Here is a 70,987-nt window from a genome sequence, read left to right as displayed (position 1 = left end):
GTTACAGTTCAATTTATATAAATTCAACATGTGTTAAGGCCCTAATCTATGGATTTGACATGACTGGGGATACAGATATGCATCTGTTGATCACAGATACTTTAAACAAAATGTAGAGGCGTGGATCAGAAAACCAGTCATTATCTGGTGTGATCACCATTTGCCTCCTGCAGTGCAACACATCTCCTTCACATAGAGTTGATCAGACTGTTGATTGTTGGCCAGTGGAATGGTTATCCACTCCTCCTCAATGGCTGTGTGAAGCTGTACACGTCAATCCAGAGCATCCCAAACATGCTCAATGGCTGTGTGAAGCTGTACACGTCAATCCAGAGCATCCCAAACATGCTCAATGGCTGTGTGAAGCTGTACACGTCAATCCAGAGCATCCCAAACATGCTCAATGGCTGTGTGAAGCTGTACACGTCAATCCAGAGCATCCCAAACATGCTCAATAGCTGTGTGAAGCTGTACACGTCAATCCAGAGCATCCCAAACATGCTCAATGGGTGACATGTCTCAATGAGTATGCAGGCCACGGAAGAACTGGGACGTTTTCAGCTTCCAGCAATTGTGTACAGATCGTTGTGACATGGGGCTGTACATTATCATGCTGAAACATGAGGTGATGGCGGCAGATGAATGGCACGACAATGGGCCTCAGGATATGGCACGGTGTCTTTGTGCATTCAAATTGCCGTCGATAAAATGCAATTGTGTTTGTTGTCTGTAGCTTATGCCTGCCCATACTATAACTCCACCACCACCATGGGGCACATCGCCATACACGCTGTCTGCCATCTGCCCGGGTACAGTTTAAACCCGGGATTTATCCGTGAAGAGGACACTTCTCCAGCATGCCAGTGGTCATCGAAAGTGAGCATTTGCCCACTAAAGTCGGTTACAATGCCGAACTGCAGCCAGGTCAAGATCCTGGTGAGGACGACGAGCACGCAGATGAGCTTACAAATCAAATCAAATCAAATCAAATCAAATTTTATTTGTCACATACACATGGTTAGCAGATGTTAATGCGAGTGTAGCGAAATGCTTGTGCTTCTAGTTCCGACAATGCAGTAATAACGAGCAAGTAATCTAACTAACAATTCCAAAAAAACTACTGTCTTATACACAGTGTAAGGGGATAAAGAATATGTACATAAGGATATATGAATGAGTGATGGTACAGAGCAGCATAGGCAAGATACAGTAGATGATATCGAGTACAGTATATACATATGAGATAAGTATGTAAACCAGGTGGCATAGTTAAAGTGGCTAGTGATACATGTATTACATAAGGATGCAGTCGATGATATAGAGTACAGTATCAACGTATGCATATGAGATGAACAATGTAGGGTAAGTAACATTATATAAGGTAGCATTGTTTAAAGTGGCTAGTGATATATTTACATCATTTCCCATCAATTCCCATGATTAAAGTGGCTGGAGTAGAGTCAGTGTCATTGACAGTGTGTTGGCAGTAGCCACTCAATGTTAGTGGTGGCTGTTTAATAGTCTGATGGCCTTGAGATAGAAGCTGTTTTTCAGTCTCTCGGTCCCAGCTTTGATGCACCTGTACTGACCTCGCCTTCTGGATGACAGCGGGGTGAACAGGCAGTGGCTCGGGTGGTTGATGTCCTTGATGATCTTTATGGCCTTCCTGTAGCATCGGGTGGTGTAGGTGTCCTGGAGGGCAGGTAGTTTGCCCCCGGTGATGCGTTGTGCAGACCTCACTACCCTCTGGAGAGCCTTACGGTTGAGGGCGGTGCAGTTGCCATACCAGGCGGTGATACAGCCCGCCAGGATGCTCTCGATTGTGCATCTGTAGAAGTTTGTGAGTGCTTTTGGTGACAAGCCGAATTTCTTCAGCCTCCTGAGGTTGAAGAGGCGCTGCTGCGCCTTCCTCACGATGCTGTCTGTGTGAGTGGACCAATTCAGTTTGTCTGTGATGTGTATGCCGAGGAACTTAAAACTTGCTACCCTCTCCACTACTGTTCCATCGATGTGGATGTGGGGGTGTTCCCTCTGCTGTTTCCTGAAGTCCACAATCATCTCCTTAGTTTTGTTGACGTTGAGTGTGAGGTTATTTTCCTGACACCACACTCCGAGGGCCCTCACCTCCTCCCTGTAGGCCGTCTCGTCGTTGTTGGTAATCAAGCCTACCACTGTTGTGTCATCCACAAACTTGATGATTGAGTTGGAGGCGTGCATGGCCACGCAGTCGTGGGTGAACAGGGAGTACAGGAGAGGGCTCAGAACGCACCCTTGTGGGGCCCCAGTGTTGAGGATCAGCGGGGAGGAGATGTTGTTGCCTACCCTCACCACCTGGGGGCGGCCCGTCAGGAAGTCCAGTACCCAGTTGCACAGGGCGGGGTCGAGACCCAGGGTCTCGAGCTTGATGACGAGCTTGGAGGGTACTATGGTGTTGAATGCCGAGCTGTAGTCGATGAACAGCATTCTCACATAGGTATTCCTCTTGTCCAGATGGGTTAGGGCAGTGTGCAGTGTGGTTGAGATTGCATCGTCTGTGGACCTATTTGGGCGGTAAGCAAATTGGAGTGGGTCAAGGGTGTCAGGTAGGGTGGAGGTGATATGGTCCTTGACTAGTCTCTCAAAGCACTTCATGATGACGGATGTGAGTGCTACGGGGCGGTAGTCGTTTAGCTCAGTTACCTTAGCTTTCTTGGGAACAGGAACAATGGTGGCCCTCTTGAAGCATGTGGGAACAGCAGACTGGTATAGGGATTGATTGAATATGTCCGTAAACACACCGGCCAGCTGGTCTGCGCATGCTCTGAGGGCGCGGCTGGGGATGCCGTCTGGGCCTGCAGCCTTGCGAGGGTTAACACGTTTAAATGTCTTACTCACTTCGGCTGCAGTGAAGGAGAGACCGCATGTTTCCGTTGCAGGCCGTGTCAGTGGCACTGTATTGTCCTCAAAGCGGGCAAAAAGTTATTTAGTCTGCCTGGGAGCAAGACATCCTGGTCCGTGACTGGGCTGGGTTTCTTCCTGTAGTCCGTGATTGACTGTAGACCCTGCCACATGCCTCTTGTGTCTGAGCCGTTGAATTGAGATTCTACTTTGTCTCTGTACTGGCGCTTAGCTTGTTTGATAGCCTTGCGGAGGGAATAGCTGCACTGTTTGTATTCAGTCATGTTACCAGACACCTTGCCCTGATTAAAAGCAGTGGTTCGTGCCTTCAGTTTCACACGAATGCTGCCATCAATCCACGGTTTCTGGTTAGGGAATGTTTTAATCGTTGCTATGGGAACGACATCTTCAACGCACGTTCTAATGAACTCGCACACCGAATCAGCGTATTCGTCAATGTTGTTGTCTGACGCAATACGAAACATCTCCCAGTCCACGTGATGGAAGCAGTCTTGGAGTGTGGAGTCAGCTTGGTCGGACCAGCGTTGGACAGACCTCAGCGTGGGAGCTTCTTGTTTTAGTTTCTGTCTGTAGGCAGGGATCAACAAAATGGAGTCGTGGTCAGCTTTTCCGAAAGGGGGCGGGGCAGGGCCTTATATGCGTCGCGGAAGTTAGAGTAACAATGATCCAGGGTCTTTCCACCCCTGGTTGCGCAATCGATATGCTGATAAAATTTAGGGAGTCTTGTTTTCAGATTAGCCTTGTTAAAATCCCCAGCTACAATGAATGCAGCCTCCGGATAAATCGTTTCCAGTTTGCAGAGAGTTAAATAAAGTTCGTTCAGAGCCATCGATGTGTCTGCTTGGGGGATATATACGGCTGTGATTATAATCGAAGAGAATTCTCTTGGTAGATAATGCGGTCTACATTTGATTGTGAGGAATTCTAAATCAGGTGAACAGAAGGATTTGAGTTCCTGTATGTTTCTTTCATCACACCATGTCACGTTGGCCATAAGGCATACGCCCCCGCCCGTCTTCTTACCAGAAAGATGTTTGTTTCTGTCGGCGCGATGCGTGGAGAAACCCGCTGGCTGCACCGCTTCGGATTGCGTCTCTCCAGTTAGCCATGTTTCCGTGAAGCAGAGAACGTTACAGTCTCTGATGTCCCTCTGGAATGCTACCCTTGCTCGGATTTCATCAACCTTGTTGTCAAGAGACTGGACATTGGCAAGAAGAATGCTAGGGAGTGGTGCACGATGTGCCCGTCTCCGGAGTCTGACCAGAAGACCGCTTCGTTTCCCTCTTTTTCTGAGTCGTTTTTTTTTTTTGTCGCTGCATGTGATCCACTCGGTTACACTGGTTGTAAGGCAGAACACAGGATCCGCATCGCGAAAAACATATTCTTGGTCGTACTGATGGTGAGTTGACGCTGATCTTATATTCAGTAGTTCTTCTCGGCTGTATGTAATGAAACCTAAGATGACCTGGGGTACTAGTGTAAGAAATAACACGTAAAAAAACAAAAAACTGCATAGTTTCCTAGGAACGCGAAGCGAGGCGGCCATCTCTGTCGGCGCCGGAAGTACAGAAGGCAGGTTTCTGACAGTTTGTGCAGAAATTCTTCGGTGCACCCACAGTTTCATCAGCTGTCCAGGTGGCGGGTTTCAGACGATCCTGCAAGTGAAGAACCCAGATGTGGTCCTGGGCTGGCGTGGTTACACGTGGTCTGCATTTGTGAGGCCGGTTGGACGTATTGCCAAATTCCCTAAAATGACGTTGGAGGCGGCTCATGGTAGAGAAATTAACGTTACATTTTCTGCCAACAGCTCTGGTGGACATTCCTGCAGTCCGCATGCCAATTGCACACTCCCTCAAAACTTGTGACATCAGTGGCATTGTGTTGTGTGACAAAACTGCACATTTTAGAGTGGCCTTTTATTGTCCCCAGCACAAGGTGCACCTGTGTAGTGATCATGCTGTTTAATCAGCTTCTTGATATGCCACACCTGTCAGGTGGATAGATTATCTTGGCAAAGGAGAAATCATCACTAACAGGGATGTAAACAAATTTGTGCACAAAATCTGAGAGAAGTAAGCTTTTTTGTGAGTACAGAACATTTTTGGGATCTTTTATTTCAGCTCATGAAACATAGGACCATCACTTTACATGTTGCAGTATATTTTTATTCAGTATATATACACACAAACCTCTCTCCCCTCACTCACTTCCTTAAAGGAACCCTCCATTCAGATGTGATGCTCAGAAGAATGAATGAATAGCTCCACTCAGCCCTCTTTGAGGATGAATGAATGAACAGCTCCACTCAGCTCTCTTTGAGGATGAATGAATGAACAGCTCCACTTAGCTCTCTTTGAGGATGAATGAATGAATGAATGAACAGCTCCATTCAGCTCTCTTTGAGGATGAATGAATGAACAGCTCCACTCAGCTCTCTTTGAGGATAAATGAATGAATAGCTCCACTCAGCCCTCTTTGAGGATGAATGAACAGCTTCACTCAGCTCTCTTTGAGGATGAATGAATGAATGAATGAACGAATGAACAGCTCCATTCAGCCCTCTCCAGATTAGACTAGGTTTGGTTTACAGGAGTATTTATGGTCCTGCGCCCAGATATCTAAGTGATTACTTTCCCCATGTTAGGGATGCACACAATCACAGCACATCAACACATCAGGTGTTGCTGATGTGTGCTTATACAGGTTCAGGAGTAATGCTGGGAAAAGGTACTTTCTTGATATTGGCATGCAAGCGGTAGGTCACATTCTGAAATACTGTATTCTATTGTCATATTTACAGTCACTCAATGTCAACTAAACAAAGGAGATGATCGTGGACTTCAGGAAACAGCAGAGCGTGCACCCTCCTATCCACATCGACGGGACCGCAGTGGAGAAGGTGGAAAGCTTCAAGTTCCTCGGCGTACACATCACTGGCAAACTGAAATGGACCACCCACACAGACAGTGTGTTGAAGAAGGCGCAACAGAGCCTCTTCAACCTCAGGAGGCAAAAGAAATTTGGCGTGTCACCTAAAACCCTCACAAACTTTTACAGATGCACAATTGAAAGCATCAAAGTTCCTGGGAAGCTTTTAAATGTAGATTCCTTGAGGTGGTGAATGTGATGGCTCCCATTAGACAGGTCAGGGTAAAGCAGAGATCTAGCCCTTGTTTTAATCATGAGATTCTAGAATCTATCCAAGCAAGGAATAAGGCCTTTAAAATATTTAAGAACTCTCAAGAGCAGCATGATTTTGTCCTATATAAACGTCGCAGAAATGAAGCCTAGAGCAGGATGAATGAAGCACAGAGCAGGATGGATGAAGCTAGGAGGGGTTACTTTGCTGAGAAAATAATAAAAAAAAAAAAAATAATGGCCCTAAAAATCTTTGGAAATCATTTAAGGAACTAGGCTGTAGTAGTACTACCAAAAACAAACTAAACAGTATTGGACTGAACATCAAAGGGGAGATGGTATATGAAAAAGCAGAGGTTTCCAATTAATTCAACTCATATTTTACTTCTGTTGCCAGCGAGCTGGTTAGCGTAGCGGTTAGCGAGCTGGTTAGCGAGCTGGTTAGCGAGCTGGTTAGCGAGCTGGTTAGCGTAGCGAGCTGGTTAGCGAGCTGGTTAGCGAGCTGGTTAGCGAGCTGGTTAGCGAGCTGGTTAGCGAGCTGCCCACCAGTTCTGGTTTGTATGGAAACAACCAAGTCAAGAAGTATTATGTAGAGTTAGGGGGTTCAGCCAAACTCTTTTTCTTTTGCAAAGGTAGCAACTGCCAAAATAGTCAGTATGCTGGCAGAGCTTAAATGCTCCAAAGCCACAGGCCTGGATAATATTCCTGCAAGGTTTCTAATAGATTCTGCTGCGGAGCAAATTGGCCCTTGTATTACGCATATCGTTAATCTCTCTCTTGAACAAGGCACCTTTCCCAGGGACATGAAACAAGCTAAAGTTATACCTCTGTATAAGAAGGGGATAAAGTCTGACCCTGGGAATTATAGGCCTGTATCTATCCTCTGTGTAACATCAAAGATTCTGGAGAGAATTGTACATGAGCAAATGTATGAATATGTTAACAAACAGGGTCTAATGTAGGATTTTCAGTCGGGTTTTAGAAAAACCTACTCCACTGATTCATGTCTACTTTACTTGACTGACTTCATCAGAAAAGAGATTGATGAGGGAAATCTGTGTGGTATGGTACTGCTTAGCCTATAGAAGGCCTTTGATACAGTTAACCACTGTCTCCTAATCTCCAAACTGGAGGCACTGGCGTTAAGCAGTATCCCTCTAGGCTGGGTAAAGTCCTATTCATCAGGAAGGGAGCAAGTAGTAGAGGGTTAATGGTTCAATGTCTCAGGCAAAACCAATTCGTTTTACGCATTTATGTTGAAGAATAGCCATATGCGGCCACATTGAGTAAGTGGTCACATGGTGGCTCCGAGAGAGATTCTCGCGTAAAATACAGAGGTAGCCATTACTCCAATCGGTCCTACCGAAAAACTAATTGTCCCGACGGATATATTATCGAATAGATATTAGAAAAACACCTTGAGGATGGATTCTAAACAACGTTTGTCATGTTTCTGTCGATATTATGGAGCTAATTTTCGGCGTTGTGGTGACCGCAATTTCCGGGTGATTTCTCAACCAAACGTGAAGAACAAACGGAGCTGTTTTGCCTACAAAAATAATATTTTGGAAAAAATGAACTTTGGCTATCTACCTGGGAGTCTCGTGAGTGAAAACATCCGAAGTTCATCAAAGGTAAACGATTTAATTTGATTGCTTTTCTGATTTCCGTGACAAGGTTGCCTGCTGCTAGCAAGGCATAATGCTATGCTAGGCTATTATAAACTTACGCAAATGCTTGTCTAGCGTTGGCTGTAAAGCATATTTTGAAAATCTGAGATGACAGGGTGATTAACAAAAGGCTAAGCTGTGTCTCAATATATTTCATTTGTGATTTTCATGAATAGGAATATTTTCTAGGGATATTTATGTCTGCTGCGTTATGCTAATTCGTTTCAGGCGATGATTACGCTACCGCATGCGGGTTTGGGAGTCACTAGAGGTTTTAACGATATGAAAGATGCTTGTACTTTTTCTTTATGCCGATGACTCTACACTTCTGACGTACAAAAGTAAAACTATGTTGGACAGCATACTTAGCACAGAGTTTACTAACATTAGCAAATGTCTTGGAGATAATGAGCTATATCTCTGCACTTAGGCAAAACTGAAATAATTATTTTTGGATCCAGACCTAAATTGTGTAGGTCGTCTGAAATCAGAGTGGAGTTAAGGGCGTGAGGTGCTGACTACTAAAACCTCTGTTAGCTACTTGGGATGTATCCTTGATGGAAGCTTGGGAGGTGTGAGCATAGCCAATAAGGTGCTAGGGAAGGTTAATGCCAGGACTAGGTTTTTGGTTAGAAAGTCCAAGCTGCTTGATAAGGACTCCATGAAAGTGCTAGCTACTGCTCTCATTCAATGCCATTTTGACTATGCTGGTACTTCCTGGTTTGGGAGCTTATCCAAACGTATGAAGGGGAAGCTCCAGAAAGCCCAGAATAAGCTGATCAGGGTAGTATTGAAGGTGAGTCCACATACTCACATAGGCAGGAGCTGCTTTCAGGAACTAAACTGGCTGCCTGTTGAGGCTAGTGTGTCCCAGATTAGACTAGGTTTGGTTTACAGGAGAATTTATGGTCCTATGCCCAGATATCTAAGTGATTACTTTTCTCGTGTTAGGGATGCACACAATCACAGCACCAGATCAGGTGTTGCTGATGTGTGCTTCTACAGGTTCAGGAGAAATGCTGGGAAAAGGTACTTTCTTGTGTACTGGAGCCCCAGAATGGAATGAGTTGCCTCTGCCTATTAAAACAACGTCCTCTCTGGGCAGCTTTAAAAAATAAAGTAAAAATATGTTTGATGTCTTCTGTGCCCATATGAATAACCCTTATGATGTAACTGGAATGATGAGATAGATCTTCTTCTTCTCTGTTTTTGATGATATAGATCTTCTTCTTCTCTGTTTTTGATGATATAGATGTTCTTCTTCTCTGTTTTAGTTGTATTATATCACTGCCATACTGTGTTGGATCTCATCCAGCCATCTTGTCTCAAGAGGACCACAATGGAAATAAGTCACAGACTTTATCGTGTGTTATCCTCCATGATTTTATTCATCTGCATGTATGGCTTTTAAGTTTTATGTGCGTTAGTTTTTTTTTTAAATGGTCGATTTCATAAACTTAACTAAACTAAATCACGTTGGGCTGTATCAACTGCAAAAACCGCACCTGCAAGGCTCTCCAGGGGGTGGTGCGGTCTGCCCAACTACCCGCCCTCCAGGACACCTACAGCACCCGATGTCACAGGAAGGCCAGAAAGATCACCAAAGATCACTGTGTTCTATACTATTCTACGGTATCTTGGTCACTTTATAATGTTTACATATCCTGCATTACACATCTCATATATACTGTATTCTATACTATTCTAGTGTATCTTAGTCACTTAATGTTTACATACACTACTGTTCAAAAGTTTGGGATCACTTGGAAATGTCCTTGTTTTTGAAAGAAAAGCCATTTTTTTGTTGATGTAAAATAACATAAAATTGATCATAAATACAGTATAGACATTGTTAATATTGTAAATTACGATTGTAGTCGGAAACTTCTGATTTTGAATGGAATATCTACATAGGCGTACAGAGGCCCATTATCAGCAACCATCACTCCTGTGTTCCAATGGCACGTTGTGTTAGCTATCCAAGTTGATCATTTTAAAAGGCTATTTGATCATTAGAAAACCCTTTTGCAACAGCTGAAAACTGTTGTCCTGATTAAAGAAGCAATAAAACTGGCCTTCTTTAGACTCGTTGAGTATCTGGAACATCAGCATTTGTGGGTTTGATTACAGGCTCAAAATGGTCAGAAACAAAGACCTTTCTTCTGGAACTCGTCATTCTATTCTTGTTCTGAGAAATGAAGGCTATTCCATGTGAGAAATTGCCAAGAAACTGAAGACCAGTCTACTGGTCGTCTGTTACTACTGGTGATGAGACCATGTTTTATTGGTCAGTACAACATGTTTTATTGGTCAGTACATGTTTTATTGGCCAGTACAACATGTTTTATTGGTCAGTACAACATGTTTTATTGGTCAGTACAACATGTTTTATTGGTCAGTACAACATGTTTTATTGGTCAGGACAACGTGTATCCATAAATCTCTTGGTCAGACCTGCTTACCAGTCGTTGCATTAATCAAACAGGAAACGGATTATGACATTTTTCTCCTGTATCAAAGTTTGGTTTCTGATTGGCTGATAGACTGGGAGAGTGATGTCACCACATCGCAGGTATCTGGCAGTATCCAATGGCATTGATTAAACAATACAAAGACCATTTAGGGGTTATATTTCCACCATGTTCATCGAAAGACAGAGAGACAGAGACAGAATAAAAGAACAATGTACAAAAGGACGAAGAGAAAAATATTGTTTTTGCAGCCCAACTTTACTAAGCAAGATTACAACTGTAATAACGAAAGGGGTGGAGTCAACTGACAGACCACACCCATTCTGTCCCATCTGCAGCGAGGAGCTCCAATCAGAATTGCACTGGTTTTAACCTGTTTCATCTGGTTTAAACCGGTTTGACACGGTTTGACCCATGCGGAGAGACAGAGAGAGGCCTGAGAGAGAGAGATAGTTTGGTTCAGAGGGGATGGAGGTGAGATTGGTTGGGTAGCGGTTCTAAGTTCTTGGTAACATTTCAAAAGCCGGTTCTGAGTTCTAGGTGACTAGAAGGGGAGGGAGTGGAGGGTGGAACAACGCCTATAAAATAAAACAAACAAATTATGAATAACAAAACCAAACAGATCATGTGCTATTAAACCGGAAATGAGGTGCGAGGGGTTAATATAAAGATGGGATTATGGGTAGAAGAGACGACAGGGGTAAGAAGTGAGGGGGGTTAATATAAAGATGGGGACATGGAGAAAGGGACTATGGATAGAAACTGGAGCAGGGGGGGGTTAATATAAAGATGGGGACATGGAGAAAGGGACTATGGGTAGAAGTGAGGTGGTGGGTTAATATAAAGATGGGGACATGGAGAAAGGGATTATGGGTAGAAACTGGAGCAGGGGGAAGTTTAGCATTTTCCACAAATGGTCAACGTCAGGATTGGAGAGGGGAATCTGATCCTAGAGCTGACTCTGTAAATACTGGCCCGGTGCAGGTTTTCAATGGGTCAGGCTAATGCTAGCGATACTAGCCCAATTAACGCTAGGGAAGTTAGCATCTTCACAGCATGTTTTCAATAAGACAAGCTAACGCTAGTAAATGGTGTAGCTAGGTCTGAAAAGGTCAAAAGTCTAAAGGAAGGATTCAATTCATGACAGAGTCATTTCTCCTCCTCCGCCTCTCCCTCCTTCTCTGGTTCTTCCTCATCTTCTTTGTCCTCTTCCTCGTCTTCTTCTTTGTCCTCTTCGTTGTCGGTATTGGCGTTGGGAACCCAGAGTCCTGAGTCAATACACCTCTTCATGTGGCCCTTTGCCTCCTGCGGAACCCCACAACACACAGGTTAGAGTTAGAGAGAGAGAGAGAGAGAGAGAGAGAGAGAGAGAGAGAGAGAGTTCATTGGAGAGACAGGAGACACTCACCATGGGGTCCATCTTGCTGATAGCTTCCTGCAGCATTGAGATGTCTTTATCATCAAAACACTTCTTCATTTCCTGTGAAACAGGATGTGACATCACAAGATACAGGTTAAAAAAGGAGGCTGGGGTTGGCGACCACTTCCTCTGAATATGTGGCCATAGGTTACTGACTGTTATGATTAAGACGTTGAGATGTGTGTCTCTCTGCATGCCTGTCGGCCTCTCTGCGTGCCTGTCTGCGTGTCTGTCTGGCTCTCTGCGTGTCTGTCTGCCTCTCTGCGTGTCTGTCTGCCTCTCTGCGTGTCTGTCTGCTCTCTGTATGCGTGTCTGTGTGAGCTGTCTCTCTGCGTGTCTGTGTGTCTCTGTGTGTGTGCATGTGTCTCTGTGTGTGTGTGTCTCTGTATGTGTACCTCTGTGTGTGTGTGTGTGTCTGACTGTGTGTGTGTTCTGTGTGTCTGTGTCTCTCTGTGTGCGTGTGTCTCTCTGTACGTGTGTCTCTGTGTACGTGTGTCTCTGTGTGTGTGTCTGTGTGTGTGTCTCTCTGTGTGTGTGTCTCTGTGTGTGTGTCTCTGGCAAAGTGTGTGTCTCTCTGTGTGTGTGTCTCTGTGTGTGTGTGTGTTACCTCTGGCAGAGTGTCGTGTGTCCAGTGTGGCCCCAGTCTGTTCTGTCTCTCTGTGTGTGTGTGTGTCTCTGTGTGTGTGTGTGCTGTGTCTCTGTGTATGTGTGTCTGTGTGTGTGTGTTACCTCTGGCAGAGTATCGTAGACTGGGTCCAGTCCACCTGGCCCCAGTCTGTTCTGTCTCTCTGTATGTGTGTCTCTGTGTGTGTGTGTGTGTGTGTGTGTGTGTGTGTGTGTGTGTGTTACCTCTGGCAGAGTGTCGTAGACTTCCACAGGGTCCAGTCCACCTGGCCCCAGTCTGTTCTGTCTGTGTGTGTTACTTCTGTCTGTTCTGTCTCTCTGTATGTGTGTCTCTGTGTGTCTCTGTGTGTGTGTACCTCTGGCAGAGTGTCTCCACAGGGTCTCTGTTCTGTCTGTGTGTGTTACCTGTCTGTCTGTGTGTGTGTGTCTCTCTGTGTGTGTTACCTCTGGCAGTGTGTGACCTCCACAGGGTCCAGTCCACCTGGCCCCAGTCTGTTCTGTCTCTGTGTGTGTCTCTGTGTGTCTGTGTGTGTACCTCTGGCAGAGTGTCGTAGACCTCCACAGGGTCCAGTCCACCTGGCCCCAGTCTGTTCTGTCTCTGTGTGTGTGTGTGTGTGTGTTACCTCTGGCAGAGTGTCGTAGACCTCCACAGGGTCCAGTCCACCTGGCCCCAGTCTGTTCTGTCTCTCTGTGTGTGTTACCTCTGGCAGTGTCTGTCCACCTGGCCCCAGTCTGTTCTGTCTCTCTGTGTGTCTGTGTGTGTGTCTCTGTGTGTGTGTGCGTCTCTCTCTGTGTGTTTCTGTGTATGTGTGTCTGTGTGTGTGTGTGTACGTGTGTCTCTGTGTGTGTGTTACCTCTGGCAGAGTGTCGTAGACCTCCACAGGGTCCAGTCCACCTGGCCCCAGTCTGTTCTGTCTCTCTGTGTGTGTGTCTCTGTGTGTGTGTTACCTCTGGCAGGGTCCAGTCCACCTCCACCTGGCCCCAGTCTGTTCTGTCTCTCTGTGTGTCTGTGTGTGTGTCTCTGTGTGTGTGTGTGCGTCTCTCTCAAGTGTGTCTCTGTGTATGTGTGTCTGTGTGTGTGTGTTTACCTCTGGCAAAGTATCGTAGACCTCCACAGGGTCCAGTCCACCTGGCCCCAGTCTGTTCTGTCTCTCTGTATGTGTGTCTCTGTGTGTGTGTGTGTGTGTGTTACCTGGCAGAGTGTCCTCTCCAGGCAGTCTGTTCTGTCTCTCTGTGTGTGTTACTTCTGGCAGTGTCGTAGACCTCCACAGGGTCCAGTCCACCTGGCCCCAGTCTGTTCTGTCTCTCTGTATGTGTGTGTGTCTGTGTGTGTTACCTCTGGCAGAGTGTCGTAGACCTCCACAGGGTCCAGTCTGTTCTGTCTCTCTGTGTGTGTTACTGGCAGAGTGTCGTCTTCAGGGTCCCACCTGGCCCCAGTCTGTTCTGTCTCTCTGTGTGTGTTACCTCTGGCAGTGTATCGTAGACCTCCACAGGGTCCAGTCCACCTGGCCCCAGTCTGTTCTGTCTCTCTGTGTGTCTGTGTGTGTGTCTCTGTGTGTGTTACCTCTGGCAGAGTGTGGGTCCAGTCCACCTGGCCCCAGTCTGTTCTGTCTCTCTGTATGTGTGTCTCTGTGTGTCTGTGTGTGTTACCTCTGGCAGAGTGTCGTAGACCTCCACAGGGTCCAGTCCACCTGGCCCCAGTCTGTTCTGTCTCTCTGTGTGTGTGTGTGTGTGTGTTACCTCTGGCAGAGTGTCGTGACCTCCACAGGGTCCAGTCCACCTGGCCCCAGTCTGTTCTGTCTCTCTGTGTGTGTTACCTCTGGCAGAGTGTCGTGTGTCCAGTCCACCTGGCCCCAGTCTGTTCTGTCTCTCTGTGTGTCTGTGTGTGTGTGCGCGTCTCTCTCTGTGTGTCTCTGTGTATGTGTGTGTGTGTGTGTGTGTGTATGTGTGTGTGTGTGTGTGTGTACACGTGTCTCTGTGTGTGTGTTACCTCTGGCAGAGTATCGTAGACCTCCACAGGGTCCAGTCCACCTGGCCCCAGTCTGTTCTGTCTCTCCTCCTCCTCATACTCCTCCATAGCCTTTAACAATTAGTTAATCATTTTCATTTTGAACCTCACCAATGCCTCTTATTTAACTCTATGTACAGTTGAAGTTTACATACACCTTAATCAAATACATAAATCACATTTCCTGACATTTAATCCTAGTAAAAATGTCCTGTCTTAGATCAGTTAGGATCACCATATTTTAAGAATGTTAAAACGTCAGAATAATAGTAGAGAGAATTATTTCTTTCTTTCATCACTAACCCATTCCTAGTGGGTCAGAAGTTTACATACACCTTAATCAAATACATAAATCACATGTATTAATATAACTCTCTACTATGCATTTCTTTCATCACTAACCCTAACCACTAATCCTAGTGGGTCAGAATTTACATACACCTTAATCAAATACATAGAATAATAACTCTCTACTATGTATTTCTTTCATCACTAACCCATTTCTTTTAATCACTAATTAATATAACCTCTACTATGTATTAATATAACTTTACATGTATTTCTTTCATCACTAACCCTAACCACTAATCCTAGTGGGTCAGAAGTTTACATACACAATTTAAAGACAAATACTATAATACATTTAAACTCAAGTTTTTCACAATTCCTGACATTTAATCCCAGTACAAATTCCCGGTCTGAGGTCAGTTAGGATCACCACTTTTATTTAAGAATGTGAAATGTCAGAATAATAGTAGAGAGAATGATTTATTTCAGTTTTTATTTCTTTCATCACATTCCCAGTGGGTCATAAGTTTACATACACTCAATTAGTATTTGGTAGCATTGCTTTTAGATTGTTTAACTTGGGTCAAACGTTTCGGGTAGCCTTCCACAAGCTTCCCACAATAAGTTGGGTGAATTTTGGCCCATTCCTCCTGACAGAGCTGGTGTAACTGAGTCAGGTTTGTAGGCCTCCTTGCTCGCACACGCTTTTTCAGTTCTGCCCACACATTTTCTATAGGAATGAGGTCAGAGCTTTGTGATGGCTACTCCAATACCTTGACTTTATTGTCCTTAAGCCATTTTGTCACAACTTTGGAAGTATGCTTGGGGTCATTGTCCATTTGGAAGACCCATTTGCGACCAAGCTTTAACTTCCTGACTGATGTCTTGAGATGTTGCTTCAATATATCCACATAATTTCCCATCCTCATGATGCCATCTATTTTGTGAAGTGCACCAGTCCCTCCTGCAGCAAAGCACCCCCACAACATGATGCTGCCACCCCCGTGCTTCACGGTTGGGATGGTGTTCTTCAGCTTGCAAGCCTCCCCCTTTTTCCTCCAAACATTACGTTGGTCATTATGGCCTAACTATTTTTTTTTTCATCAGACCAGAGGACATTTCTTCAAAAAGTACGATCTTTGTCCCCATGTGCAGTTGCAAACCATAGTCTGGCTTTTTTAATGGCGGTTTTGGAGCAGTGGCTTCTTCCTTGCTGAGCAGCCTTTCAGGTTATGTCGATATTGGACTCGTTTTACTGTGGATATAGATACTTTTGTACCGGTTTCCTCCAGGATCTTCAAGGTCCGTTGCTGTTGTTCTGGGATTGAGTTGCACTTTTTTTTTTTCCATCTCTAGGAGACAGAACGCGTCTCCTTCCTGAGCGGTATGACGGCTGAGTGGTCCCATGGTGTTTATACTTGTGTACTATTGTTTGTACAGATGAACATGGTACCTTCAGGCGTTTGGAAATTGCTCCCAAGGATGAACCAATTCTTTTTCTGAGGTCTTGGCTGATTTCCACATGATATCAAGCAAAGAGGGACTGAGTTTGAAGGTAGGCATCCACAGGTACACCTCCAATTGACTCAAATGATGTCAGAAGCTTCTAAAGTCATGACATCATTTTCTGGAATTTTCCAAGCTGTTTAAAAGGCACAGTCAACTTAGTGTATGTAAACTTCTGACCCACTGGAATTGTGAATCAGTGAATTATTAGTGAAATAATCTGTCTGAAAACAATTGTTGGAAAAATGACTTGTGTCGTGCACAAAGTAGAGGTCCTAACAGACTTGACAAAACTATAGTTTGTTCACAAGAAATTTGTGGAGTGGTTGAAAAATGAGTTTTAATGACTCCAACCTAAGTGTATGTAAACTTCCCACTTCAACTGTATGGGGCGGCAGGGTAGCCTAGTGGTTAGAGCGTTGGACTAGGAACCGGAACTAGGAATCGGAAGGTTTCAAGTTCAAATCCCCGAGCTGACAAGGTACAAATCTGTCGTTCTGACCCTGAACAGGCAGTTAACCCACTGTTCCTAGACCAGTTAACCCACTGTTCCTAGGCCAGTTAACCCACTGTTCCTAGGTCAACTAGACCAGTTAACCCACTGTTCCTAGGCCAGTTTTGAAGACCAGAAAGAGTGCCAGAACTTAACCCACTGTTCCTAGGATTCAATAGTTGCCTTCCAGTAAAACACCTTCCTAAAACCCCTGTTCCTAGCAACAGAGGAAAAAAAACTGGAGTTAAAAGATTAACCCAGTTCCTGACTCCCACTGCCTGAACTCTCTTTTAAAGGTCCTGGTCAGTAAACCTCCTACCAGTCTATCTTCCTGTCAACTAACAGAACTCTGCTGGTTGTCCTGGTAACTGACTTGCCTGGTTAAATAAAGGTCAACTAGACAAGTATTCAGTTCATCCACAGTTTTGATACAGGCCCAGAAAAGTGTGAACGTCAGAATGTTTTGGGATTCAATATCGCTTTGAACTTCTCCCACTTCCATTAAAACACCTTTAAACACCTGAAGCAACAGAGGAAAAACAAAATGGAGGCAAAATTACCTTTTGTATCCTGATCTTAGCCCTGCCTCGAACTCTCTCTTTAAAGGACTCCAGCTCATCAGTAAAGGCCTCCTGATAGGGCTGGTCTGCAGTCTGACAGAGAGAGGGAGACAGAGGTGTGACATACCGATATATACAGTGTACACAGTAGAGTCTGACAGACAGAGAGAGACAGAGGTGTCAGGGTACACAGTAGAGTCTGACAGACAGAGAGAGACAGAGGTGTCAGGGTACACAGTAGAGTCTGACAGACAGAGAGAGACAGAGGTGTCAGGGTACACAGTAGAGTCTGACAGACAGAGAGAGACAGAGGTGTCAGGGTACACAGTAGAGTCTGACAGAGAGGTGTCAGGGTACACAGTAGAGTCTGACAGACAGAGTGTCAGGGTGTACACAGTAGAGTCTGACAGACAGAGGGTACAGTAGAGTCTGACAGACAGAGGTGTCATTGTACACAGTAGAGTGACAGACAGAGAGAAACAGAGGTGTCAGTGTACACAGTAGAGTCTGACAGACAGAGGTGTCAGGGTACACAGTAGAGTGACAGACATAGAGAGACAGAGGTGTCAGTGTACACAGTAGATACACGCGTGAAGTTAAAACATCAACTCATAAAGCCGGGATTCAATCAAAGGAGTCGTTATCGACTACAAAACAAGGCTTTTCATTTAAAAAGGTCATTTCCACTTGAGCCGATATGTGCAGCGTTTCTGTCTGTGTACAATAACGCGTCTCTGATTGAATATCCGCCTTTTAAATGAACAAAAGGCGACACACACACACACACACACACACACACACACACACACACACACACACACACACACACACACACACACACACACCTTGATCTTTTGGAAGAACTCTCTGAAACATCCTCGAGGGTCGATCTTCAGGCTCTTAGCCAACTCTAAGATGAACTGCATCACTATGGTCTGATGGGCTACCTGATCCATCAAACCATGTTTCTACACACACACACACACACACACACACAAAGATGTAAACACACACAATATCTGTGAAACACGCCCCCCTCACCAACAGGTCGATACACATGATAACCCGGAAGTTAGCCCCCCTCACCTCCTCCACCTCCAGGTCGATACACATGATAACCAGGAAGTTAGCCCCCCTCACCTCCTCCACCTCCAGGTCGATACACATGATAACCAGGAAGTTAGCCCCCCTCACCTCCTCCACCTCCAGGTCGATACACACAATAACCAGGAAGTTAGCCCCCCCACCTCACCTCCTCCACCTCCAGGTCGATACACACAATAACCAGGAAGTTAGCCCCCCCCTCACCTCCTCCACCTCCAGGTCGATACACATGATAACCAGGAAGTTAGCCCCCCCCTCCTCCACCTCCTCCACCTCCAGGTCGATACACATGATAACCAGGAAGTTAGCCCCCCCCTCACCTCCTCCACCTCCAGGTCGATACACACAATAACCAGGAAGTTAGCCCCCCTCACCTCCTCCACCTCCAGGTCGATACACACAATAACCAGGAAGTTAGCCCCCCTCACCTCCTCCACCTCCAGGTCGATACACACAATAACCAGGAAGTTAGCCCCCCTCACCTCCTCCACCTCCAGGTCGATACACAAATAACCAGGAAGTTAGCCCCCCTCACCTCCTCCACCTCCAGGTCGATACACACAATAACCAGGAAGTTAGCCCCCCTCACCTCCTCCAGGTCGATACACACAATAACCAGGAAGTTAGCCCCCCTCACCTCCTCCACCTCCAGGTCGATACACACAATAACCAGGAAGTTAGCCCCCCCCTCACCTCCTCCACCTCCAGGTCGATACACACAATAACCAGGAAGTTAGCCCCCCTCACCTCCTCCACCTCCAGGTCGATACACACAATAACCAGGAAGTTAGCCCCCCTCACCTCCTCCACCTCCAGGTCGATACACACAATAACCAGGAAGTTAGCCCCCCTCACCTCCTCCACCTCCAGGTCGATACACACAATAACCAGGAAGTTAGCCCCCCTCACCTCCTCCACCTCCAGGTCGATACACACAATAACCAGGAAGTTAGCCCCCCCACCTCCTCCACCTCCAGGTCGATACACACAATAACCAGGAAGTTAGCCCCCCTCACCTCCTCCACCTCCAGGTCGATACACACAATAACCAGGAAGTTAGCCCCCCTCACCTCCTCCACCTCCAGGTCGATACACACAATAACCAGGAAGTTAGCCCCCCTCACCTCCTCCACCTCCAGGTCGATACACACCCGTCAGACAGGTACCCCCCTCACCTCCTCCACCTCCAGGTCGATACACACACAGATTAGATAACCAGGAAGTTAGCCGAGAGTTACACACATTAAATTTAGGTTTAGGGTGGTCAGACAGAGAGAGAGTGACTGTTATAACAGACAGAGAGAAGAGAGTAGAATACAGATTTAAATGGTTTAGTTGTGTGGTTATAACAGACAGAGAGTTTAGTTGTGATAACAGACAGAGGTAGAATACAGACATTCAATGGTTTAGTTGTGTGGTGTTATAACAGACAGAGAGATAACAGGAAAATGTTTAGTTGTTATAACAGATTAGATGAGAGATAGGAATAACAGATATTAAATGGTTTAGTTGTGTGGTGTTATAACAGACATTAAATGGTTTAGGATAACAGATATTAAATGAAGTTGTGTGGTGTTATAACAGTATTAAATGGTTTAGTTGTGTGGTGTTATAACAGATATTAAATGGTTTAGTTGTGTGGTGTTATAACAGATATTAAATGGTTTAGTTGTGTGGTGTTATAACAGATATTAAATGGTTTAGTTGTGTGGTGTTATAACAGATATTAAATGGTTTAGTTGTGTGGTGTTATAACAGATATTAAATGGTTTAGTTGTGTGGTGTTATAACAGATATTAAATGGTTTAGTTGTGTGGTGTTATAACAGGTATTAAATGGTTTAGTTGTGTGGTGTTATAACAGATATTAAATGGTTTAGTTGTGTGGTGTTATAACAGATATTAAATGGTTTAGTTGTGTGGTGTTATAACAGATATTAAATGGTTTAGTTGTGTGGTGTTATAACAGATATTAAATGGTTTAGTTGTGTGTCGTTGAAACTCACCAAAGTGTTTGATCTCTTTCTTGTGTTTATCTACAAAAGTCTGGTGTTTCTCCTCCTTCTGTTCCTCCGTCTCTTCTGTCACTTCCGGTTTGATGTTCAACATACTCTGGGGGGGGGGAGGGGATATATTTTCAGTGGACAGGACAGCTGACACTAGAGGAATAACATGTGACATCAGTAGTTGGTGGTAATAGCCCATATCTTCACGATTTACCCTTCAACAAAGTACTGTATTGTCTTCCTATCTCACCTGGCTGAAGCCCTCCTGGCTGAAGCCCTCTTTGTTGAGGGAGTGGTGTATCTCTATCTCACCTGGCTGAAGCCCTCTTTGTTGAGGGAGTGGTGTATCTCACCTGGCTGAAGCCCTCTTTGTTGAGGGAGTGGTCTATCTCACCTGGCTGAAGCCCTCTTTGTTGAGGGAGCCCTGGCTGAAGCCCTTGTTGAGGGAGTGGTGTATCTCTATCTCACCTGGCTGAAGCCCTCTTTGTTGAGGGAGTGGTGTATCTCACCTGGCTGAAGCCCTCTTTGTTGAGGGAGTGGTCTATCTCACCTGGCTGAAGCCCTCTTTGTTGAGGGAGTGGTCTATCTCACCTGGCTGAAGCCCTCTTTGTTGAGGGAGTGGTGTATCTCTATCTCACCTGGCTGAAGCCCTCTTTGTTGAGGGAGTGGTGTATCTCTATCTCACCTGGCTGAGGCCCTCTTTGTTGAGGGAGTGGTGTATCTCTATCTCACCTGGCTGAGGCCCTCTTTGTTGAGGGAGTGGTGTATCTAAAATCAAATCTAATTGACTTGTCACAGACACATGTTTAGCAGGTGTAGCGAAATGCTACAGCCTCAATATCTCACCTTGCTGAATCCCTCTTTGCTGAGCGTGTCAACGTTCCAAGGCATCTTTTTCTCCTCTCTCCGATGTTCCTCCATCTTCTTCTCCCACAAGCGTTGATCCTTTCTGTATTTCTTCTCCTCGGCCTGGGCTTTGCTCAACGCCGTCTTCCTCTCCTCCTCTCCCTCCTTCTTTCCTTCCTGCTCTAACTCCTTCACTCTGTACTGCACCTCTTCCAGACGTCTCTTACACTCTGCCATGTTCCTCTCCAGCTCCTCTCCTTTCTCCTCGAAGGCCACCTGTTTCTCCACACGCGCCTAGGAGGGAGAGAAGAGGGGTGATGAGAGGAAGGGTGGAGGAGAGGAAGGGTTGAGGGGGGCGTAGTGGAAGATTAGAGCAGTGGAGAGAGGGTGGAGGAGAGATGAAAGATGGGAGGGGCATGGAAGGATGAAGGGTGGAGGAGAGGAAGGGTGGAGGGGTGTAGGAGGGAGGAGAGGAGGGGTGTAGGAGGGAGGAGAGGAAGGGTGGAGGGGTGTAGGAGGGAGGAGAGGAAGGGTGGAAGGGGTGTAGGAGGGAGGAGAGGAAGGGTGGAGGGGTGTAGGAGGGAGGAGGGGGGTGTAGGAGGGAGGAGAGGAAGGGTGGAGGGGTGTAGGAGGGAGGAGAGGAAGGGTGGAGGGGTGTAGGAGGGAGGAGGGAAGGGTGGAGGGGTGTAGGAGGGAGGAGAGGAAGGGTGGAGGGGTGTAGGAGGGAGGAGAGGAAGGGTGGAGGGGTGTAGGAGGGAGGAGAGGAAGGGTGGAGGGGTGTAGGAGGGAGGAGAGGAAGGGTGGAGGGGTGTAGGAGGGAGGAGAAAGGGGTGGGAGATAGTAACATTGTTGTTCTTTAAAATGTTACCTATTAGCTAGCTAACCAAACATCTTAGACGAACAGGACTAATGAAGATCATTTAATGTAGGTAGGCTGTGACTGGCCTCACACTCCAGTACAGTAGGTGGCGGTGTATGCAACATAAACGTTGGATGCAATCCGCCAACCAAATCCCAAAGAAGAAGAAAATAATCATGTCCAAGGCAAGATATTGTACCTAGCACAATTCTGCTGGATTAGTTTGATGTAGCTAGCCAAGGTTAAGGTGAATCACAGGCTGTGTGATGAAACTCTCATTGACCAAGAGAGACAGGAAGGAAAGGAAGACACAGAGAGAGACAGGAAGGAAAGGAAGACACAGAGAGAGACAGGAAGGAAAGGAAGACACAGAGAGAGACAGGAAGGAAAGGAAGACACAGAGAGAGACAGGAAGGAAAGGAAGACACAGAGAGAGACAGGAAGGAAAGGAAGACACAGAGAGAGACAGGAAGGAAAGGAAGACACAGAGAGAGACAGGAAGGAAAGGAAGACACAGAGAGAGACAGGAAGGAAAGGAAGACACAGAGAGAGACAGGAAGGAAAGGAAGACACAGAGAGAGACAGGAAGGAAAGGAAGACACAGAGAGAGACAGGAAGGAAAGGAAGACACAGAGAGAGACAGATCTGTGGACAAACTCTTATTGAGCAACTTAGGCTACTACTGTAAAGCCCAAATGTTGAAAGCCTTGCCTAGTTAACTCCCTGGACCAGAGCTAAACCCAGCTAGCTAACACTTTAGCCAGTTGGATTAACGTTAGTCACGTTAGTGGACCAGCTAACTAGATTAGCCGGTCGAGTACTGATTTATATATGGCTAAGAACTTAGCTAGCTAGTGTTTGCTGACATAGCTACTGTCGCTAGCTATTTCTGTATTAGTATTTTAGTGAAGACATGTCGCCTGTTGTCATAGCTACCTGATGCCTCCATCGGAAGAGGCTCGGCGTGTCGATATTGGGGTGAGTCTCATCCTCGTCATCCGACACTTCGATGTGGTCCCACACACTGTAATCAATAGTCCTGGACGTCATCTTCTAGCTCTCTCTCCTCCTTCTCTTTCCGTGGGAAAGTCCACGCAACAACGGCACACGAAATGGACTGACGTGTAAAGAGAAAAATGTCAACTTTGGTCCTGTTGAAAAGAGAGAAAGTGTGAGCTAAGCTTGCCCAGAGAACCCGCCCGCACTCCACTCGTTGCTTCAGCTCAGAAGTATTTTCTAGAAAGCTCTGTTTGCTTCCGGTCTGCGCGGTAGTGTGACGTAGAAATCGTGCGACAGAGATGGGTTTGGAGTCTTCGAGAAGCAGAGGGTCCTGAGCTAATAATTCACTGTGAAAGTAAACATTTATATTTTTTTAGACTTAGTTCATTTTAATCTAATTTTAATAAACCTTGGAATGTTTATTTATTTCTAGAGCAAAACGTTAAGGTACATTCTGTTTATAATCACACATGTAATCTATAGCGTCAGCCACAGGAGGGCGCACAAGGAGCAAAAAACAGATTTTTGTTGTTGTTGTTGAAATGACATCTTCGGAGTACTTCCAAATGGTTCTTTATTGGAAAATATATACGAAATAAATGCATTAATCTACACACACATGTGCATACATATATAATAGTGCTTTCTTTGCACACATATCCTGTTATTTGGTACTTTATGATGACTGAGTGAATTAGACAATGCGAGTTAATAAATACTGAAATTAACATGATCTGCAATTGAAAAGTGTAGTATTTTATTTAATACTGAAATTAACATGATCTGCAATTGAGAAGTTTAGTATTTTATTTAATACTGAAATTAACATGATCTGCAATTGAGAAGTTTAGTATTTTATTTAATACTGAAATTAACATGATCTGCAATTGAGAAGATTAGTATTTTATTTAATACTGAAATTAACATGATCTGCAATTGAGATGTGTAGTATTTTATTTTCTGCCGGTCTGCAAGTGTAACCAGATACTGCTACGGGGACTTGCTTCCATTCTGTGAGGGAGCGGTAGGAAAGGACGTGGAGAGCCACACCCACTCATCAGGATTTCCAACCATTCACCTCTGCTCACATGCTCTGACCCCAACCCCTCCTCTACATAACAGACTGGTCCATTCCGTTGTGGTGCACCACGTGTTTGTTCTTGTGGCAACATGTTTTTCAGCTGTTAATAGCTGATGCGCCTGTGTTTATAGTAAGAAGAGTAGATGAAACAAGAGATCGCCAAGAGGATCACCACCGAAGCCAGCCCTGCAATGATGGGCAGGTAGTCCACTGCAGGGCAGGAGAGTAGAGGGAGAAGAGAGGGAGAGGCAGATGGGAGAGGGAGGAGGTGAGGGAGAGGCAGATGGGAGGCAGATGGGAGAGAGGGGCAGAGGGGAGTAGGTGAGGGAGAGAGGAGAGGCAGATGGGGCAGAGGGGAGAGGGGAGGAGGAGAGGAAGGGAGATGCAGTGAATTTAGAAAGTATTCAGATCCCTTGACTTTTCAGACATTTTGTTACGTTACAGCCTTATTCTAAAATGGATTCAATCTACACACAATACCCCATAATGACAAAGCGAAAAAAAATCAATGACATTTTTTTTATATATACTTTATATATACTTTATATATACTTTCATACTCAAAATTGAGCATCCTGTTTCCACTGATCATCCTTGAGACGTTTCTGCAACTCGATTTGGAGTCCACCCGTGGTAAATTCAATTGATTGGACATGATTTGGAAAGGCACACACCTGTCTATATAAGGTTCCACAGTTGACAGTGCATGTCAGAGCAAAAACCAAGCCATGAGGTCAAAGGAATTGTCCATTGAGCTCTGAGACACGATTGTGTCAATGCACAGATGTAGGGAAGGGTACCAAAGAATATCTGCAGCATTGAAGGTCCCCAAGAACACAGTGGCCTCCATCATTCCTCAATGGAAGAATTTGAAACCACCAAGACTCTTCCTAGAGCTGGTAGCCCGGCCAAACAGAGCAATCGGAGGAGAAGGGTCAGGGAGGTAACCAAGAACCTGATGATCACTCTGAAAACGCCCCAGAGTTCCTCTGTGGAGATGGGAGAACCTTCCAGAAGGACAACCATCTCTGCAGCACTCTACCAATCAGGCCTTTATGGTATAGTGGCCAGACGGAAGCCACTCCTCAGTAGAAGTCACATGACAGCCCGCTTGGAGTTTGCCAGAAGGCACCTAAAGACTCTCAGACCAATGTGAAACAAGATTCTCTGGTCTGATGAAACCAAGATTGAACTCTTTGACCTGAATGCCAAGCGTCACATCACCATCCCTATGGTGAAGCATGGTGGTGGTGCGACGTGTGGAGGAAACCTGGCAGCATCACTTTTTTTTTTATATAACTAGTTATTTAAGAACAAATTCTTATTTCCAATGACGGCGCCCAGGGAACAGTGGGTTAACTGCCTTGTTCAGGGGCAGAACAACAGATTTTTTTTACCTTGTCAGCTCGGGGATTTGACATAGCAAACCTTCAGTTACTAGTCCCAACACTCTAACCACTATGCTACTGGCCATCCCTGTGGTGAAGCATGGTGGTGGCAGCAGCATCATGCTATGGGGATGTTTTTCAGCAGCATGACCTGGGAGACTGGTCAGGATAGAGGGAAAGATTAATGGAGAAAAGTACAGAGAGGTCCTGGAGGGACCATAAAATGGCTATGTAGCGACACTCCCCATCCAACCTGAGAGAGCTTGATAGGATCTGCAGAGAAGAATGGGAGAAACTTCCCCCATTTTTAATATAACCTTTATTTAACCAGGCAAGTCAGTTAAGAGCAAATTCTTATTTACAATGACGACCTAACCCTGCAAAACCCAGACAACGTGTGCCACCCAATGGGACTCCCAATCACGGCCAGATGTGATACAGCCTGGATTCGAACCAGGGACTAAAGTGACACCTCTTGCACTGAGATGCTGTGCCTTAGACCGCTGCACCACTCGGGAGCCCAAATAATGGTGTGCCAAGCTTGTAGAATCATTACCCAAGAAGACTTGAGGCTGTAAAGGTGCTTCAACAAAGTACAGAGTAAAGGTTCTGAATTCTGATGTAAATTGAATAAATAAGTTTATTTTTTATACATTTGCAAAAAAATTCTAAAAACCAGTTTTTGCTTTGTCATTATGGGGTGTTGTGATGTCATTATGGGGTATTGTGATGTCATTATGGGGTATTGTGATGTCATTATGGGGTATTGTGATGTCATTATGGAGTATTGTGATGTCATTATGGAGTATTGTGATGTCATTATGGAGTATTGTGATGTCATTATGGAGTATTGTGATGTCATTATGGAGTATTGTGATGTCATTATGGGGTGCTGTGTGTAGATCGGTGAGGGGGAAAAAACTATTTAATACATTTTAGAATAAGGCTGTAACGTGACAAAATGTGGAAAAAGTCAAGGGGTCTGAACATTTTCTGAATGCAACCAACCAATCATCCAACGAGGGGGTAGGGTTACCATTTGCACTACAGGCCAGTGATAAGGTGTCGCCCTCCGTGATGCTCATGGAGAAACAGCCAGGACTCCTAGTGATCTGAGGCTTGTCTAGAAGAGAAGGAAGGAGGGAGGGAGAGAGAGAGAGAGAGAAGGAGATAAAGAGAGAGAAGAGAAACAAGTTGATTAATGAGAGAAAATGAAGTGAAAACAACATGCGTCAACGTCATGACTCGTCTGGTATCTAATTAACTAACGGTTGTACTAAATGTGTGTAGACAGAGAACCAGAAGGACTCACAGTGCACGTTGGTGTTGAGGCGGTTTGATACCATTACAGGAGGAGGTTGGGGTCCCTCTGGTCCCAGATCCAACATGGCTGAACACAACAACTGGGCCCCGTCATCATCTCTACCAGGGGTGAAGTCCAGGGTGTAGGTCCCATTCTCTGGTGTCTTGATGTTGTCCTTGGATTTCTGTTGTGTGTCTAATTCTGTCTGTTCACCTGTGGCACTGACTTTGTAGAAGGTCACCCTGAGTCTCCCAATAGGAGCGATGTTCTGGACAAGACACTGCAGCAGGTACTGATGCCCCTCAACCATCGGATCAGGGTACTTCCTGTAGCTGATGGAGACACTGTCTGGAAGCTCTGTGGAGGAATGGAAACACACAGTGATTAACAGTGCAGAGCCATACTAAGAATACATTCAGAAACACCAGAGAAGATAAGAGAGAGAGATGTCACTCACTATAAACTGTGATGTCCAGCTGTTTCTGACACTGGCCTCCTTCTGTGTAGCATGTAGGTGTGCTATACCATTCAGTCACACTGTCAAATCAAATCACATTTTATTTAAAGCAGCAATCCTTAGTTGAAACAATAACCAACTTGATTTAAAGTGCACTTAAAATAGCAAATAAAGGCAATAACACAGTTGAAGTTCAAACGTCACCAAAGTAGCCAGCTGCTACTGTTTGCCACTTTAAAGGTGAAAAAGGTGGGTTTAAAAAAATCTCTACTGTGTCTGCCTCTCTTACCTGTCCACCCTCCAGCGTAGGATCTTCACCTCCTTGTCTGTTAGACCAACCCCTCCCTGGATGGCTTCCCAGCCCATCTCTACAGGGGTATCTGAGCTGCAGTTAGAGGAGGCTGGGTCTCCATACTTCACCACCAGCCTGGCAGGACTGATCACCAGGCACTCAGCATCTGGAAGACCAAGGACAAGTTAAAACGGTATTGTTCTGTTATTGTTCATTTTATTGTTCAAACCAAACAGGAAGATATTATTGTCTAATGTTTATCTATCTGTATGTTAATCAACTACATGTTACACTCCATAACCCAGAAGTCCCCCCCAAAAAAAAGGGGTTAAATATGTGTATTTCCTTTTAAATATTTTGGGGGGATAATTACAAAAATCCTAAAATCAAATAGCTAAATGATCAATGGTCCGACCATCTTAAAACAATTCCATATGTTACCTCAGTAGAATGTAACTTACTAGACCTAACTTAAGCTGACCAAGTGTATCACAACGATGTACTAGATCAGAAGTCTAACACCAAGCACCTGTACTACGACCAGAAGTCTAATTACCAAGTACCTGTATCACAACATTGTACTAGAACAGAAGTCAACTTGACCAAGTACCTGTAACTTGTGTATCACCAGAAGTCAACTTACCTGTATCACAACTAGATGTACTAGAACTTACCAAGTCAAAGTCTAACTTACCAAGCACCTGTACAGAACAGAAGTCTAATTGACCAAGTACCTGTATCACAACATTGTACTAGAACAGAAGTCTAACTTACCAAGACCTGTATCACAACGATGTACTAGAACAGAAGTCTAATTGACTACTAGACAGAAGTCTAACTTACCAAGCACCTGTATCAAGCACCTGTATCACAACGATGTACTAGAACAGAAGTCTAACTTACCAAGCACCTGTATCACAACGATGTACTAGATCAGAAGTCTAACTTACCAAGCACCTGTATCACAACGATGTACTAGATCAGAAGTCTAACTTACCAAGCACCTGTATCACAACGATGTACTAGAACAGAAGTCTAACTTACCAAGCACCTGTATCACAACGATGTACTAGATCAGAAGTCTAACTTACCAAGCACCTGTATCACAACGATGTACTAGATCAGAAGTCTAACTTACCAAGCACCTGTATCACAACGATGTAACTCTACTTACAAGCACCTGTATCACAACGATGTACTAGATCAGAAGTCTAACTTACCAAGCACCTGTATCACAACGATGTACTAGATCAGATGTACTAGAACAGAAGTCTAACTTACCAAGCACCTGTATCACAACTAACTTACCAAGCACCTGTGCACTAGAAGAAGTCAACTTACCAAGTCTGTACTAGATCAGAAGTCTAACTTACCAAGCACCTGTATCACAACGATGTACTAGATCAGAAGTCTAACTTACCAAGCACCTGTATCACAACGATGTACTAGATCAGAAGTCTGACTTACCGGTGAAGTCACAATACAGAGACAATAATGAAACAAGTGTTACAATCTCCATTCCCGTAATAATCCCTGAGCGTCCCTCAGTGAAGGACACTGTATTCTGTTAGGCGAGCGGCAGACGTGGTTTCTTCTCCAGTGACCGTTGAACGTGAAAGTACTATTTACTGGAAAACCCTAACCGACCTTTCCTCCTCCTCTTATCTCTCTCACACACACTCTCTTTCTCTCTTTCTCTCTCTCTCACACACACTCTCTCTTTCTCTCTCTCTCACACACTCTCTCTCTGTCTCTCTCTCTTCCTCTCTCACAGTGTTCTATCACTCTCTTTCTCTCACTCTCTCTCTTCCTTTCTCTCTCTCTCTGTCTCTCTCTCTCTCTCTTCCTCTCTCTCTCTGCCCTCTCTCTCTCTCTCTCTCTCTCTCTCTCTCTCTCTCTCTTCCTCTCTCTCTCTCTCTTCCTCTCTCTCTCTCTTTCTCTCTCTCTTCCTCTCTCTGACTCTCTCTCTGCCCTCTCTCACTCTCTCTTCCTCTCTCTCTGTCTCTCTCTCTCTCTCTCTCTGCCCTCTCTCTCTTTCTCTCTCTCTCTGCCCTCTCTCTCTCACTCTCTCTTCCTCTCTCTCCCTCTTCCTCTCTCACACAGTGTTCTATCACTCTCCTTCTCTCGGGGCAGTGAGAGGGTGACGGGGGGGAGGATGGAGGGAGGAGTCGGGGAGGAGTTCTGGTGCCAAGTAAGGACATGACAGTAGGCTATCTTAGTGTGTTTAGGTTAGGGGGCTATATTAGTGTGTTTAGGTTAGGGGGCTATATTAGTGTGTTTAGGTTAGGGGGCTATATTAGTGTGTTTAGGTTGAATCCCCTTTCATCCTCAAAATAGTTCATCTTACCAAAAGCTATAATAAACCTGTAGCCAATATTGACTTTTTTTTGTTAAATGAGCAAGTCTTCTCTACCTAATTCTACATCTAGCTAAGGTGTTTTGTGGTTGTAGAATCAGAATTTATGAAAAACCGAAATGTGCACGAAAATGAGCTCCCTAGCCAGTGTCTGCTTACTGCATACTGGCTGAACGGGTCTTAAAATCAATCCATATATCAAACGAATGGGATGCTAACAACGCCAGTTGTAGCTGGTGTAGTGAAATTCTAGCTAATAGCACAAACGAGTTTTCATGATAAGGCCGTTTCTGTTCCGTCCTGATAAGTGCGCTGAGTTCTGCAGCACAGCTGACTGTTTCAAGCTGCGACGTCATCACGTTGGCCAAACGTTACAACGTCACCGGCTGTCAGAGTCAGATACATGCTGATCGCTTACAACAGTCTCGTAACTTGGGTGCGGTTCAGCTTCATCAACCGGCTACCGCAATATGGCCATTCAAACAAGCTACCACAAAGCTGCTAACTGGAGAAAATTTGATCAGCTGACCAAGCAAGGTTTTACCATAATAGCCGTGTTTTCTAGTGGTCAGCCTGAGTGGCCAGTGCCCTTTGGGGAAAGGGATGGATACCTTTACGTAACTGGGCAAGTCAGTTAAGAAACAAATTCTTATTTATATTGAAGCCAACCTTAGTCAGTTGCACAACTGAACGCATTCAACCGAAATGTGTTTTTCCTCTGAATCAGAGAGGTGAAAGGGGGGCTGCTTTAATCACATCCATGTCACCAGTGCCCGGGGAGCAGATGCTGTTGGGGGACAAAATGCCTTGCTCAAGGGTAGAACAGTAGATTTGTTTCTCCTTGCCGACTCAGGAATCCGAACCAGCCACCTCTCCGTTGCTGGGCCAACGCTCTTAACAGCTAAGCAGCTACCAGCTAGTCAGGTCAATGCTGAGATGCGGTGTGTTTTCTGTGCCCAGGAAATATCCCGTTTTATTTCGTATATAACATGTGGATTTCAAAATGATTTAAATACAAGGTCAGGTGTCTATTACCTTTTAAAAAAAACTTGAAAGGGAAATGTTATGCATTTAGAAAAGAAAACGTGTTTTTGTGGATGTAGGAGTTTTCTATCACTGGATGTTATTCATCGACTTCCACGAGAAATATAAGCCTGAAAATAATAACATATTTAAAGTCTCTCTTCGTCATTTTATATTTCTAGTCCAATTTTCTCTCGTCAACGATGTTTTATTTTCATGATTATTGTATTTATTATTATTTAAAGATGTTCTGTGTCCCTGATATCACTTTCCACGCTGTCAGTCTGTTATTATTCTCCATTTAAGAAAACAACCCCTTCCTACAATGACATCACATTCAGGAAGTGTCATCATTTCTGTGGTGGGAAAACAACCCTTCCTGCAATGACACCACATTCAGGAAGTGTCATCATTTCTGTGGTGGGAAAACAACCCCTTCCTACAATGACACCACATTCAGGAAGTGTCATCATTTCTGTGGTGGGAAAACAAGCCCTTCCTACAATGACACCACATTCAGGAAGTGTCATCATTTCTGTGGTGGGAAAACAACCCCTTCCTACAGTGACACCACATTCAGGAAGTGTCATCATTTCTGTGGTGGGAAAACAACCCCTTCCTACAATGACACCACATTCAGGAAGTGTCATCATTTCTGTGGTGGGAAAACAATCCCTTCCTACAATGACACCACACATTCAGGAAGTGTCATTTCTGTGGTGGGAAAACAACCCCTTCCTGCAATGACACCACATTCAGGAAGTGTCATCATTTCTGTGGTGGGAAAACAACCCCTTCCTGCAGTGACACCACATTCAGGAAGTGTCATCATTTCTGTGGTGGGAAAACAACCCCGTCCTGCAATGACACCACATTCAGGAAGTGTCATCATTTCTGTGGTGGGAAAACAACCCCGTCCTGCAATGACACCACATTCAGGAAGTGTCATCATTTCTGTGGTGGGAAAACAACCCCTTCCTGCAATGACACCACATTCAGGAAGTGTCATCATTTCTGTGGTGGGAAAACAACCCCTTCCTACAATGACACCACATTCAGGAAGTGTCATCATTTCTGTGGTGGGAAAACAACCCTTCCTACAATGACACCACATTCAGGAAGTGTCATCATTTCTGTGGTGGGAAAAAACAACCCCTTCCTGCAATGACACCACATTCAGGAAGTGTCATCATTTCTGTGGTGGGAAAAAACCCCTTCCTGCAATGACACCACATTCAGGAAGTGTCATCATTTCTGTGGTGGGAAAACAACCCCTTCCTGCAATGACACCACATTCAGGAAGTGTCATCATTTCTGTGGTGGGAAAACAACCCCTTCCTGCAATGACACCACATTCAGGAAGTGTCATCATTTCTGTGGTGGGAAAACAACCCCTTCCTACAATGACACCACATTCAGGAAGTGTCATCATTTCTGTGGTGGGAAAACAACCCCTTCCTACAATGACACCACATTCAGGAAGTGTCATCATTTCTGTGGTGGGAAAACAACCCCTTCCTGCAATGACACCACATTCAGGAAGTGTCATCATTTCTGTGGTGGGAAAACAACCCCTTCCTGCAATGACACCACATTCAGGAAGTGTCATCATTTCTGTGGTGGGAAAACAACCCCTTCCTGCAATGACACCACATTCAGGAAGTGTCATCATTTCTGTGGTGGGAAAACAACCCCTTCCTGCAATGACCCACATTCAGGAAGTGTCATCATTTCTGTGGTGGGAAAACAACCCTTCCTACAGTGACACCACATTCAGGAAGTGTCATCATTTCTGTGGTGGGAAAACAACCCCTTCCTACAATGACACCACATTCAGGAAGTGTCATCATTTCTGTGGTGGGAAAACAACCCCTTCCTACAATGACACCACATTCAGGAAGTGTCATCATTTCTGTGGTGGGAAAACAACCCCTTCCTGCAATGACACCACATTCAGGAAGTGTCATCATTTCTGTGGTGGGAAAACAACCCCTTCCTGCAATGACACCACATTCAGGAAGTGTCATCATTTCTGTGGTGGGAAAACAAGCCCTTCCTACAGTGACACCACATTCAGGAAGTGTCATCATTTCTGTGGTGGGAAAGCAACGGTGTAATGCTACATACATAGAAACACTCAGTTTGATCTATTTTTCCATGTTTCATGTTGTTAGTCCCACTCATAAACTTGTTAAAATATGTTTGATAGAGAAGTTAAAATCCTGTTCAAGTGTCTAATTTGGGCTCCAAATGTCCACCCTGTTAGGTTCCACCCTGTTAGGATTATGCACCTAACAGGTTGGACAATGCTCCTAAAAAAAACAAGCTTGACCAATATGTTTTTATAACTCTGGACATGAAATAGCACCATTTTTTACTTGAAACCTTTAAGGAGGCTGTAAAGAAAGAAGAACTACCTGCCTCTCTGAAGCAAGGGGTTATTACTCTTATACCTAAACCACACAAGGATCTCTTAAATATTGATCATTGGTGAAAAAGGTTAGTCTTGCTTGAATGATCTGATTGACATTCATAAATCAGGGTTTATGAAAGGGTGCCATATACAGTGGGGCAAAAAAAGTATTTAGTCAGCCACCAATTGTACAAGTTCTCCCACTTAAAAAGATGAGAGAGGCCTGTAATTTTCATCATAGGTACACTTCAACTATGACAGACCAAATGAGAAAAAATCCTAAAATCACATTGTAGGATTTTTAATGAATTTATTTGCAAATTATGGTGGAAAATAAGTATTTTGTCACTAGCTTCACCCTCATGTCGCTAGCTTCACCCTCATGTCGCTAGCTTCCCCATCATGTCGCTAGCTTCCCCATCATGTCACTAGCTTCACCATCATGTCGCTAGCTTCACCCTCATGTCACTAGCTTCACCGTCATGTCGCTAGCTTCACCCTCATGTCACTAACTTCACCGTCATGTCGCTAGCTTCACCCATCATGTCAACACCCTCATGTCGCTAGCTTCACCCTCATGTCGCTAGCTTCACCCTCATGTCGCTAGCTTCACCCATCATGTCGCTAGCTTCACCGTCATGTCGCTAGCTTCACCCTCATGTCGCTAGCTCCACCCTCATGTCGCTAGCTTCACCCTCATGTCGCTAGCTTCACCCTCATGTCGCTAGCTTCACCATCATGTCGCTAGCTTCACCCTCATGTCGCTAGCTTCACCCTCATGTCGCTAGCTTCACCCTCATGTCGCTAGCTTCACCCTCATGTCGCTAGCTTCACCCTCATGTCGCTAGCTTCACCCTCATGTCGCTAGCTTCACCCTCATGTCGCTAGCTTCACCGTCATGTCGCTAGCTTCCCCATCATGTCGCTAGCTTCACCCTCATGTCGCTAGCTTCACCCTCATGTCGCTAGCTTCACCATCATGTCACTAGCTTCACCCTCATGTCGCTAGCTTCACCCTCATGTCGCTAGCTTCACACTCATGTCGCTAGCTTCACCCTCATGTCGCTAGCTTCACCATCATGTCGCTAGCTTCACCCTCATGTCGCTAGCTTCACCATCATGTCGCTAGCTCCACCCTCATGTCGCTAGCTTCACCCTCATGTCGCTAGCTTCACCCTCATGTCGCTAGCTTCACCCTCATGTCGCTAGCTTCACCCTCATGTCGCTAGCTTCACCCTCATGTCACTAGCTTCACCCTCATGTCGCTAGCTTCACCCTCATGTCGCTAGCTTCACCCTCATTTCAGGTCCCCTGCCCATTTCGCTTCCCTTCATTGAAAATGAATGGTGCACCATTGTTTCATCTCCCCCAATGTGCTAGATGGTTTCTTATCAGAAGGGTAATACAGACACAGATACACAGAGTTTCCATCCATCAGAAACAACAGGACTGCTGCTGTTGGGAGTGGAGAGGCAGGATGAGGCATGAAACAGACAAAGTTAAAGCTCTGGTTAAAAGTAGTATGTAGGGAATAGGGAGCCATTTGGTACTGAGTACTGACCACCCTCGGCTTTGGTAGTGACAACCCTCGGCTTTGGTAGTGACAACCCTCGGCTTTGGTATTGACAACCCTCGGCTTTGGTATTGACAACCCTTGGCTTTGGTAGTGACCACCTTTGGCTTTGGTATTGACAACCCTCGGCTTTGGCACTGACCACCCTTGGCTGTGTCCAAATCCTCTTGACTGGCTCCTTTACTCTCTATAGTGCACTACCGTCCACCAGAGCACTGTGGGCTAATAACACACTAAACTCCACTAACTGTATTGTGAATGTGAAACAACAGCACCACCTACAGGACAATAGGGGAAACGCACATGATTTCAAAAAAAGTTTTTACATGGATAAAAATACATTCTTATATATTTGTCCTGTTGAACATTGCAACTCCCAACTCTCTCTGAGACACCATCTGGGAGGTCCTGGCAATTAGGCTGGGAAAGACTGGAAAGATGAGAAATAAATAAATGGAGGTAGTTTCGTGCCAACAAAAAAAAAGGGGTTAAATATGTGTAAAACATTTAATATATATTTTGGGGGGATAATTACAAAAATCCTAAAATCAAATAGCTAAATGATCAATGGTACGACCGTCTTAAAACAATTCCATATGTTACCTCAGTAGAATGTAATTGACCCAAGCACCTGTATCGCAACATTGTACTAGATCAGAAGTCTAACTTACCAAGCACCTGTATCACAACATGTACTAGACCAGAAGTCTAACTTACCAAGCACCTGTATCACAACATGTACTAGAACAGAAGTCTAACTTACCAAGCACCTGTATCACAACGATGTACTAGACCAGAAGTCTAACTTACCAAGCACCTGTATCACAACAATGTACTAGAACAGAAGTCTAACTTACCAAGCACCTGTATCGTCACTAGAACAGAAGTCTAACTTAGACCTGTACAAACATTGTACTAGAACAGAAGTCTAATTGACCAGAAGTCTAACTTACCAAGCACCTGTATCACAACATTGTACTAGAACAGAAGTCTAACTTACCAAGCACCTGTATCACAACATTGTACTAGACCAGAAGTCTAACTTACCGGTGAAGTCACAATACAGAGACAATAATGAAACAAGTGTTACAATCTCCATTCCCCGTAATAATCATTGAGCGTCCCTCAGTGAAGGACACTGTATTCTGTTAGGCGTTTTGACTGGAAACTCCCCAACGATCCGCCCTCTCTCTCTTTCTCTCATGCTTCTATAATGGCAGTGACGGGGGAGCCCTCCTCCTCTCCTCTCTCTCCTGCTTCTATAAGGGCAGTGAGGGGGGAGCCCTCCTCCTCTCCTCTCTCTCCTGCTTCTATAAGGGCAGTGAGGGGGGAGCCCTCCTCCTCTCCTCTCTCTCCTGCTTCTATAAGGGCAGTGAGGGGGGAGCCCTCCTCCTCTCCTCTCTCTCCTGCTTCTATAAGGGCAGTGAGGGGGGAGCCCTCCTCCTCTCTCTCTCTCCTGCTTCTATAAGGGCAGTGAGGGGGAGCCCTCCCCTCTCCTCTCTCTCCTGCTTCTATAAGGGCAGTGAGGGGGAGCCCTCCTCCTCTCCTCTCCTCTCTCCCTGCTTCTATAAGGGCAGTGAGGGGGAGCCCTCCTCCTCTCCTCTCTCTCCTGCTTCTATAAGGGCAGTGAGGGGGGAGCCCTCCTCCTCTCTCTCTCTCCTGCTTCTATAAGGGCAGTGAAGGGGGAGCCCTCCTCCTCCTCCTCTCTCTCCTGCTTCTATAAGGGCAGTGAGGAGAAGCCACCCTCCTCCTCTCTCTCCTGCTTCTCTAACGGCAATGAGGAGAAGCCACCCTCCTCCTCTTTCTCTCCCGTTTCTATAAAGGCAGTGAGGGGGGAGCCCGCCTCCTCCTCTCTCTTTCTTGCTTTTCTAAGGGCAGGTGAGGGCAGAGAAAGAGAGAGACCCAAATAAGGACAGTTGTGAAAATAGAGAACTGTCCGATTCTTCTCTGTGCCACCAGGCGTCTCTCACCACAAACACACACTGTCTCTCTAGTGAGCACATTCTATTGAAAGGTAACAGGTTACTTACCCAAATTACTTTAGTTTCTGTATTTTGTTTAACCATCTCTCTCACACACACACCTCATTTCATCATGGCATGGACTCTACAGTACAAGGTGCCGTGTCTTTGGCTATGCCGGATTTAGTGATATGACATGCTATTCTATTAAATCCTTTCTCCGTAAATAAAATGGGGTGTCAGTCTACTCGGTGACACTCACAGAACACAACTGTGAAGAGTTTAGGAAAATATTAGCGTTGTAGCTCTTATTACGGGACTGTGATTGTGTGAAATCACCTCCCCAGTCAGCCTGTTGTGTGTATTGACATTCACATTGCCCTGTACAGCTTTACTTCAGGATTGGGGATCAATGAAATGGGGTAGCAGTCTACTCAATCAATACCCAATATATATTTTTTCCCAACATCCTCGTCAGAGTTATCAGACTCCAAAACATCCACACAGTATTATTGGGGATCAATGAAATGGGGTAGCAGTCTACTCAATCAATACCCAATATATATTTTTTCCCAACATCCTCGTCAGAGTTATCAGACTCCAAAACATCCACACAGTATTATTGGGGATCAATGAAATGGGGTATCAGTCTACTCAATCAATACCCAATATATATTTTTTTCCCAACATCCTCGTCAGAGTTATCAGACTCCAAAACATCCACACAGTATTGTTTTTCCTCTGGAATAGTGTTTAATACCCATAGGTTGACAGTAAATGTGTCTCATTCACAGTGGTTTGAGTCCCACAATAAGAGCTACGACACTGATGTTCTCTGGGTGTCACTGAGTAGACTGATACCCCATGTCATTGAGCCACACTCCAGGTAAGGCTGTACAGTGAAATAAGTATGTCCCCAATGCAATTCTAAAGTCTAATACATCCAGTGTGATTAAAACAGATTTTTGTCAAATTAACAAATGATTCCAAACTCATTTAGCATGATCTATTCAATTATGGCATAATTCTACAATTTGTATTCATTTGCATCACTGTCAATTACATACTTTTATTTTGAAGGCTAACCGCAAAGTCCACTATTTAGCTAATCCTTATTGTGGCTAGCTTCACATAGATGGGTCCGACCACCATTAATCAAATAAGAACTGTCTTATAAATTAGGGTTATTTTAGATGATGACACCTAGCTAACTATATAGCTAGGTGTCATCATCTAAAAAATAATAGCTAGCTAACTATATAGCTAGGTGTCATCATCTAAAAATAATAGCTAGCTAACTATATAGCTACTGAAACAGATAATGTCGTTTTGCTATGTTTTGGGGGGAAGAACATTGTTAGCATCCGTGAGCGAGCTAGCTTTTTTTTAATGACCAGCACTGTAGGTGCGCGAGACAACTTTACCAGCATCATAACAATACGTAACGATGAATCGTTGTGACGTATGAAGTAGGAGTGATTGTGTAATCAATGTGCAATAACTACGTTTATGAACGCATTTTCAGGTCCTGATTGATTGGTCAACAAGCTAATTTGAAACGTCAAAAAGTGTTAATTGACACGTCAAATAGTGTTATTTGACATGTATCTTTTTTTGGCATGCAAAGACCCAAACGGCGTTTCATATATTTGGCCACCCTAGGCAGAACTGTTACAAAAAAATCTATATGTAGCCCTAAAGGTTTTTAAGCAAAATGGCCCAATCAAAACGGAAATCTCCTTGAACGTGGGAATATGCCAGGCCTATTGGGCCAAAATCAATTATGGCCTATTGTATAAATAATATAACGAAAATGAACGAAACGTTTAAGATGTCAGATTGTTTATAAATACTTTGCTACAATGACACACTTCGTTATCTCCCCACCTCGTTTCCTTTCGTTTAGCATGGTGTACTAAAGCACGTAGTAAGTACACCATCATACTTTTGGAATAAGAGTCTTTTCAGATTTCACAATGATTCTTTAGTTGTGGATGTTTCATGTAGTCAGCGTGTAACAACTGCTATATCTGAAAAGAAAAAACAATGGCACCCGGTATGTAACCTAACAGTTTAGCACCATACCAGCAGGTGGAATCCTTACACATAACAGTCACCGCACTCCCTCTCTTGCTCTTGGTCCTCATCTTTGTAAGTCACCTTGATTTAGCACCTGTGTGTTTAATCAGTTTCTTTATAAAAAATATTTAGTGAACTCCATGACAGTAGCTAAAGCAAGGGGCTATTAGCAGCACACACGTAGACTACAAATGCATGCTGGGCCGGGCGCGCCCTCAGCTGAAGTGAGTGCTACTGGAGCGAAATTGGAGAAGACGGACGCTCCAGCCTTTGGGAATCTCGCTCCACGATCCAGTCAAATTGAGCACGCTCTGCTCCGTTGCAGCATCGCTCACATACTCTGGTCCCTACCAGGCTACTGTGTTGCACTGGTAAATGCTTCACAATGTATTTCTTTGTAGGCTATAGCCTGGAAATAATTGAAATAATCTATCTTAAATAATTCATTTCGGTTCCTTCTCAGGCTCCTGACCAACTTAGTGTTTATATGCTGTTTAATATGACATGTAGCCTATTTGAAATTAGGTCCGGTCTAAAGGCACTGCATCTCAGTGATAGAAGCGTCACTACAGACCTGGTTCGATTCCAGGCTGTATCACAACCGGCAGTGATTGCACACAATTGGCCCAGCATTATCCGGGTTTGTAGTAAGAATGTGTTCTTAACTCAAATCAAATGTATTTATATAGCCCTTCTTACATCAGCTGATATCTCAAAGTGCTGTACAGAAACCCAGCCTAAAACCCCAAACAGCAAGCAATGCAGGTGTAGAAGCACGGTGGCTAGGAAAAACTCCCTTAACTGACTTGACAAGTTAAATAAAGTTTACAAATACCATTTTTTTAAATCATGTTCATCATTTCATGTTTATTCAAATACCTTTCATTCACATCCATATTGTTTGGTTTCAATACTTAAAAACAATTGGTAGGTCCAGGTAGTCAAAAAATAGATTAAATTGTGATTTAAATTGTGATATAAATGAATGGAGCGATTTTGGAGCGGTGTTTTTTTTCTGTGAGGAAGCGGTAGGAAAGGACGTGGAGAGCCACACCCACTCATCAGGATTTCCAACCTCTGCTCACATGCTCTGACCCCAACCCCTCCTCTACATAAAGGACTGGTCCATTCTGTTGTGTTGCACCACGTGTTTGTTCTTGTGTCGTCTTGGCAACACGTCTTTCAGCTGGTAGTGGCCCATGCGCCTGTGTTTATAGTAAGAGGAGTAGGTGAAACAGGAGATCACCAAGAGGATCACCACCACAGCTGCAGCCAGCCCTGCAAAGATGGGCAGGTAGTCCACTAGAGGGCAGGAGAGTAGAAAGAGAGGAGAGGGAGATGCAGATGGGGCAGAGGGGAGGAGGAGGAGAGGAAGGGAGATGCAGATGGGGCAGAGAGGAGGAGGAGGCGGAGAGGAAGGGAGATGCAGTGAATTCAGGAAGTATTCAGATCCCTTGACTTTTTCCACATTTTAATATGATATACTTTGGTATGTTACATTTTATGTTACAGCCTTATTCTAAAATGGATTCAATAGAAAAAAAAATATCCTCATCAAAATATCCTCATCAATCTACACACAATACCCCATAATGACAAAGCGAAAACAGTTTAAATATATTTTTTAATACTTATTAGAAATGAAAAACAGAAATACCCTATTTACATAAGTATTTGGACACTTTGCTATGAGACTCGAAATTGAACTCAGGTGCATCCTGTTTCCATTGCTCATCCTTGAGACGTTTCTACAACTCGATTGGAGTCCACCTGTGGTAAATTCAATTGATTGGACATGATTTGGAAAGGCACACACCTGTCTATATAAGGTCCCACAGTTGACAGTGAATGTCAGAGCAAAAACCAAGTCATGAGGTCGAAGTAATTCTCCATTGAGCGCCGAGACGTGATTGTGTCGATGCACAGATCTGGGGAAGGGTACCAAAGAATATCTGCAGCATTGAAGGTCCCCAAGAACACAGTGACCTCCATCATTCCTAAATGGAAGAATTTGGAACCACCAAGACTCTTCCTAGAGCTGGAGACCCAGCCAAACTGAGCAATCAGGAGAGAAGGGCCTTGGTTGGGGAGGTAACCAAGAACCCGATGGTCACTCTGAAAAAGCCCTAGAATTCCTCTGTGGAGATGGGAGAACCTTCCAGAAGGACAACCATCTCTGCAGAACTCCACCAATCAGGCCTTGTAAACATGTGTTGTCTGAATGCAGATGTATTGACCCTCTGGGCGGAATAAACTTGGTTGAACTTTCATAAATGTTCGTTGAGTTTTTCACTCTGAGAATTAGAGCCTAACAATTCAAACCAGAGACTGTAGTGACGCTTTTTGCACTGAGATGCTGTGCCTTAGACCGCTGCACCACTCGGGAGCCCAAATACAGGTGTGCCAAGCTTGTACCGTCATACCCAAGAATAAATACAGGTGTGCCAAGCTTGTACCGTCATACCCAAGAATAAATACAGGTGTGCCAAGCTTGTACCGTCATACCCAAGAATAAATACAGGTGTGCCAAGCTTGTACCGTCATACCTAAGAAGACTCGGGGCTGTAATCGCTGTCAAAGGTGCTCCAACCAAGTACTGAGTAAAGGGTCTGAATACTTATGGAAATGTGATACAGTTTTCTATTTATTATAAATTTGCAAAAAATGTCTAAAAACCTGTTTTTGCTTTGTCATTATGGGGTATTGTGATGTCATTATGGGGTATTCTGGGTAGATTTATGAGGGGGGGAACAATTTAATCAATTTTAGAATATGGCTGTAAAGTGACACAATTTGGAAAAAGTCAAGGGGTCTGAATACTTTCCACGTAACCAACCAATCAGTCAATGAACCACCCAACCAATCAACCATCCAACCAATCAACCATCCAACCAATCATCCATCCAACCAACCAACCAATCAGTCAATGAACCATCCAACCAATCAACCATCCAACCAATCATCCATCCAACCAACCAATCATGCAATGATCAATCCAACCAATCAACCATCCAACCAACCAATCATCCATCCAGTCAACCAATCATTCAATGATCCATCCAACCAATCAACCATCCAACCAATCATCCATCCAATCAACCAATCATTCAATGATCCATCCAACCAATCAACCAATCATTCAATGAACCATCCAACCAATCAACCATCTGTCTCACCTGTGACCTCCACGTTAACAGTACAGGTGCTGTTTCCCAGGGGGTTGATGGCGATGCAGGTGTACTCTCCAGAGTGAGACTTGGCCATGTTGGTGATGGTCACTACGGATCTCTCTTCCATGGTGTTGGGGTCGGCTTGGGGGAGCAACCAATCGTAGGAGGGGGCAGGGTTACCATTTGCACTACAGTTAAGTGATAGGGTGTCACCCTCCGTGATGCTCATGGAGAAACATCCAGGACTAGTGATCTGAGGCTTGTCTGAGGGGGGACAGTGAGTGAGTGAGTGAGTGAGTGAGTGAGTGAGTGAGTGAGTGAGTGAGTGAGTGAGTGAGTGAGTGTGTGTGTGTGTGTGTGTGTGTGTGTGAGTGAGAGAGAGAGAGAAACAAGTTGATTAATGAGAGAAAATGAAGTGAAAACAACATGCGTCAACGTCATGACTCGTCTGGTATCTAATTAACTAACAGTTGTACTAAATGTGTGTAGACAGAGAACAAGAAGGACTCACAGTGCACGTTGGTGTTGAGGCGGTTTGAGTCCATTACAGGAGGAGGTTGGGGTCCCTCTGGTCCCAGATCCAACATGGCTGAACACAACAACTGGGCCCCGTCATCATCTCTACCAGGGGTGAAGTCCAGGGTGTAGGTCCCATTCTCTGGTGTGTTGATGTTGTCCTTGGATTTCTGTTGTGTGTCTAATTCTGTCTGTTCACCTGTGGTAGAGACTTTGTAGAAGGTCACCCTGAGTCTCCCAATAGGAGCGATGTTCTGGACAAGACACTGCAGCAGGTACTGATGCCCCTCAACCATCGGATCAGGGTACTTCCTGTAGCTGATGGAAACACTGTCTGGAAGCTCTGTGGAGGAATGGAAACACACAGTGATTAACAGTGCAGAGCCATACTAAGAGTTACATTCAGAAACACCAGAGAAGATAAGAGAGAGAGATGTCACTCACTATAAACTGTGATGTTTAACTCTTTCTGACACTGGCCTCCGTCTGTGAAGCATGTAGGTTTGATCTTCCAGTCAGTCACACTGTCAAATCAAATGAAATATTTAAAGTGTATTTAAAATAAATCAATGAAAATAAAAAACAGAAGGCAATACAAGCGATGAATAAATGTATAAAATAATAGTAAAACCAATCATTAAAGACCATCGAAGCTAAATAACATTAAAGTCAAACTAAAAAGGTGTTTTTTTTACAAGTTTTAAAAGTCTCAGCTGTGTAACAAGTCTGCCTCTCTCACCTGTCCACCTTCCAGTTTAGGATCTTCACCTTGTTGTCTGTTAGACCAACCCCTCCCTGGGTGGCTTCCCAGCCCATCTCTACAGGGGTATCTGAGCTGCAGTTAGAGGAGGCTGGGTCTCCATACTTCACCACCAGCCTGGCAGGACTGATCACCAGGCACTCAGCATCTGGAAGACCAAGGACCAAGTGAAAACGGTATTGTTCTGTTATTGTTCATTTTATTGTTCAAACCAAACAGGACGATATTATTGTCTAATGTTTATCTATCTGTATGTTAATCAACTACATGTTACACTCCATAACCCAGAAGTTGACACACACACACACACACACACAGTACATCTCCCGTACTAGCAGACCCCATGCTTCTCATGACCTCTAGTTATCACTATGGCAACACAGACAACATCTGGACCCTCCTCTTCCTGCCATTGTGCTCTGTGATGCCAAACACACACACACACACACACACACACACACACACACACACACACACACACACATACACTGGCCTACAGCCAGATCCACACAGAGTCTTTGGACTCCAAATACTATTTCACTCTGCCCTAATAAGTACCACGAAACACACAGGCTGTCCAATTTATCAATTTCAAAATACTTCATATTAAATAAATAAAGTACTAAAATAGAAAAACGAAACAGAAAAACACCTAAGTTATTAGGAGTCGATTGCGTCAATCTAATTGATATAGTAATAAAATCCCCATCAAAATACGTCTGTTGAAGCTGTTTTTTGTGTTGGCTGCGTCTCAGTCTACTGCATCCGCCTTTTGTCGTCATTCTGCATCTGCTGTGGAAAGTGGCTACAGTGGAACGATGAGACTCTCACGAATATGAATGTGTTCCCCGTTCTGCTCTACGACCATCACAAACCCCACGGGACTCGTCTGAAGTCGGTACCGCCGATGTGCCAACTTCCGTCTGTGGCGTCCGAACCTTTTGGTAAACAAACTACTATGACATCACTATGGAAACGGGAAACTCTCAGGTAAACTATAAATACATTGCGGTGTGTGTGTGTGTGTGTGTGTGTGTGTGTGTGTGTGTGTGTGTGTGTGTGTGTGTGTGTGTGTGTGTGTGTGTGTGTGTGTGTGTGTGTGTGTCCATGTGTCAAAAGCTAAATATATATTCCCTTGTAAATATTTTTTGGGGGATACTAACAGGAATCCTAAAATCAAATAGTTAAATGATCAATGGTACGACTATTTTAGAACAATTCCCGATGTAATCTCAGTAGAATGTAATTTACCAAGCACCTGTATCACAACATTGTTCTAGACCAGAAATCTAATTTACCAAGTACCTGTATCACAACATTGCACTAGAACAGACGTCTAACTTACCGGTGAAGTCACAATACAGAGACAATAATGAAACTAGTATTACAATCTCCATTCCCCGTAATAATCCCTGAGCGTCCCTCAGTGAAGGACACTGTATTCTGTTAGGCGAGCTGAATCATTTTGACTGGAAACTCCCCAACGATCCGTCCTCCTCTCTCTCTCTCTCTCTCTCTCTCTCTCTCTCTCTCTCTGTCTCTCTCTCCTGCTTCTCTAAGGGCAGTGAGGGGGAGAGAGGATGGGGGGGTGTAGTAGGTTCCTGTCGGTGTCATTGGTTTGGAATTTCCCAAAAGCTCAAGAAAAACATTGTTCTGTTCCTCCCGAGACCAGAAACATATTTCTGTGTGACAGTGCAGGCTACAGAGAGGTGAGTGAAAGATGGAGAGAGAAATGGAGAGGGAGATGGGGGAGAGAGAGGAGATGAGATCTTATCTAGATCTTATCTGTCGGAAAGATATCAGTTTGTCTCTGTGAATGGATTGTCCTCTGACAAATCAACTGTAAATGTTGGCGTTCCTCAAGGTTCCGTTTTAGGACCACTATTGTTTTCACTATATATTTTACCTCTTGGGGATGTCATTCGAAAACATAATGTTAACTTTCACTGCTATGCGGATGACACACAGCTGTACATTTCAATGAAACATGGTGAAGCCCCAAAATTGCCCTCGCTAGAAGCCTGTGTTTCAGACATAAGAAAGTGGATGGCTGCAAACTTTCTACTTTTAAACTCAGACAAAACAGAGATGCTTGTTCTAGGTCCCAAGAAACAAAGAGATCTTCTGTTGAATCTGACAATTAATCTTAATGGTTGTACAGTCGTCTCAAATAAAACTGTGAAGGACCTCGGCGTTACTCTGGACCCTGATCTCTCTTTTGAAGAACATATCAAGACCATTTCAAGGACAGCTTTTTTCCATCTACGTAACATTGCAAAAATCAGAAACTTTCTGTCCAAAAATGATGCAGAAAAATGAATCCATGCTTTTGTCACTTCCAGGTTAGACTACTGCAATGCTCTACTTTCCGGCTACCCGGATAAAGCACTAAATAAACTTCAGTTAGTGCTAAATACGGCTGCTAGAATCCTGACTAGAACCAAAAAATTTGATCATATTACTCCAGTGCTAGCCTCCCTACACTGGCTTCCTGTCAAAGCAAGGGCTGATTTCAAGGTTTTACTGCTAACCTACAAAGCATTACATGGGCTTGCTCCTACCTATCTGATTTGGTCCTGCCGTACATACCTACACGTACGCTACGGTCACAAGACGCAGGCCTCCTAATTGTCCCTAGAATTTCTAAACAAACAGCTGGAGGCAGGGCTTTCTCCTATAGAGCTCCATTTTTACGGAACGGTCTGCCTACCCATGTCAGAGACGCAAACTCGGTCTCAACCTTTAAGTCTTTACTGAAGACACATCTCTTCAGTGGGTCATATGATTGAGTGTAGTCTGGCCCAGGAGTGGGAAGGTGAACGGAAAGGCTCTGGAGCAACGAACCGCCCTTGCTGTCTCCGCCTGGCCGGTTCTCTTCTTTCCATTGGGATTCTCTGCCTCTAACCCTATTACAGGGGCTGAGTCACTGGCTTACTGGGGCTCTCTCATACCGTCCCTGGGAGGGGTGCATCACCTGAGTGGGTTGAGTCAAAGATGTGATCATCCTGTCTGGGTTGGCGCCCCCCCCCCTTGGGTTGTGCCGTGGCGGAGATCTTTGTGGGCTATACTCAGCCTTGTCTCAGGATGGTAAGTTGGTGGTTGAAGATATCCCTCTAGTGGTGTGGGGGCTGCGCTTTGGCAAAGTGGGTGGGGTTATATCCTTCCTGTTTGGCCCTGTCCGGGGGTGTCCTCGGATGGGGCCACAGTGTCTCCGGACCCCTCCTGTCTCAGCCTCCAGTATTTATGCTGCAGTAGTTTATGTGTCGGGGGGCTAGGGTCAGTTTGTTATATCTGGAGTACTTCTCCTGTCCTATTTGGTGTCCTGTGTGAATTTAAGTGTGCTCTCTCTGATTCTCTCTTTCTCTCTTTCTTTCTCTCTCTCGGAGGACCTGAGCCCTAGGACCATGCCTCAGGACTACCTGACATGATGACTCCTTGCTGTCCCCAGTCCACCTGGCCGTGCTGCTGCTCCAGTTTCAACTGTTCTGCCTTATTATTATTGGACCATGCTGGTCATTTATGAACATTTTAACATCTTGGCCATGTTCTGTTATAATCTCCACCCGGCACAGCCAGAAGAGGACTGGCCACCCCACATAGCCTGGTTCCTCTCTAGATTTCTTCCTAGGTTTTGGCCTTTCTAGGGAGTTTTTCCTAGCCACCGTGCTTCTACACCTGCATTGCTTGCTGTTTGGGGATTTAGGCTGGGTTTCTGTACAGCACTTTGAGATATCAGCTGATGTACGAAGGGCTATTTAAATCAATTTGATTTGATTTAGATGGGTGGGGGAGATGGGGGGGGAGAGGGGAGATGGGAGGGGAGAGAGAGGGAGATGGGGGAGAGAGAGGGAGATATGGGGGAGAGAGAGGGAGATGGGGGAGAGAGAGGGAGATATGGGGGAGAGAGAGGAGATGGGGGAGAGAGAGGGAGATGGGGGAGAGAGGGAGATGGGGGAGAGAGAGGGAGATATGGGGGAGAGAGAGGGAGATGGGGGGGGGAGAGAGAGGGAGATGGGGGGAGAGAGAGGGGAGATATGGGGGGAGAGAGGGAGATGGGGGGGAGAGAGAGAGGGGGGGGGAGAGAGAGGGAGATGGGGGGGGAGAGGGGAGATGGGGGGGAGAGAGAGGGAGATGGGGGAGGGGGAGATGGGAGGGGAGATGGGGGAGATGGGGGAGAGAGAGGGAGATGGGGGAGAGGGGAGAGGGAGATGGGGGAGAGAGAGGGAGATATGGGGGAGAGAGGGAGATGGGGGGAGAGAGAGGGAGATATGGGGGAGAGAGAGGGAGATGGGGGGAGGGAGAGAGGGGAGATATGGGGGAGATAGAGGGAGATGGGGAAAGAGAGGGAGATGGGGGAGAGGGAGATGGGGGAGAGAGAGGGAGATGGGAGGGGGAGAGAGAGGGAGATGGGGGAGAGAGGGAGATATGGGGGAGAGAGAGGGAGATGGGGGAGAGAGAGGGAGATGGGGGAGAGAGAGGGAGATGGGGGAGAGAGGGAGAGATGGGGGAGAGAGGGAGATGGGGGAGACCCAAATAAGGACAGTAGTGTATAATGGAGTGTTGGAAATAGAAAACTGTCTGATTTATTCTCTGTGCCACCAGGCGTCTCTCACCACAAACACACACTGTCTCATCTGATGAGCCCATTCTATTGAAAGGTAGCAGGTTTCTTACCCAAATGACTTTAGTTTCTGTGTTTTTTTTAACCATAATTCTACACTGAGTTGACCAAAACCCAGCAGCGTTGCAGTTCTTGACATGAACCGGTGTGTCTGGCTCCTACTAACATACCCTGTTCAAAAGCCACTTAAATAGATTTGCCCATTCACCCTCTGAATGGCACACATACACAATCCATGTCTCTAATATCTCAAGGCTTTAAACATCCTTCTTTAACCTGTCCTGTCCTCCCTTCATCTACACTGACTGAAGTGGATTTAACAAGTGACATCAATAAGGGATCATAGATTTCACCCGGTCAGTCAATGTCATGGAAAGAGCAGGTGTTCATAATGTTTTGTACACTCAGTGTCCGTGACATATGTTTAGTTGTTTTGTACTTCAGCACTTTGGATTTGACATTATACAACGACTACGAGGTTAAACTGCAAACTGTCAGCTTTAATTTGGTGAACCGTTTAGAAATTATAGCATTTTTTTTTACAAAGTATCCCCCATTTTATAGGACCAAAAGTATTGGGACAAATTCACCTATATGTGTACTTTATGTAAAGTGGTATATAGTTATGTATATGTGTATTAAAGTAGTAAATAGTTAAGTATTTGGTCCCATATTCCGAGTACCAGATGATCACATCAAGCTTGTGACTCTACAATCTTGTTGGATGCATTTGCTGTTTGTTTTGGTTGTGTCAGATTATGATGTGCCCAATAGAAATCAGTGGTAAATAACGTGTCACTTTAGAGTCTCTTTTATTGTAAATAAGAATATAATATGTTTCTAAACACGTCTACATCCATGTGGACGGTACCATGATTGTGGAGAGTGAGAAAGTTACAGACCCACAAATATCATATACCTCCAAGACATGCTAACCTCTCACCATTACAATAACAGGGGAGGTTAGCATTTCATATCATATACCCCCAAGACATGCTAACCTCTCACCATTACAATAACAGGGGAGGTTAGCATCATATATCATACCCCCAAGACATGCTAATCTCTCACCATTACAATAACAGGGGAGGTTAGCATCATATATCATACCCCCAAGACATGCTAACCTCTCACCATTACAATAACAGGGGAGGTTAGCATTTCATATCATATACCCCCAAGACATGCTAACCTCTCACCATTACAATAACAGGGGAGGTTAGCATTTCATATCATATACCTCCAAGACATGCTAACCTCTCACCATTACAATAACAGGGGAGGTTAGCATTTCATATCATATACCCCCAAGACATGCTAACCTCTCACCATTACAATAACAGGGGAGGTTAGCATTTCATATCATATACCCCCAAGACATGCTAATCTCTCACCATTACAATAATAGGGAGGTTAGCATTTCATATCATATACCCCCAAGACATGCCTCAGGAGGCTGAATCACTCAAATTCGGCTTGTCACTGCCTCACAGACATGCTAATCTCTCACCATTACAATAACAGGGAGGTTAGCATTTCATATCATATACCCCAAGACATGCTAATCTCTCACCATTACAATAACAGGGGAGGTTAGCATTTCATATCATATACCCCCAAGACATGCTAATCTCTCACCATTACAATAACAGGGAGGTTAGCATTTCATATATATACCCCAAGACATGCTAATCTCTCACCATTACAATAACAGGGGAGGTTAGCATTTCATATCATATACCCCAAGACATGCTAATCTCTCACCATTACAATAACAGGGGAGGTTAGCATCATATATCATACCCTCAAGACATGCTAATCTCTCACCATTACAATAACAGGGGAGGTTAGCATGTCATATCATATACCTCCAAGACATGTAACCTCTCACCATTACAATAACAGGGGAGGGTAGCATTTTAAATCATATACCCCCGATACATGCTAACCTCTCACCATTACAATAACAGGGGAGGTTAGCATTATTGGGCGGTATGATATTTGTGTGCCAGAGAGCTAAACAGAACTGAGGAAGTTGATTAGATCTGAACACAAACAACATTCCTGAACTACCTCTCTGTAATGACAGCCCTCCTCCTTCTCTTATACTTGTCCCAAATGGCACACTATTCCCTATGTAGTGCACTACGTTTGACCAGTGGCCTAGTGCACACTATTCCCTATGTAGTGCACTACGTTTGACCAGTGGCCTATTCCCTATATAGTGCACTACGTTTGACCAGTGGCCTATTCCCTATATAGTGCACTACGTTTGACCAGTGGCCTATGGCACCCTATTCCCTATGTAGTGCACTACGTTTGACCAGTGGCCTATGGCACCCTATTCCCTATGTAGTGCACTACGTTTGACCAGTGGCCTATGGCACCCTATTCCCTATGTAGTGCACTACGTTTGACCAGTGGCCTATGGCACCCTATTCCCTATGTAGTGCACTACGTTTGACCAGTGGCCTATTCCCTATATAGTGCACTACGTTTGACCAGTGGCCTATGGCACACTATTCCCTATGTAGTGCACTACGTTTGACCAGTGGCATATTCCCTATGTAGTGCACTACGTTTGACCAGTGGCCTTGCACCACATCGGGAATAGGGTGCTGTTTGGGACTTATATTCCAGGAGTTTATAATGTCTCTGTTAATGTTGCATTCAAGTAGTGTTCAGTCAGATTCTCAGATGTACCTCTCCCTCCCTCTGCCCTCTCTATCTCCCTCTCTTCGCCCTCTCTATCTCCCTCTGCCCTCCCTCCCTCCCTCTGCCCTCTCTATCTCCCTCTGCTCCCCTCCCTCCCTCCCTCCTACCCTCTCTATCTCCCTCTGCCTCCCTCCCTCCCTCCCTCTGCCCTCTCTATCTCCCTCTCTTCGCCCTCTCTATCTCCCTCTGCCCTCCCTCCCTCCCTCTGCCCCTCCTCCCTCATCTGCCCTCTCTCCCTCCCTCCCTCTGCCCTATCCCTCCATCTGCCCTCTCTCCCTCCCTCTCTACATCCCTCCCTCCCTCCCTCTGCCCTCTCTCCCTCCCTCCCTCAATCCCTCTGCCCTCTCTCCTCTAACTTTTTCAAGCTCACTCTCTACCCCTTCCTTCTTTTTCACTCATCCAGCTTCTCCTGACTCTGAGTTGTACGTGTTTACTCAGAGGAAGGGAGAGTTTCTTATCAGAAGGGAAATACAAACACACACAGAGTTTCTATCCATCAGAAACAACAGGACTACTGCTGCTGGGAGAGGAGAGGCAGAGTGAGGTATGAAACAGAAAGTTAAAGCTCTGGTTTTAAAGTAGTATGTAGGGAATAGTGTGCCATTTGGGACATGAACACCCTTGGCCTTGGTACTGACTACCCTTTGTACTGGCTACCCTTGGTACTGACTACCCTTGGTACTGACTACCCTTGGTACTGACTACCCTTGGCCTTGGTACCGACTACCCTTGGTACTGACTACCCTTGGCCTTGGTACTGATTACCCTTGGCCTTGGTACTGACTACCCATGGTACTGACTACCCTTGGCCTTGGTACTGACTACCCTTGGTACTGACTACCCTTGACCTTGGTACAGACAATCCTTGGCCTTGGTACTGACTAAGCTTGGACTTGGTACTGACTACCCTTGGCCTTGCTACTGACTAAGCTTGGACTTGGTACGGACTACCCTTGGTACTGACTACCCTTGATACTGACTACCCTTGGTACTGACTACCCTTGGCCTTGACTACCCTTGGCCTTGGTACTGACAATCCTTGGTACTGACTACCCTTGGTACTGACTACCCTTGGTACTGACTACCCTTGGCCTTGACTACCCTTGGCCTTGGTACTGACAATCCTTGGCCTTGGCACTTGTTACCCCTGGCCTTGGTACTGACTACCCTTGGTACTAACTACCCTTGGCCTTGGTACTGACTACCCTTGGTACTGACTACCCTTGGCCTTGGTACTGACAATCCTTGGCCTTGGCACTTACTTACCCTTGGCATTGGTACTGACTCCCCTTGGCCTTGGTACTGACTACCCTTGGCCTTGGTACTGACTACCCTTGGCATTGGTACTGACTACCCTTGGCCTTGGAACTTACTACCCTTGGCATTGGTACTGACTACCCTTGGTACTGACTACCCTTGGCCTTGGTACTGACTACCCTTAGTACTGACCACCCTTGGCATTGGTACCTGACTACCCTTGACATTGGCCTTGGACTATTCCTTGGCATTGGTACTGACTACCCTTGGTACTGACGACCCACACTTAACCAAAAAAACTAAAAATCATTAAACAAATCCAAACATATTCTAGATTCTTCAAAGTAGCCACCCTTTGCCTTGATGACAGCATGTGTGTGTGTATATATACAGTGGGGCAAAAAAGTATTTAGTCAGCCACCAGCTGTGCAAGTTCTCCCACTTAAAAAGATGAGAGAGGCCTGTAATTTTCATCATAGGTACACTTCAACTATGACAGACAAAATGAGAAAAAAAATCCATAAAATCACATTGTAGGATTTTTTATGAATTTATTTACAAATTATGGTGGAAAATAAGTATTTGGTCAATAACAAAAGTTTATCTCAATACTTTGTTATATACCCTTTGTTGGCAATGACAGAAGCCAAACGTTTTCTGTAAGTCTTCACAAGGTTTTCACACACTGTTGCTGGTATTTTGGCCCATTCCTCCATGCAGATCTCCTCTAGAGCAGTGATGTTTTGGGGCTGTTGCTGGGCAATGTGGACTTTCAACTCCCTCCAAAGATTTTCTATGGGGTTGAGATCTGGAGACTGGCTAGGCCACCCCAGGACCTTGAAATGCTTCTTACGAAGCCACTCCTTCGTTGCCCGGGCGGTGTGTTTGGGATCATTGTCATGCTGAAAGACCCAGCCACGTTTCATCTTCAATGCCCTTGCTGATGGAAAGAGGTTTTCACTCAAAATCTCACGATACATGGCCCCATTCATTCTTTCCTTTACACGGATCAGTCGTCCTGGTCCCTTTGCAGAAAAACAGCCCCAAAGCATGATGTTTCCACCCCCATGCTTCACAGTAGGTATGGTGTTCTTTGGATGCAACTCAGCATTCTTTCTCCTCCAAACACGACGAGTTGAGTTTTTACCAAAAAGTTATATTTTGGTTTCATCTGACCATATGACATTCTCCCAATCTTCTTCTGGATCATCCAAATGCTCTCTAGCAAACTTCAGAAGGGCCTGGACATGTACTGGCTTAAGCAGGGGGACACGTCTGGCACTGTAGGATTTGAGTCCCTTGTGGCGTAGTGTGTTACTGATGGTAGGCTTTGTTAGTCAGTACCAGCTCTCTGCAGGTCATTCACTAGGTCCCCCTGTGTGGTTCTGGGATTTTTGCTCACCGTTCTTGTGATCATTTTGACCCCACGGGGTGAGATCTTGCGTGGAGTCCCAGATCGAGGGAGATTATCAGTGGTCTTGTATGTCTTCCATTCCCTAATAATTGCTCCCACAGTTGATTTCTTCAAATCAAGCTGCTTACCTGTTGCAGAGTCAGTCTTCCCAGCCTGGTGCAGGTCTACAATTTTGTTTCTGGTGTCCTTTGACAGCTCTTTGGTCTTGGCCATAGTGGAGCTTGGAGTGTGACTGTTTGAGGTCCTGGACTTTTATACTGATAACAAGTTCAAACAGGTGCCATTAATACAGGTAACGAGTGGAGGACAGAGGAGCCTCGGGTGCAGGTCTATCGTGCCAAACAGGTGCCATTAATACAGGTAACGAGTGGAGGACAGAGGAGCCTCTGGTGCAGATCTATCGTGCCTGTAGCCGATCAAAACATGAAAAAAACAAAACACAATTCTCTTAGACGAGATCCTAGAAATAAACAGTTTTGTCACCATCTAGTGGACGATCTTTGTAATTACCAGACCAGAAATCATCATTCTAAATTGCACGCCTTTGCAGGTTGTCAACAAGGCAATTCTGCACCTCCGAAACAGTCTGTGGTCAAAAAGGTGAGTTCAATGCGAAATGCTCATCACATGTCCAGAGATGTATAGTATAGCCACTTAAAATTCATGTTGCTTATATTTAACATTGGGTGTTAAGTGTTGCAAACCACACATTTTATGATTAAGTAATAAGGCCCGAGGGTGTGTGGTATATGGCCAATATACCACGGCTGAGGGCTGTTCTTAAGGCATGACCCAACGCAGAGTGCCTGGATAAATCAAATGTTATTTGTCACATGCGCCAAAATCCAACAGGTGTATAGACTTACAGTGAAATGCTTACTGACAAGCCCTTTAACCAACAATGCCTTTTTAAGAAAAATAAGTGCTAAGAAAAATATTTACTAAAATAAACTGAAGTAAAAAAAAAAATAAAAAAACATTTAAATAAATAAAATAAGAAAATAGAACACAGCCCGTAGCCGTGGTATATTGGCCATATATCACACACCCTGAGACGCTTTATTGCTGTTACAAACTGGTTACCAACATAATTAGCGCAGTAAAAATGTCATACCTTTGGTATACGGTCTGATATACCACAGCTGTCAGCCAATCAGCAATCAGGGCTCGAACCACCCAGTTTATAATGCTTTATATATAATAACATCGCAACACTAATACAAATATTATTTTATAACAAATGTGTTTTTCGAATTGTACGGTTTACGACAATTAACATGTAATGCCAACCACCCCTTTAACTGTGAATCCCTCTGATTTATTTATATTAACACATATAATGCCAACCACCCCCTTTAACTGTGAATCCCTCTGATTTATTTATATTAACACATATAATGCCAACCACCCCCTTTAACTGTGAATCCCTCTGATTTATTTATATTAACACATATAATGCCAACCACCCCCTTTAACTGTGAATCCCTCTGATTTATTTATATTAACACATATAATGCCAACCACCCCCTTTAACTGTGAATCCCTCTGATTTATTTATATTAACACATATAATGCCAACCACCCCTTTAACTGTGAATCCCTCTGATTTATTTATATTAACACATATAATGCCAACCACCCCCTTTAACTGTGAATCCCTCTGATTTATTTATATTAACAAATCAAATCAAATTTTATTTGTCACATACACATGGTTAGCAGATGTTAATGCGAGTGTAGAAATGCTTGTGCTTCTAGTTCCGACAATGCAGTAATAACGAGCAAGTAATCTAACTAACAATTCCAAAAAAAAAACTACTGTCATACACAGTGTAAGGGGATAAAGAATATGTACATAAGGATATATGAATGAGTGATGGTACAGAGCAGCATAGGCAAGATACAGTAGATGATATCGAGTACAGTATATACATATGAGATAAGTATGTAAACCAAGTGGCATAGTTAAAGTGGCTAGTGATACATGTATTACATAAGGATGCAGTCGATGATATAGAGTACAGTATCAACGTATGCATATGAGATGAACAATGTAGGGTAAGTAACATTATATAAGGTAGCATTGTTTAAAGTGGCTAGTGATATATTTACATCATTTCCCATCAATTCCCATGATTAAAGTGGCTGGAGTAGAGTCAGTGTCATTGACAGTGTGTTGGCAGTAGCCACTCAATGTTAGTGGTGGCTGTTTAACAGTCTGATGGCCTTGAGATAGAAGCTGTTTTTCAGTCTCTCGGTCCCAGCTTTGATGCACCTGTACTGACCTCGCCTTCTGGATGGCAGCGGGGTGAACAGGCAGTGGCTCATGGTTGATGTCCTTGATGATCTTTATGGCCTTCCTGTAGCATCGGGTGGTGTAGGTGTCCTGGAGGGCAGGTAGTTTGCCCCCGGTGATGCGTTGTGCAGACCTCACTACCCTCTGGAGAGCCTTACGGTTGAGGGCGGTGCAGTTGCCATACCAGGCGGTGATACAGCCCGCCAGGATGCTCTCGATTGTGCATCTGTAGAAGTTTGTGAGTGCTTTTGGTGACAAGCCGAATTTCTTCAGCCTCCTGAGGTTGAAGAGGCGCTGCTGCGCCTTCCTCACGATGCTGTCTGTGTGAGTGGACCAATTCAGTTTGTCTGTGATGTGTATGCCGAGGAACTTAAAACTTGCTACCCTCTCCACTACTGTTCCATCGATGTGGATGGGGGTGTTCCCTCTGCTGTTTCCTGAAGTCCACAATCATCTCCTTAGTTTTGTTGACGTTGAGTGTGAGGTTATTTTCCTGACACCACACTCCGAGGGCCCTCACCTCCTCCCTGTAGGCCGTCTCGTCGTTGTTGGTAATCAAGCCTACCACGGTTGTGTCGTCCGAGACAAACTTGATGATTGAGTTGGAGGCGTGCATGGCCACGCAGTCGTGGGTGAACAGGGAGTACAGGAGAGGGCTCAGAACGCACCCTTGTGGGGCCCCAGTGTTGAGGATCAGCGGGGAGGAGATGTTGTTGCCTACCCTCACCACCTGGGGGCGGCCCGTCAGGAAGTCCAGTACCCAGTTGCACAGGGCGGGGTCGAGACCCAGGGTCTCGAGCTTGATGACAGCTTGGAGGGTACTATGGTGTTGAATGCCGAGCTGTAGTCGATGAACAGCATTCTCACATAGGTATTCCTCTTGTCCAGATGGGTTAGGGCAGTGTGCAGTGTGGTTGAGATTGCATCGTCTGTGGACCTATTTGGGCGGTAAGCAAATTGGAGTGGGTCAAGGGTGTCAGGTAGGGTGGAGGTGATATGGTCCTTGACTAGTCTCTCAAAGCACTTCATGATGACGGATGTGAGTGCTACGGGCGGTAGTCGTTTAGCTCAGTTACCTTAGCTTTCTTGGGAACAGGAACAATGGTGGCCCTCTTGAAGCATGTGGGAACAGCAGACTGGTATAGGGATTGATTGAATATGTCCGTAAACACACCGGCCAGCTGGTCTGCAGATGCTCTGAGGGCGCGGCTGGGGATGCAAACTGGGCCTGCAGCCTTGCGAGGGTTAACACTTTAAATGTCTTACTCACTTCAGCTGCAGTGAAGGAGAGACCGCATGTTTCCGTTGCAGGCCGTGTCAGTGGCACTGTATTGTCCTCAAAGCGGGCAAAAAGTTATTTAGTCTGCCTGGGAGCAAGACATCCTGGTCCGTGACTGGGCTGGGTTTCTTCCTGTAGTCCGTGATTGACTGTAGACCCTGCCACATACCTCTCTTATAATGCCAACCACCCCCCCTTTAACTGTGAATCCCTCTGATTTATTTATATTAACACATATAATGCCAACCACCCCCTTTAACTGTGAATCCCTCTGATTTATTTATATTAACACATATAATGCCAACCACCCCCTTTAACTGTGAATCCCTCTGATTTATTTATATTAACACATATAATGCCAACCACCCCCTTTAACTGTGAATCCCTCTGATTTATTTATATTAACACATATAATGCCAACCACCCCCTTTAACTGTGAATCCCTCTGATTTATTTATATTAACACATATAATGCCAACCACCCCCTTTAACTGTGAATCCCTCTGATTTATTTATATTAACACATATAATGCCAACCACCCCCTTTAACTGTGAATCCCTCTGATTTATTTTGCGGATGGAACACACAACTGAGCCTAATTGTAGCCTAAGACTTACCTACCAGGACATACTTGATGCTACGAATCGAAATGTCGAAAAAGGTTGCAGTATGACAGCATTTTATTAGGGATGACGCCAAAGAAGTGGAATGGAAACTCTTCAAACAGCGGCCTGCTTACCAAAGATTGACAACGAATATGACGTACCACTTCAACAGTTAGTTGGACTACTGTGTTTTAATAGTTACATGTTAAAACATGGACAGGTTTTATACACAGAGACGTGATAAACAGAGACAAACGGAGACGTGACAGAGACAGAGAGAAACAGAGACAAACAGAGACAAACAGAGACGTGAAACAGAGACGTGACAGAGACAGAGACAAACAGACAAACAGAGACAGAGACAAACAGAGACGTGACAGAGACAGAGAGAAACAGAGACAAACAGAGACAGAGACAAACAGAGACGTGACAGAGACGTGACAGAGACGTGACAGAGACAAACAGGGACAAACAGGGACAAACAGAGACAAACAGAGACGAGACAAACAGCAGAGCTGCAGTACTGCTAATAGCAGAGACACATACAGCAGACCATGTTTAATATTATATCATTAATCATTACCCAGGAGACGGAGTTGATAGCCAATCAGTAATACCACATACATGGGCTTAGTAACCATGTTTAATATTATATCATTGGTTAATCATTACCCAGGAGACGGAGTTGATAGCCAATCAGTAATACCACATACATGGGCTTAGTAACCATGTTTAATATTATATCATTGGTTAATCGTTACCCAGGAGACGGAGTTGATAGCCAATCAGTAATACCACATACATGGGCTTAGTAACCATGTTTAATATTATATCATTGGTTAATCGTTACCCAGGAGACGGAGTTGATAGCCAATCAGTAATACCACATACATGGGCTTAGTAACCATGTTTAACAGCCATCAAGTGTGTTTCTGTTCCGAGTTACGACCCATTTCATCGAGGTGGATATATGATAGTTCGTACTGTTCTGGTAAGTATGACCTAACTGTTACTTCTGATTTCCTTTGTCACTGTTCCTCATCTATAACACCCACACACACACACACACATACACACACACACACACACATACACACACACACTCACAGTTTCTGCTGTTACATCCTGTGAACTCTGCCCTCATTTCCTTTCCTCTCCTCCCCAGTTAAGACCGAGCCTATGAAGAACAGTGAGACTGACTAACACAGTCAGCAACACAGGACCAACACAGTCAGCAACACAGGACCAACACAGTCAGCAACACAGGGCAACACAGTCAGCAACACAGGACCAACACAGTCAGTCAACACAGGACCAACACAGTCAGCAACACAGGACCAACACAGTCAGCAACACACCAACACACCAACACAGTCACACAGGACACACAGTCAGCAACACAGGACCAACACAGTCAGCAACACAGGACCAACACAGTCAGCAACACAGGACCAACACAGTCAGCAACACAGGACAACACAGTCAGCAACACAGGACCAACACAGTCAGCAACACAGGACCAACACAGTCAGCAACACAGGACTCAACACAGTCAGCAACAGACAACACAGTCAGCAACACAGTCAGCAACACACAGGACCAACACAGTCAGCAACACAGGACTAACACAGTCAGCAACACAGGACCAACACAGTCAGCAACACAGGACCAACACAGTCAGCAACACAGGACCAACACAGTCAGCAACACAGGAGCAACACAGGACACACAGTCAGCAACACAGGACCAACACAGTCAGCAACACAGGACCAACACAGTCAGCAACACAGGACCAACACAGTCAGCAACACAGGACCAACACAGTCAGCAACACAGGACCAACACAGTCAGCAACACAGGACCAACACAGTCAGCAACACAGGACCAACACAGTCAGCAACACAGGGCTAACACAGTCAGCAACACTGTTATATAGTGGATCCTCTGTCCCTCTCATTAAAGACACACAGTTTCAGCTGTTATATAGTGGATCCTCTGTCCCTCTCATTACAGACACACAGTTTCAGCTGTTATATCCTGGATCCTCTGTCCCTCTCATTTTCAGCAGGACACACAGTTTAAAGACACACAGTTTCAGTTTATATCCTGGATCCTCTGTCCCTCTCATTACAGACACACAGTTTCAGCTGTTATATCCTGGATCCTCTGTCCAGCTGTCTCATTACAGACACACAGTTTCAGCTGTTATATCCTGGATCCTCTGTCCCTCTCATTACAGACACACAGTTTCAGCTGTTATATCCTGGATCCTCTGTCCCTCTCATTACAGACACACAGTTTCAGCTGTTATATCCTGGATCCTCTGTCCCTCTCATTACAGACACACAGTTTCAGCTGTTATATCCTGGACACACAGTTTCAGCTCCTGGATCCTCTGTCCCTCTCATTACAGACACACAGTTTCAGCTGTTATATCCTGGATCCTCTGTCCCTCTCATTACAGACACACAGTTTCAGCTGTTATATCCTGGATCCTCTGTCCCTCTCATTACAGACACACAGTTTCAGCTGTTATATCCTGGATCCTCTGTCCCTCTCATTAAAGACACACAGTTTCAGCTGTTATATCCTGGATCCTCTGTCCCTCTCATTACAGACACACAGTTTCAGCTGTTATATCCTGGATCCTCTGTCCCTCTCATTACAGACACACAGTTTCAGCTGTTATATCCTGGATCCTCTGTCCCTCTCATTACAGACACACAGTTTCAGCTGTTATATCCTGGATCCTCTGTCCCTCTCATTACAGACACACAGTTTCAGCTGTTATATCCTGGATCCTCTGTCCCTCTCATTACAGACACACAGTTTCAGCTGTTATATCCTGGATCCTCTGTCCCTCTCATTAAAGACACACAGTTTCAGCTGTTATAGCTGTTATATCCTGGATCCTCTGTCCCTCTCATTACAGACACACAGTTTCAGCTGTTATATCCTGGATCCTCTGTCCCTCTCATTAAAGACACACAGTTTCAGCTGTTATATCCTGGATCCTCTGTCCCTCTCATTAAAGACACACAGTTTCAGCTGTTATATAGTGGATCCTCTGTCCCTCTCATTAAAGACACACAGTTTCAGCTGTTATATCCTGGATCCTCTGTCCCTCTCATTAAAGACACACAGTTTCAGCTGTTATATAGTGGATCCTCTGTCCCTCTCATTAAAGACACACAGTTTCAGCTGTTATATAGTGGATCCTCTGTCCCTCTCATTAAAGACACACAGTTTCAGCTGTTATATCCTGGATCCTCTGTCCCTCTCATTAAAGACACACAGTTTCAGCTGTTATATCCTGGATCCTCTGTCCCTCTCATTAAAGACACACAGTTTCAGCTGTTATATCCTGGATCCTCTGTCCCTCTCATTAAAGACACACAGTTTCAGCTGTTATATCCTGGATCCTCTGTCCCTCTCATTAAAGACACACAGTTTCAGCTGTTATATAGTGGATCCTCTGTCCCTCTCATTACAGACACAGAGTTTCAGCTGTTATATCCTGGATCCTCTGTCCCTCTCATTAAAGACACACAGTTTCAGCTGTTATATCCTGGATCCTCTGTCCCTCTCATTAAAGACACACAGTTTCAGCTGTTATATAGTGGATCCTCTGTCCCTCTCATTAAAGACACACAGTTTCAGCTGTTATATAGTGGATCCTCTGTCCCTCTCATTACAGACACAGAGTTTCAGCTGTTATATAGTGGATCCTCTGTCCCTCTCATTACAGACACAGAGTTTCAGCTGTTATATAGTGGATCCTCTGTCCCTCTCATTACAGACACAGTGTTTCAGCCATTACATCCTATGAACTCTGCCCCTCTGTCACACCCTGGTCGAAGTATTTTGTGTTTATCTTCATTTATTTGGTCAGGCCAGGGTGTGGCATGGGTTTTTGTATGTGGTGTTTTTGTATGTGGTGTATTTGGATTGCAGCTAGTGGGGTGTTCTAGTTAAGTCTATGGCTGTCTGAAGTGGTTCTCAATCAGAGGCAGGTGTTTATCGTTGTCTCTGATTGGGAACCATATTTAGGCAGCCATATTCTTTGAGTTTTTGGTGGGTGATTGTCCTTGGTGTCCTTGTTCCTGTCTCTGTGTTAGTTTACACCAGTAGAGGCTGTTTCGGTTTTCATTACGTTCTTTGTTTTGTAGTGTTTATAATTGATTCGTGTTTTACGTTTGTTCATTAAACATGGATCGCAATCTACACGCCGCATTTTGGTCCGATCCTTGTTCCACCTCTTCATCAGAGGAGGAGATAGAAGAGAACCGTTACACCCTCTCACCTCTCTCCTCCCCAGTTAAGGTCTATGAACTCTGCCCCTCTCATCTCTCTCCTCCCCAGTTAAGACCTATGAACTCTGCCCCGATTCCTGTAGGAATCCTGTAGTTAGTCATTCGGGGAAAGATCCTGCAGGATTTATTTGAGGACTATCTGCAAGATTCCTGAAGGATTTTTCTCCTGAATAACTACCTGCAGCCCAGGATGTTGGCTGGTCTAAGGGAAAGCTGCCATGGCCTTGACATGATGTCTGCGTCCCAAATGCCACTGTATTTCCTACATAGTGCACTACTTTTGGTCAGGTCGGAGCCCTGTCTGGAGCCCTGGTCGGAGCCCTGGTCGGAGCCCTGTCCGGAGCCCTGGTCGGAGCCCTGGCCAGAAGTAGTGCACTATGTAGGGTATTGATAATTACCATATGAGAGAAACAGGAAGAGGAACGACTCCATCCGTGTTAGCTCTGCAAACCCCAAAACAAGTTACCAAACCACCATGAAGCGGTGTATTGCCAAGTAGATTACAAAACAATACAATGTTGATTATCTCTTCGGAAGTCTTGCAGTCATTAGTTTGGAATTTTTACCAAAAAAAGTCAGAGAAAAACCTTTGTTTACTCCCCCCGAGACCGGCAGCTGAAACATCTGCACTGTCACTACTGCCAGCGGAAACATCTGCACTGTCACTACTGCCAGAACAGGATCCGGTTCCTCTCGCGACATGATTTATTCACTGTTTCACTGTTGGCGCTGTTTCACTGTTGGCGCTGTTTCACTGTTTCACTGTCTCACTGTTTCACTGTTGGCGCTGTTTCACTGTTTCACTGTTGGCGCTGTTTCACTGTTTCACTGTTGGCGCTGTTTCACTGTTGGCGCTGTTTCACTGTTTCACTGTTGGCGCTGTTTCACTGTTTCACTGTTGGCGCTGTTTCACTGTTGCTGTTTCACTGTTTCGCACTGTTTCACTGTTGGCGCTGTTTCACTGTTTCACTGTTTCACTGTTTCTGTTGGCGCTGTTTCACTGTTTCACTGTTTCACTGTTGGCGTTTCACTGTTTCACTGTTGGCGCTGTTTCACTGTTTGTGCTGTTTCACTGTTTCACTGTTGGTGCTGTTTCACTGTTTCACTGTTTCACTGTTGGTGCTGTTTCACTGTTTCACTGTTTCCCTGTTTCACTGTTTCACTGTTTCCCTGTTTCACTGTTTCCCTGTTTCCCTGTTTCACTGTTTCACTGTTTCACTGTTGGCGCTGTTTCACTGTTTCCCTGTTTCACTGTTTCACTGTTTCACTGTTTCACTGTTTCACTGTTTCACTGTTTCACTGTTGTTTTTCACTGTTTCACTGTTGGCACTGTTTCACTGTTTCACTGTTTCACTGTTTCACTGTTTCACTGTTTCACTGTTTCACTGTTTCACTGTTTCACTGTTTCACTGTTTCACTGTTTCACTGTTGGCACTGTTTCACTGTTTCACTGTTTCACTGTTTCACTGTTTCACTGTTGGCACTGTTTCACTGTTTCACTGTTGGCACTGTTGGCACTGTTTCACTGTTTCACACTGTTTCACTGTTGGCGCACTGTTTCACTGTTTCACTGTTTCACTGTTTCACTGTTTCACTGTTTCACTGTTGGCTGTTTCACTGTTTCACTGTTTCACTGTTTCACTGTGTTTCACTGTTTCACTGTTTCACTGTTGCGCTGTTTCTGTTTCACTGTTGGCGCTGTTTCACTGTTTCACTGTTTCACTGGCGCTGTTTCACTGTTTCACTGTTGGCACTGTTTCACACTGTTTCACTGTTTCACTGTTTCACTGTTGGCACTGTTTCACTGTTTCACTGTTGGCGCTGTTTCACTGTTTCACTGTTGGTGCTGTTTCACTGTTGGCGCTGTTTCACTGTTTGTGCTGTTTCACTGTTTCACTGTTGGTGCTGTTTCACTGTTTCACTGTTTCACTGTTGGTGCTGTTTCACTGTTTCACTGTTTCACTGTTTCACTGTTGGTGCTGTTTCACTGTTTCACTGTTTCACTGTTTCCCTGTTTCCCTGTTTCCCTGTTTCCCTGTTTCACTGTTTCACTGTTCACTGTTGGCGCTGTTTCACTGTTTCACTGTGTTCACTGTTTGTTGGTGCTGTTTCACTGTTTCACTGTTGGTGCTGTTTCACTGTTTCACTGTTGGTGCTGTTTCACTGTTTCACTGTTGGTGCTGTTTCACTGTTTCACTGTTTCACTGTTGGCGCTGTTTCACTGTTTCACTGTTGGTGCTTTTTCCCTGTTTCCCTGTTTCACTGTTGAAGCCGTAAACATTCTAATAAAAGCGATCAGAAGTTAAATCATGTTGCTTCCTCGTTATTTCTCCCTCCGCCCAGTTGGCGACGAAGTGCTCAGAGCAGGTACAATGTGGACGGAGGCTCAGAGCAGGTACAATGTGGACGGAGGCTCAGAGCAGGTACAATGTGGATGGAGGCTCAGAGCAGGTACAATGTGGACGGAGGCTCAGAGCAGGTACAATGTGGACGGAGGCTCAGAGCAGGTACAATGTGGACGGAGGCTCAGAGCAGGTACAATGTGGACGGAGGCTCAGAGCAGGTACAATCAAACGGCTTCGGTGTCCTGTGTGAATTTAAGTATGCTCTCTCTGATTCTTTCTTTCTCTCTCTCGAAGGACCTGAGCCCTAGGACCATGCCTCAGGACTACCTGGCATGATGACTCCTTGCTGTCCCCAGTCCACCTGGCCGTGCTGCTGCTCCAATTTCAACTGTTCTGCCTGCGGCTATGGAATTCTGACCTGTTCACCGGACGTGCTACATGTCCCAGACCTGCTGTTTTCAACTCTCTAGAGACAGCAGGAGTGGTAGAGATACTCTTGATGATCGGCTATGAAAACCAACTGACATTTATCCCTGAGGTGCTGACTTACTGCACCCTCTACAACCACTGTGATTATTATTATTATTATTATTATCTGACCATGCTGGTCATTTATGAACATTTGAACATCTTGGCCATGTTCTGTTATAATCTCCACCCGGCACAGCCAGAAGAGGACTGGCCACCCCCACATAGCCTGGTTCCTCTCTAGGTTTCTTCCTAGGTTTTGGCTTTTCTAGGGAGTTTTTCCTAGCCACCATGCTTCTACACCTGCATTGCTTACTGTTTGGGGTTTTAGGCTGGGTTTCTGTACAGCACTTTGAGATATCAGCTGATGTACGAAGGGCTATATAAATACATTTGATTTTAAATGTATAACCCCTAGCTTTGTCATAGAAAATTCAGAGCTGGACTGTACAACATGCTAAAACGTTAGGGAGTTTGGGGTCTAGGAAAGACTGGAGGGATTAAACTAACAGAAGAATGGGTGGAATGTCCAGTACAGCTAATGTCCACAAAGAGCCCTCAGGGGGAAAAAGGGGTTTTGAACCAAGGTGCATTTAGTGGCAGCGAGCCTTATAGACAAGGCCAAAGAGTACGTGCAGCTTATAGTTAAAACACTCAAAATGAAAAGGAAATTGTTTTACTCAGTCTTTTGAACAGCCTTACAAGAGACTAAACGTCACAACCACAGCCCCTCTCATGGCTTTGAGCAACAAATTGACTGTCAGGAGTTAAATGGACTTGACATGTGGAAAGGCATTGTGGGAAGGTTTAGAAAACTAAGACAGGAACACAGTTGTGTACTGTGAAGTTAACGTGAACATGCTTCATATTATAACAGAAGGAGGCCGATAAATCCTCATGTGTGTGTTCTGCTGTAGTCTACATTGATTGAAGTTATATTCTGATATTGTGATATTTGTTCTACTGTTACATTGACGTCTTGTAAGCCCCTACAGCAGTGTGTGTTTACAGCAGAGTGTGTGTTACAGTGATGTCTGGTAAGCCCCTACAGCAGAGTGTGTGTTACAGTGATGTCTGGTAAACCCCTACAGCAGAGTGTGTGTTACAGCAGAGTGTGTGTTACATTGACGTCTTGTAAGTCCCTACAGCAGTGTGTGTGTTACAGCAGAGTGTGTGTTACAGTGATGTCTGGTAAACCCCTACAGCAGAGTGTGTGTTACAGCAGAGTGTGTGTTACAGCAGAGTGTGTGTGTTACACAGCAGAGTGTGTGTGTTACACAGCAGAGTGTGTGTTACAGCAGAGTGTGTGTTACACAGCAGTGTGTGTGTTACAGCAGAGTGTGTGTTACAGCAGAGTGTGTGTTACAGCAGAGTGTGTGTTACACAGCAGAGTGTGTGTTACAGCAGAGTGTGTGTTACAGCAGAGTGTGTGTTACAGCAGAGTGTGTGTTACAGCAGAGTGTGTGTTACACAGCAGAGTGTGTTACAGCAGAGTGTGTGTTACACAGCAGTGTGTGTTACAGCAGAGTGTGTGTTACAGCAGAGTGTGTGTTACAGCAGAGTGTGTGTGTTACACAGCAGTGTGTGTGTTACAGCAGAGTGTGTGTGTTACACAGCAGTGTGTGTGTTACACAGCAGAGTGTGTGTTACAGCAGTGTGTGTGTTACAGCAGAGTGTGTGTTACACAGCAGAGTGTGTGTGTTACACAGCAGAGTGTGTGTTCATGTGCACATGGCCCCAGTAATGGCTGCAATGGGATCAATGGAACACGTTGTTTTACCGTTGAATCGATAAGAACTCTTAAAGCGTCGGCACGTTCATCACAACGTCGTGTAAAATGTTTCACGGAATCGACAAAGTTATCATTTAATACAGTCGAAACGTTTACAAGTTATCATTTAATACAGTCGAAACGTTTACAAGTTATCATTTAATACAGTCGAATCGTTTACAAGTTATCATTTAATACAGTCGAAACGTTTACAAGTTATCATTTAATACAGTCGAAACGTTTACAAGTTATCATTTAATACAGTCGAAACGTTTACAAAGTTATCATTTAAGACAGTCGAAACGTTTACAAGTTATCATTTAATACAGCCGAAACGTTTACAAAGTTATCATTTAATACAGTCGAAACGTTTACAAGTTATCATTTAATACAGTCGAAACGTTTACAAGTTATCATTTAATACAGTCAAACGTTTACATTAGAATAATTATCAAACAATGTAAACGTTTACAAGTTATCATTTACAGTCGAAACGTTTACAAGTTATCATTTAATACAGTTAGTTTACAAGTTATCATTTAATACAGTCGTAAACGTTTTACAAATTAGAATCTGAAATGAAAGAACTCCCTACAATTGAACATTCTAGTGCAGAATAACATCCCCACTCAAACAATGTTTAGTTAGTGTGTAATCTAGAGTCAAAGATGCCCTGCTATTGACACACTAGTGCAGAACAACATCCCCACCAAACAATGTTTAGTAGGTGTAATCTAGAGTCAAAGATGTCCTGCTATTGACACACTAGTGCAGAACAACATCCCCACCAAACAATGTTTAGTAGGTGTAATCTAGAGTCAAAGATGTCCTGCTATTGACACACTAGTGCAGAACAACATCCCCACCAAACAATGTAATATGTTTAGTTGGTGTAATCTAGAGTCAAAGATGCCCTGCTATTGACACACTAGTGCAGAACAACATCCCCACCAAACAATGTAATATGTTTAGTTGGTGTAATCTAGAGTCAAAGATGTCCTGCTATTGACACACTAGTGCAGAACAACATCCCCACCAAACAATGTAATATGTTTAGTTGGTGTAATCTAGAGTCAAAGATGCCCTGCTATTGACACACTAGTGCAGAACAACATCCCCACCAAACAATGTAATATGTTTAGTAGGTGTAATCTAGAGTCAAAGATGCCCTGCTATTGACACACTAGTGCAGAACAACATCCCCACCAAACAATGTAATATGTTTAGTAGGTGTAATCTAGAGTCAAAGATGCCCTGCTATTGACACACTAGTGCAGAACAACATCCCCACCAAACAATGTAATATGTTTAGTTGGTGTAATCTAGAGTCAAAGATGCCCTGCTATTGACACACTCGTGCAGAACAACATCCCCACCAAACAATGTTTAGTAGGTGTAATCTAGAGTCAAAGATGCCCTGCTATTGACACACTCGTGCAGAACAACATCCCCACCAAACAATGTTTAGTTGGTGTAATCTAGAGTCAAAGATGCCCTGCTATTGACACACTCGTGCAGAACAACATCCCCACCAAACAATGTTTAGTTGGTGTAATCTAGAGTCAAAGATGCCCTGCTATTGACACACTAGTGCAGAACAACATCCCCACCTGGAACAAGGTCATTCGTATATTATTAACAAAAGTCTAGTTACATTGTATGTTATCTGACACCATAACTTAATAAGGAAATGTGAAATGAAGTATTCTGTGTCATAGCTGACTAAGATCACAAATGGTCAGAGATAGTGAAAGAAAACGCAGGCAATAACATTGTAAAATGAATTAAATCCATGATGTGTATATATATATATACATATGGAAACCATGGAAACCATGGAATAGTAGGTGTGTCCTACTATTGGCACAGCATAATAGTTCATGTCTTCACTGTTATTCTACAATGTAGAAAATAGTACAAATAAAGACAAACCCTTTAATGTGTAGGTGGATCCAAACTGTTGATTTTAGGGCAAAATCATAAAGTTACAAGGTAATATTATCAAAGTATTGTTGTCATGGTTATCAATCAATCAATCAATCAATAAAAAAAAAATCATCAATAGTTAGCAGAAAGTGGACAGACAGCCACCAATCACAGTGGGGGGGATTTTGAAGAAGAAAAAAATAAAAGCACATGTATTCAGCCAATCAGTGGGTTCAGGAAGTGGTCTTAAAGCCAATGAATGAGTTGGAGGAGCAGCACAGCCACCAAGGCACTTCCAGCGGTCTGACCGGAAGCTCCTGAGGAGGGAAACAGACGTTTAGGCTGCGTTTACACAGGCAACACAATTCTGATCATTTGACAATAATTTGGCATGTCTGATATATATCTGAAATGTTTCCCAAATATGTAAACAGCTCAAAAAACGACATGAGTTTATCTTTTGAGTTTTGATTTAAACTACATTCATATGTGGATTTCAATCCTGATACAATTCCCATCCTCCATATACAAGGATGCTCAGACTTACATTGAAGTGGTTTTGCATATTTTTTTTGCATACCGTTACCAAGACTACCACCCCAAAGTTTAAAGTATTAATTATTATCAATTATTCCAGAGCTAGCCAGCTGAAGAGTTCCATCAATCACTCCTGGGCTACAATCACCTATCCGGACCCGTTTTACTGCCAACGCGGAGCCCGGGCCTTCACAACTGGACTACCGACGTTATCTACCCGAAGGAGTTATCTGCTGCCCTATCAGAGACTACATCAGTGTTACTGCTGCCCTATCAGAGACTACATCAGTGTTAGTGCTGCCCTGTCAGAGACTACGTCAGTGTTACTGCTGCCCTGTCAGAGACTACATCAGTGTTAATACTGCCCTATCAGAGACTACATCAGTGTTACTGCTGCCCTATCAGAGACCACATCAGTGTTAGTGCTGCCCTATCAGAGACTAACTACATCAGTGTTAGTGCTGCCCTATCAGAGACTACATCAGTGTTAGTGCTGCTCTATCAGAGGCTACATCAGTGTTAGTGCTGCCCTATCAGAGGCTACATCAGTGTTAGTGCTGCCCTATCAGAGACTACATCAGTGTTAGTGCTGCCCTATCAGAGGCTACATCAGTGTTAGTGCTGCCCTATCAGAGACTACATCAGTGTTAGTGCTGTCCTATCAGAGACTACATCAGTGTTAGTGCTGCCCTATCAGAGACTACATCAGTGTTAGTGCTGCCCTATCAGAGACTAACTACATCAGTGTTAGTGCTGCCCTATCAGAGACTACATCAGTGTTAGTGCTGCCCTATCAGAGACTACATCAGTGTTAGTGCTGCCCTATCAGAGACTACATCAGTGTTACTGCTGCCCTATCAGAGACTAACACATCAGTGTTAATGCTGCCCTATCAGAGACTACATCAGTGTTACTGCTGCCCTATCAGAGACTACATCAGTGTTAATACTGCCCTATCAGAGGCTACATCAGTGTTACTGCTGCCCTATCAGAGGCTACATCAGTGTTACTGCTGCCCTATCAGAGACTACATCAGTGTTACTGCTGCCCTATCAGAGACTACATCAGTGTTACTGCTGCCCTATCAGAGACTACATCAGTGTTACTGCTGCCCTATCAGAGACTACATCAGTGTTACTGCTGCCCTATCAGAGACTACATCAGTGTTAGTGCTGCCCTATCAGAGACTAACTACATCAGTGTTAGTGCTGCCCTATCAGAGACTACATCAGTGTTAGTGCTGCCCTATCAGAGACTATATCAGTGTTACTGCTGCCCTATCAGAGGCTACATCAGTGTTAATACTGCCCTATCAGAGACTACATCAGTGTTAGTGCTGCCCTATCAGAGACTAACTACATCAGTGTTAGTGCTGCCCTATCAGAGACTAACTACATCAGTGTTAGTGCTGCCCTATCAGAGACTACATCAGTGTTACTGCTGCCCTATCAGAGACTATATCAGTATTAGTGCTGCCCTATCAGAGACTACATCAGTGTTAATCAGGAACAGGGTTGGAGTTTAAACCTACAGGAGGGCATCTCTCCAGGAACAGGGTTGGAGTTTAAACCTACAGGAGGGTATCTCTCCAGGAACAGGGTTGGAGATAAAACCAACAGGAGGGTATCTCTCCAGGAACAGGGTTGGAGATAAAACCTACAGGAGGGTAGCTCTGCAGGAACAGGGTTGGATTTAAAACCTACAGGAGGGTAGCTCTGGGGGGGGGGGTCTGTGTCAGGTTTAAAATAATATAAACACACCTGGAATGTCAACATCACAGTGCTTGTATTGAGTAAAATACCAATGATTATGTGAAAGGTCATGTCACATTGGAGCCATTGGGCTTCTCTTCGGAGTTAGTGTTTCTATGTGGTGATGCTCCTCTTCAGTTCCAAAGAGGAGCTTGTCATTACAAGGAGAGCGCGGTCACAGAGGTAATAGGAACGCTTTTCATTACAAGGAGAGCGCGGTCACAGAGGTAATAGGAACGCTTTTCATTACAAGGAGAGCGCGGTCACAGAGGTAATAGGAACGCTTTTCATTACAAGGAGAGCGCGGTCACAGAGGTAATAGGAACGCTTTCATTACAAGGAGAGCGCGGTCACAGAGGTAATAGGAGCGCTTGTCATTACAAGGAGAGCGCGGTCACAGAGGTTTTTCATTATACCATGTGTGAATT

At 44.7% G+C, this 70,987-nt stretch overlaps 4 protein-coding genes and 2 long non-coding RNA genes across 10 annotated transcripts in view; 1 reads left to right on the top strand and 5 right to left on the bottom strand.

Annotated features, from left to right (window-relative positions):
* Positions 1-10,416: 10,416 nt before the first annotated feature.
* LOC112216990 (hsp90 co-chaperone Cdc37) lies at positions 10,417-23,146 on the bottom strand. The gene is made up of 9 exons (XM_042315955.1): positions 22,827-23,146; positions 21,032-21,325; positions 20,112-20,291; positions 18,385-18,438; positions 17,922-18,044; positions 17,077-17,169; positions 14,212-14,301; positions 11,586-11,657; positions 10,417-11,482 (listed from the first exon to the last, which is right to left on the bottom strand). The coding sequence occupies exons 1-9, from the start codon at positions 22,938-22,940 to the stop codon at positions 11,327-11,329; spliced, it is 1,176 nt and encodes a 391-aa protein (XP_042171889.1). The 5' UTR covers positions 22,941-23,146; the 3' UTR covers positions 10,417-11,326.
* On the bottom strand, positions 12,640-13,175 carry LOC121845171. The gene is made up of 3 exons (XR_006082410.1): positions 13,076-13,175; positions 12,845-12,922; positions 12,640-12,665 (listed from the first exon to the last, which is right to left on the bottom strand). It is a non-coding gene; the product is annotated as an uncharacterized LOC121845171 (long non-coding RNA).
* Positions 17,217-17,909, top strand: LOC121845172. Its single transcript, XR_006082411.1, has 3 exons — positions 17,217-17,253; positions 17,519-17,596; positions 17,630-17,909. It is a non-coding gene; the product is annotated as an uncharacterized LOC121845172 (long non-coding RNA).
* A 300-nt stretch (positions 23,147-23,446) lies between the features above and the next one.
* Positions 23,447-44,765, bottom strand: LOC112216993 (vascular cell adhesion protein 1). 4 transcript variants are annotated; one of them, XM_042315951.1, is made up of 8 exons: positions 44,606-44,738; positions 43,913-44,198; positions 43,240-43,408; positions 42,945-43,024; positions 42,496-42,843; positions 41,991-42,248; positions 39,916-40,116; positions 23,447-23,993 (listed from the first exon to the last, which is right to left on the bottom strand). In XM_042315951.1, the coding sequence occupies exons 2-7, from the start codon at positions 44,040-44,042 to the stop codon at positions 39,923-39,925; spliced, it is 1,179 nt and encodes a 392-aa protein (XP_042171885.1). In that variant the 5' UTR covers positions 44,043-44,198; positions 44,606-44,738; the 3' UTR covers positions 23,447-23,993; positions 39,916-39,922. The 4 variants fall into 4 exon arrangements, with proteins under 4 accessions (XP_042171885.1, XP_042171884.1, XP_042171887.1 ...); XM_042315950.1 differs by lacking the exon at positions 23,447-23,993 and having other exon boundaries at positions 39,662-40,116; XM_042315953.1 differs by lacking the exon at positions 23,447-23,993 and having other exon boundaries at positions 39,662-40,116; positions 43,978-44,198; positions 44,606-44,737.
* On the bottom strand, positions 23,728-29,144 carry LOC112216991 (intercellular adhesion molecule 1). The gene is made up of 6 exons (XM_042315954.1): positions 28,878-29,144; positions 27,408-27,576; positions 27,119-27,198; positions 26,671-27,018; positions 26,395-26,481; positions 23,728-24,180 (listed from the first exon to the last, which is right to left on the bottom strand). The coding sequence occupies exons 1-6, from the start codon at positions 28,927-28,929 to the stop codon at positions 24,074-24,076; spliced, it is 843 nt and encodes a 280-aa protein (XP_042171888.1). The 5' UTR covers positions 28,930-29,144; the 3' UTR covers positions 23,728-24,073.
* A 23,495-nt stretch (positions 44,766-68,260) lies between the features above and the next one.
* LOC121845170 (vascular cell adhesion protein 1-like) overlaps positions 68,261-70,987 on the bottom strand; it is a 5,744-nt gene continuing 3,017 nt past the window's right edge. For both annotated transcript variants that reach the window (XM_042315948.1, XM_042315949.1), the window contains one exon: positions 68,261-68,588. In XM_042315948.1, the coding sequence (XP_042171882.1) occupies positions 68,518-68,588 (71 nt within the window). In that variant the 3' untranslated portion in view covers positions 68,261-68,517. The remainder of the gene's footprint in view (positions 68,589-70,987) is intronic.

This window comes from Oncorhynchus tshawytscha, unplaced genomic scaffold (assembly GCF_018296145.1).
Source record: "Oncorhynchus tshawytscha isolate Ot180627B unplaced genomic scaffold, Otsh_v2.0 Un_scaffold_8217_pilon_pilon, whole genome shotgun sequence".
NCBI classification, from domain to species: domain Eukaryota; kingdom Metazoa; phylum Chordata; class Actinopteri; order Salmoniformes; family Salmonidae; genus Oncorhynchus; species Oncorhynchus tshawytscha.
Note: the sequence above shows the minus strand (reverse complement) of the source record. Positions and strands in the feature narration are given on the sequence as shown.

Excerpts from the sequence above, each read along its gene's own strand:
- LOC112216990 (XM_042315955.1), bottom strand. The coding sequence starts at position 22,940 with ATGACGTCCAGGACTATTGATTACAGTGTGTGGGACCACATCGAAGTG. Across the intron at positions 21,326-22,826 it reads TCTTCCGATGGAGGCATCAG|GCGCGTGTGGAGAAACAGGT; the intron begins GTAGCTATGACA and ends TCTCCCTCCTAG. Across the intron at positions 20,292-21,031 it reads GCAAAGAGGGATTCAGCAAG|AGTATGTTGAACATCAAACC; the intron begins GTGAGATATTGA and ends CCCCCCCCCCAG.
- LOC112216991 (XM_042315954.1), bottom strand. The coding sequence starts at position 28,929 with ATGGAGATTGTAACACTTGTTTCATTATTGTCTCTGTATTGTGACTTC. Across the intron at positions 27,577-28,877 it reads TCTGTATTGTGACTTCACCG|ATGCTGAGTGCCTGGTGATC; the intron begins GTAAGTCAGACT and ends TTGGTCTTCCAG. Across the intron at positions 24,181-26,394 it reads ACTGGCCTGTAGTGCAAATG|TGGACTACCTGCCCATCATT; the intron begins GTAACCCTACCC and ends CCTGCCCTGCAG.
- LOC112216993 (XM_042315951.1), bottom strand. The coding sequence starts at position 44,042 with ATGACGACAAAAGGCGGATGCAGTAGACTGAGACGCAGCCAACACAAA. Across the intron at positions 43,409-43,912 it reads ATCGACTCCTAATAACTTAG|ATGCTGAGTGCCTGGTGATC; the intron begins GTGTTTTTCTGT and ends TTGGTCTTCCAG. Across the intron at positions 43,025-43,239 it reads CTAAACTGGAAGGTGGACAG|TGTGACTGACTGGAAGATCA; the intron begins GTGAGAGAGGCA and ends TTGATTTGACAG.